This window comes from Populus euphratica, unplaced genomic scaffold (genome assembly GCF_000495115.2).
Source record: "Populus euphratica unplaced genomic scaffold, PopEup_1.0 scaffold15.1, whole genome shotgun sequence".
Taxonomy (NCBI): domain Eukaryota; kingdom Viridiplantae; phylum Streptophyta; class Magnoliopsida; order Malpighiales; family Salicaceae; genus Populus; species Populus euphratica.
The window spans coordinates 1,014,252-1,068,845 of record NW_011499874.1 but is presented as its reverse complement, the minus strand read 5'-3'; the positions used below and the strand labels follow the sequence as shown (position 1 = coordinate 1,068,845).

Here is a 54,594-nt window from a genome sequence, read left to right as displayed (position 1 = left end):
CCTCCTTTATATAATATATAAACAATGAATGAGCTTATGTGTACCCCAAATCTTTTAGAGTTCTACTAGATCATCACTTCCTTTATGTTGTAAGTTGGATCTATTTTTTAATGTAAAAAAAATATTTCAGTGTTATTAATATTTTTATAGCAAAATAATAAAATTAAACAATATAGAGATTGACCTCATATGACCTAGTCGACTTGATAAATTTAAAGACAACCCAAATGGACAATAAAAATGCAATTTGATTTTAAAAAAATTAAGAAGACATTTAAAAAAAAACATATTCAACAAAAACATATTATATTAACTTAGATTGACTTGGGTTAACCTGTCAAATCTTGTTCCTTTATCATAAGACCATAATAAACCTATAGAAAACAAATAAAAAAAATTATTAAATTCAATTCTCAATCAATCAAACGTTGAAGGATATAATTTAAAACCAGATTCAACTAAAAAAATGAGTCAAGTCAACTCGGTCATAAGACCGAGACAACTTTATAAAAAGTAAATCGAAATAAATTATGAAATTCAATTCTCAATCAACTCAATGTTGAAGGATAAAAAAAAAAACATAAGAACACCTGAGTAAACTGACCAAACCTATGACCCAAGTTATAAGACTGAGATAATCTCATAAAATAAAAATCAAAACAAATTATAAAACCTAATTCCTAATTAATCCAATATTAAAGGCTGCAATCCAAAAATATTCAATTAAAAAAAAACTCGAGTCAACCGGCCTAAATTATGACCTGAATTATCAGATTATGATAATCACATAGAAAGCAAATAAAAATAAATAAATTTCAATTCCCAATCAACCTAATTTTAAAGGATGAAATTGAAAAAAAATGAACTAAATGAATTGAGGTTAACTTGCCAAATCCGAGTCAAAACTCTAGGATAAATCCATAGAAAGTGATTCAAAAAAAATTATAAAGTTTGATTCTTAATTAACCCAATATTAAAGGATACCATAGAAAGTGATTCAAAAAAAATTATAAAGTCTGATTCTTAATTAACCCAATATTGAAGGATAAAATTAAAAAAATAATAATTAAAAAATAGACAAAAACATAACATGAGTCAACATGACTTATCTACAAAACTCGCGAACTGATTTATGAAATCAAGATAATTATATAAAAATTAAATCAAACTAATTATGAAGATTTATACCTAGTAAACTGAATATTAAATAATAAAATTAAAAAAATTAAGTAAATCAAAACTAATTATGAAGATTTATACCTAGCAAACTAAATATTAAATAATAAAATTAAAAAAATTAGAAACACAATAAAAAAGAGTCTAACTTTATATGAAAAAGCCTAATACTTTTATTATATGTTAAATATCTACAAGGGCTTTTATTATATGTTAAAGATCTGCAAGGTAATTTCAGAATTTTAGTGGGTATTTTTTGGGAACGTGGTGGTGCAAACAACCGTTCCCTTATTTTTTTTAAAAAATTATTTAAAATATATTTTTTAATATTTTTATATCATTTTAATTTATTAATGTCAAAAATAATCTTTTTTAAAAAAACTTTTATTTTGATGTATTTACTTTAAACCGTCATCTCTACTATAATCTTAATTTCAAATATACCAACTTCACTTTTATACTTTTATTTTGATGTATTTATTTTAAATCGTCATCTCTACTATAATCTCAATTTCAAATATACCAACTTCACTTTTATATGGCTAGTTTTAAGATATATTGAAGGAAACTTGACTAAAATGTAAATATAAGGATCATATATGTAATTTAATTTTGAATTGTGCTAATTACTATTCATGTGGATAATTTAACGGGGTTTATTTTTCTACGCTAAAAATTTATTTGATGGACATATCTCTTTAAATAATTTTTTTTTGTTAATCTAATGGTTGGCCTGATATATTTATTTATTTATTTATTGAGTTTAAACTTTAAAACTAATATCATAGAAATTTGTTTTCTCTAAATATTGAAAATGTTTTTTTTAAATCATATAAAAAATGATTTATTTTTAATTAATGCATAAAATACCTCAAATATATCTTTATTGTTGAATAAAAAAGAATATCATAATGTTTAGACACTTTTTTTTTAAAAGTAAGTGTTTAGACTAGAGCTAGCAGTTTAGTACTAGAATTTAGGATTCCATAAGAATTTATTCCTCATTTGAGGTGTGTATTAATTTAAAATAGTATAGGAAAAAAATTTATTTTAATTAATATGTAAGTTGCTCAAATATACGATACTATTGAATAAAAAGAATATCATATTTTTTAGACAATTAAGAAATCAAGGTTATATTTTAATTCTAATATTGTGTTTAGAATAATAACAAGGAATCAGAATTAAATTTAAATTTTTTAATATAAAGTATTTTTTAAAAAATTAAAAAAAAGCATCAATAAAATTATTATTTTATTAATGGATAGCTATTATATCAAGACGATTGTGATGGTGATAATATTAAAAAAATGATGGTAATAATATTTGTTTTATAATAACTAACACACACACACATACACACATATATATAGGACTTTTAATTTGAACCTGCTAAATATTGATATCACCTGAATTAATCACACACATATATATATATATAGGACTTCATTTGAACATGCTAAATATTGATATCACCTGAATTAATAGGGATTTTTGGATTTGATGAATAATTATTAAATTTAACAAGAAAATCATCCAAATCTAACCTAAAATGTATATTTGAATTATATAAATATATTTATAGAATATTTAGATTTTTTTTAATACTATATCATATATACATACCTTAATAATGATACATAACACGCAAACACACACATATATGAATAATATTTGTTTTATTTTTTATTTATTAATAAATAATAGTAGATAATGGATATTCATTAAATACATAAAATTCAACAAATAATTTATAAATATAGCAAATAAATAATAGACAGAAAAAAGAACATGGGAAAAAAATGCAACCCGCATACGACCGTTGCCATCCCTTTTCCTAACCTACCAGTGGGGTATGCTCAAGTGAGGTTAATAAATACTGGCTCTGTACGTGCTCATCTCCTACACAACAAAACATAAATAATATCGAGGGCCTCACAATTCAATATTTTGTCATACATGACTACACGCATATATTGACTTTTGTTAGCATATAACATGACCCCTCAACCACCCTCCAGCCCCTCGCCATTGGGCCAAAACACTCGCCGCATTTCTTATCATATGCTGGTATCATATCAAGAAAGAAAATTACCCTATGATATATATGAACATGGGAAATATTATTAACTTGTTCTATTCCATAAATTTATTTAATTTTCTCTTAATGGCTTGGCCTAGTTGAATGAATTAAGCAGTAGGGTTTGGTGTTTTTTTTTTTTTTTCAAATAGAAGAGGAGCTAGAGAGGAAGTATAATCTATGGAGAACAAGGTGGCCCCTCAAGCATAATTATTACTTTTTTGGTTTCTTTGTTTCTATTAGTGATATATCTTGACAAAGTTGCAGGACAAAACGATGGATGTAGCTTGGATTGCAAGGGATCCTTCTCATTTGGTCAAGAGAAACTGATGATTGTGATGATGGTCGTTCTTCGACTTTTTTTTTTTTTTTATTCCTCCTCTTTACTATTCTCTGATGACTTGTAAGGTAGTTTTCTATGTATAGATAATATTAGGTTACTTTTTTTTTAATATGAAAAGACAAATAATTTTTTTATTAAAAAAATTATTTCGAAATTATCTAAGAAAACACTTATTTTTATATTTATGTTTGTATTTCTTTAACTAAATAAATTATTTATTCTTCTTATTTTTATTTTTTATATTAAAATATCAATCAAATATAACCCACCTTTAAATAGACTTAATTGCAATACAATAAAGATTATTAATAAATAAAAATTAAAGGAAAAGGTGTTTGTTGTAGCATTCCTTTCATAATGCTATTCATTTGAATAATATTTTTTTAATTAATTATTGAAGATTGAATTATATAATTTTTTAAATTTATTTTTTACTAATTTATTTTAGATTTGTTATCTAGGCTATGAGTTTGATAAGTTAATTTAATTGATTTTAGTTTTTTTAATTAATTTTTTTTAATTTTATCTTTCAACATTAAATTAATAGGGAAATTGACTTCATAATTTATTTTGATTTATTTTGTATGAAGTTATCCAGTTCTTATAATTTAAAACATAGGTTTGGAATGTTAATCCTGGTGTTCCATTGTTTTTTATATTTTTTTTAATTAATTTTTGCTCCATTGTTTTTTATATTTTTTTAATTAATTTTTATTTTAATTTCATCTTTTAATACTATGTTAATCGAGAATTAAACTTGATAATTTATTTTGATTTATTTTTTATTGGTTTATTCTAGTTCCATGACCCGGGTTGTAGGATAAATTGACTTGATTTAATTTTTTAATTGATTTTTTTAATTTTATTTTTTAATATTAAAGTTATTGAAAAAAAATCATAATTTATTTTGATTAATTATTTATGGAATTATAATAATTTTATGATTTGATATATAGATAGATAGATTAACCAAATTAATATAAATTGGTTTAATATATTATTATTTTAATATTTATTTAAAAACACATATTCAATACATGTTTTTATTTAAATTATATTTTTATTTATTATCTTATTTATTTTTAAACCAAGATAATAGAGACACATCAAGTTAATTTTCACAAGATTTATTTATTAAGATATTTTTTTGCCGTTAAGAAAAGTGCAAGTACCAACAAAGACAGTCTTATAAGCAGCCACCTCTTACTTTGCCTGTTTCAGAGGCTAAACTATTCTTGCTTCTTCCTATGCCCGCGCTTCTCTCTCTCTCAAAGCTGTGTACTTTTGGGTGGTTGTTTTGGTCTCAATTTGTGCTACAAACATTGGCTCCTACTTACTAACTTTAATGGAATTTCTCTTTTGTTTGTTGTTGACTCTTTAATTTCCTCAGGTGCTCTTTTTTTTTTTTTTTTTTTTTTTTTTCTTTTTCCATTTTCAACTACTGTTCTTTCCCTTCTTTTTATGATCATTAAAGATCATAACTTTTATGCTTGTTTCTATCCAAATTTCTTGATTTGAAGTGGGTTTCTTTACTGTTTCCGCTGCTGCCTGTTCAAATTTGATTCTTGTGAGTTTGGTTTGTGCCTTATGGAATTCCCTGATTCTTGTTTTATGAATTTTTTTCCTCTTTAATTCCTCTGTAATTATTCGTAAAAAAAAAAAATCTCTTGTAGTATACTGTTGGCAAATTCTTTGTTTATTGACTGGTCGCTTAAAGTCTACAACCTGTTGGCATCAATTAATTAAGCAATTCTCACTCTTGGACTTTTATAATGTTTGCTTTCACGCATCAATTTTGAAGATGATGATCATGTTCTAGGTGGATTATATGCTTAAAAAGGTTGAGTTGTACTTCTATTCTGCTACCACTGTCAATAATTTATAATTTGCAGAAGAGTTTACATATGCCTCTTCAAGTTCTTTTAGGGTAGGCTGCATGATGTTTTAACTTTGGATGGTTTCAAAATTTTACTTCAGGAGTTTAATTCGACTTTAAGGACCGTTGATATTAGATCACTTGAGTTCTTTGTTGGAAAGTTTCTTAATATTTTCAATCAAGTCTGAATGCTTTGGAGAACATAATTCTTGATGAATGTCCACTTAGGTTTTTGTTTAAGTCCAGGTTGCTTGTTATAGGGAATTTCTCTCTCTTTCTCTTTGTTTTTTTTTTATTTTTTGCTAATCACTACTCAACATGATATCTGTTTTGGTTTGCAATGTGTTACCATCTTCAACATTTTGATTTTGATTGCCATTATAATTACTTAGGGGTATCTCAGGACATTTCACTTCTATCATATATTTCCGTAGAGAGATTGTTAGTTGAATTCATTGGGGGCCTTTGCACGAGCTGTATCCATGCTAAATATCATGAGCTTCGATATTTTGTATGTGATGACTAGAATACCATGAAAACGTATCTGGGATATTATCACGTCTTTCAAATTAGAATTTCAGGGTTTATTTTGTTCTCTTACATTTCCCTCTACATTGTCTGATAAATGGCAGGTCAGGAAATTCTTTTTCTGCCAGTCATGGATACTAATTCACATCTTACCGATCAGAAAGAAAAACCAAGTCTTTTCGTTGAGGTAAATTTTGCAACTTCATGCTTGTGTGTTATTCATCGCCTTTTAAAATGAAATTCATGTTCTTCCATTATTGACTCTTGAAATCGTGGTGGTTTAGGTTGCTCACTTAGAAAAACAGCTGTGGGCATTAATCCATACAAAAGGTCTATTGGACTCCAATGTTCAAGACTTGTACCGAAAAATCTGCTCTGGTTATGAGAAAATAATCCTTAGTGATCACAAACTGGGGGGCCTTCAAGATACTGAATATTCTTTGTGGAAGCTTCACTACAGACATATTGATGAATATCGTAAAAGAATGAAGAGAAATTCTGCTAATGGAGACACTACAATATCTGCGACACCACAGAGTGTGGTTGCTGCACAGAGAAGCAGTGACAACCATGTAGTTGGATTTAAGTCATTTCTGTCTGAAGCAACTGAATTTTACCAAAATCTAATCTTCAAAATCAAAGGATATTATGGTCTCCCTGAAGATTTTTCCTTCCTTAGAAGTGGTGGCAACTCTGCTTCTGTTGAGCCAAAGAAAATGCAGAAACTTCAATTTTTATGCCATCGCTTTTTAGTTTGTCTTGGGGATTTTGCTAGATACAGAGAACAATGTGAAAAATCTGACGCACAGAATCACAATTGGTCAGTTGCAGTCGCACATTACTTGGAAGCAACAATAATTTGGCCAGACAGTGGAAACCCCCAAAATCAGGTATATTCATGCTACTTCCTTGTTATGATATCAGTGGGGAAACTTAGAAAATGTCCTCAGTCTTGAGAGCTCATGGCTTTTAGAACTTTTTATGCTCATAAAAGCTACTGTCCTGGTTTCTATATATATGCATATAACAGACTATGTTCATTTTTAGTTGGCAGTGTTGGCAATGTATGTTGGTGATGAGTTCCTTGCTTTGTATCACTGCATAAGAAGTTTAGCTGTTAAAGATCCTTTCCCTGATGCATGGAACAACCTTATTTTACTGTTTGAAAGAGTAAGACTCAAGCTCATGTTCCTATTTTCTTTTTTCTTTTTCTTCTAAATACTATCACCTACGTTGCTGTTGCTGCCGATTTTTTTTTTTCTTGGCAGTTCTCAGTTGGTTTCTGTGGTCTTTCAGAACAGGGCATCCCATTTGCAATACCTTTCCAGCGAGGCCAGCTTTGATTTCTTGCAACCATCTGAATGTAACGTCCAGACTAAAGTACAATCAACTAATGATTTGTTGAATTGCAAGCCTTTGAAAGCTGAAGATGAAGGCTCAAGGGAGACAAATTTATGGTCTCTTATCATTAGAACAATAAGTTTCTTATTCATTACAGACAGGTACTCCTTGAAGAACATTTTGCTTCTACTAAACAGGTTTTGGATTCCTGTCTAGATTTACTTATGTAATCATCTTTAATGACTCGTTCTTAATCTGTTATGTGTAGCATGTGCTATGATGTCTTCTGGTTCCTACAGTAAATTTTGACCACTGGTAAAATTCTTGATATCTATCCGGAGTGGTCACCTTGATAACTGTTATGTTATCATCTTTTATAAAAGTGAACGTTTGTCTTAGGTTGAGCTTCTGAGAGTTAATGATCTTTTAGTGGATTAACAAAGAACATGAAAAGAGGGTGTGAGAATTTTTAATAGTCATTACCATAAATTCCTAGCCAACAAAATAAATGTTTATGTTTGAAATTTTGGACAGAGAAACTAAAACTGTTATTCTTATCACGAGGATTATCAGCTGAACAGGATCAATGCATCCTTTCTTCTGAAATATGCTGTCACTTTTCTAATTCAAGTTTTTGTTATCATATGCATTGCATGCTGCAAGTACCACTTCCACCATATGGCATGCTGATCTGAATTTTTGCTAACTTCTTCATAATATTATCATCTTATGAACTCCTTACTTTACATAAGATGGTTGTATACATTACTAATTGCTTATACAATGTGTGGCAGTTTTGAGGATTTTCCTTGTACTTTTGCATCTACTATTAAAGAGGTCGATGTGTTGATGGCACTAGATGATGCAAAGCTAGAAGCTGCAATGGAGTCATATCAGCATATGAATTCAGCCAGGACTGGTCCTTTTAGAACCCTTCAATGTGTCTCAGTATTCATCTTTGTCATTGAGAATCTAATAGATAGCCCGGACAGAAAAGATTCAAAGGATAGAACTGAAGCACAGCAGCTTGTGTTAGCACAAGCTGCATTGACTGCTTCGTTCATCTTCATGGGACGCCTTATTGGTAGATGTTTGAAGGTAGTTTTGTTGGACTCGTGCCCACTTTTACCAGCTTTACTCATTTTCGTGGAGTGGTTGGCGAGTATTCTTGATGAACTAGAAACATATGGATCTGATGATAAAAGTACAAGCGCCATATCTTATTTTTTTGGTGAGTTTCTTGAACTTCTGAAGCGGTTTGGTGTTGATAGTAGTGAATACGAGCCTCCATGCAGCGTTGCCCTTTGGGAAGACTATGAGTTGAGAGGCTTTGCACCATTAGCTCATTCACAGGTGCCATTGGACTTTGCAAATCATTGGGGACACAGAAACAGTTACAAAAATGGAACTCAATACCGTGCTAACCGCATTATTAATGCTGCTATAAAGATCGCAGACAGATCAAACAGTAATCACAAGTGGATCTTCTATGATAAATCTGGAAGAAATTTTTCTGTTGGAGGATCAGATAAATTTCCAGACAGGAAAGAGTCTGAAAAGACAGGGTCTGCTACTGCTGCTGTTCAAGAGAAAGTGCCAGATCAGCAAATTTTCCATTTTACAGAAAAAAGTGAGAAAGCTATTCTCGAGGAGAAACCAAGTGGCCCTTTCGTGAATGGAAAATCTGTTTCCTTGGAAGAGGAAGAAGTAATTCTCTTCAAGCCTCTCACAAGATACAATTCTGCACCACTTTATAGCTCTATCACCTCTAATGATCAAACACCTTCTGAAGACGCTGGGGACAAAATTGCACCTGCCGATGAATGCTTGCGACGTGCTACATCACTACTAATAGCACAATACCAGGGCCAGGGTGATCCTTCGGCATTCCATTCTGACCTCACTAATTTCAGGTGCAACAAGCCAATGAAAAAGCAGGAGCCTCTTGTAAAGGATACAGTAGAACACCTGCTTTCAGAAGCCTCTATCTCTCATTGGACTCCCCCTCACAGCACCTCCATTTCTGCTGGGCCTCCCTCACTCAATGCCTGGGTCCTCAATAGAGGTTTGAGCAATGAAAGGGTGAAAGGTAAAAGTGACACGAGTAAACATAGCTTGGCACCTATTCAGGAAATAGCTTCAGCATCCATGAATGATCTCTGTATCAGTGAAACTGACTCTGTAATTAGTTTGGGGCATGAATCCATGACCCCACATCACTCTTTTCATCCTTATTCAGCTCCAGTGCCTTCTGCCCCATTTCTTCCAGATGATGCTGTGCCGCTAAATGGCAGTCAATCTACTTTCACTGACTACAATAGCACAGGAACCATCAACAGAACGAATTCTAATTATTTTGAGACACCTCAAGTGAGTGGCTATTTGAATTGGACTGGTTCTCATCAACCACTTGATTATGGTCCTGGAATTCCAGGATTCATGGATGCATACACACCGGTGCGTAGAATGACTTCTTCTGAATGGCTTCGTCAGTACAGGGAAAGTCAGAATCTCGAGCGAAGCACTAGTCACTTATGGCCAGTTCATTCGTATGCCATTGGGAACACTGGAAACTTCCATGACATGTCCAGCTCAGGTCTTTTCGATCAGTGGGGAATTCCTTGGGCTTCTAACCAATTGATTTATGAAGGGAGCCCTCCATTGCATCCAGGTTTTTCTCCTGTTTATGAAACTGTCGATCAAAGGAACAAATTCATTTATGGTTACCAAAGACCGAGCCCTTATGGATGTGGTGTCACGAATGAGCCAGAGCCACTCTTGCAGTATCTCAAGGAGAAAGAATGGTTGCTTCAGCAGGATCCGACATTGAGAGGTCCTACGTATATGGGAAGTTGAAACTGTCATACAAAACAGTCAATATGAGCACTGAACATGGCTGCATACCTTTGTCGGAGCTGCAGTCAGCATATTAATGATGCATAGGCCGCAACTGTGATTTGTTAGTTGTTAGCATTTATGTGTCCCTGTGTATGTATATGCATATATTTAGCCATTCCTCCAAAAGAAGAATAGCTATAAGAAAGTGTGCAGAAAAATTTCAGCCGTGTAGGAATCGTATATGTATAGTTTGTCAAAATTGACATGTTGTATCAGTATCAGATAGTATCTGCCCTGTTATATATACAGGGCGGTAAAGAGAATGCTCTGAAACTTTTAACTTAAGAATTCATTGCAATTGTTAACCTGCAAAGATTATATCGATCTGCTTTCGTGCTGTTTTTATCACTGATTTTAGAGAACAGCCCTCGACAAAGCTCAAAATGCAGGGCTGAGACATGATATCAGCGACCTAGCAAAGACTCAAAAACATCGATAACTTCAAATAGGGAACCCATCTATGATGTGACTTTCAATCACACCCCCAACTATTGATTTAATTACAGCAGAGCTAACATATGGAGGGAAAATGGACACATTTTATACATTGCTAGATTAATTTGGGTATAATTGAAAGTTTTAACATCGTACAAATGCATCTGCTGAGATTTAAGGACCTTATTAATCGACTTCGTAGTTTCTAAATTAGAAGTTCATGATTCATCAAACATTTTTAGAACTGACAATAATTATGCTTCAAGTTTAGATTTATTAATATGTATCACTGTCACTTGTGTCTTTCAAGCAGGGTTCTCAATTCTATTTCAGTAAAAAAAAAAAAAATTAATTGGAAAGAAATATTTTGGTTTTAGATTATTTCAGCATTTTGTTTGGGATAATATATATATATATATATATAATTTTCAACAAACATAATTCAAATTTAAAATAAATTAATTATAAATTATATAATATAAATACAATGACAAATAAATATAATTTTAAAATTTAAAATATTTCTAAATAGTTAAAATTAAATATAACTTTAACTTAAACTTAAAGTAATTCAACACTTTTTTTATGTAAAAAACCAGAGGCTATTTGCCAATTCTTATTGGATTTCGGTTGTTCTTAACAGCAATGACTGTTCATACAAGTCTTTGGAAACAAAATACTAATTTGATTTAAAAGTTTTTTGAACCTGAAATGTGAAATGAAATTGGAGCATTTTAGTTAAAATTTATCTAGAAAATCCAGAACATATCGAGATTTAAGATAAAGTAAAAACTATTTTTTTTATTTTTTAAAATTAATATAAAATAATTTAACTATTCAGAAAAAAAACAAAACATAACGTAACAAAATAAAATTAACAACCTTAGCAAGTACTTGCGTTGCCTGCATTCCCATTCCATAGTTAATCCTTGGAACTTTCAGACACATTGCTTAAAGTATTGCATAATATTGTGTTAACGAAAAATATTTTTAATTTAAAAATATATTAAAATAATATATATATATATGTATATTATTTTTTAAAATTTATTTTTGATATTAATATATTAAAATTATTAACAAATATAAAAAAATAATTTTTTTAAGATGCGCACCAGTGAAGTAAAAAAAACTAACCAAATTCAATGATGTTATATATTTTAAAACGTTTTTCTTTTAATATATTAATGTTTATATACAGAAGAACACAGAAAACACTTTCTTCCTCTTAACTTATTTTTTTTCTTTGACTTAAAAGGTGAATTCCTTTTCTATTAATCAGTTTTCTATCAAATATGAGAGGAAAACAGGAAAACACTTTTGGGGCTAAGGGAGAACAATATTGAGCCATGATATTGTGCCAAAGAACTGTTTGACACGAATCCAAACAGCCTTAGCTTATTAGCCCAGTTCAAAGTATTCAACTTTCAAGTTCGTGTATCCTCTCCCTTTCCCTCCCTCCCTCCCTCTCTCTCTGTAAGGAATTAAAAATCTCAGATCTCAAAAAACCCAGATCGATATGGAGAAAGACAAACAATCAGACATATCTTCAGCACAAGCAGTCTTATTTGGAGCATTAGCACCTGGGGTTAACGTATGCTGTACTATTATTATCGCCGTAACATTGTTACATTACTATGCAATCATATTGACCTTTTTTTTGTCGTCGTTCGAATTTCAGGGACCAACATGGAACACATTGAAATCAGCATTTTTGCTGTTGGGTTTGTGTCTTGCTATGATGCTTGTCTTAGCTTTCTCTTCCAGCGACTCTTCTTTGGTAATTCATGTTGGGTTTCTTGTAACAATCACAGCTACCCTCTTCTTGCTTCTTAGCTGGTAATCTATTTCTTTTCTTAAAAATATCCTAACTTTGTTGAATTGAAACATGAGTTATTGTTTCTTATATCGATTTGCTTTTGATTTTGGGACTTCTGTTTAGAGTACGCATAAGACCATTGTTTTGTTTTATTTTTTTGTATATGATTCCTTAAAAATGATTATTGCTTAAGCTTTTAATATTTATCTATGTTTGTTTTTTGCATCTTGATCCAGTTAGTTTTGCCAGGCCTCCAATTCTAACCTAACCTATCCTTTTTTTTCTTTTTTTTTTAACCAGCAATAAAATTTGTAGTATATTTTCGCAAGCTTCACTATAATTTTCCTTAACAATGGTTTATGGTGGTCAGTAAAATCTAGTATCTATTGGTAAGGAATGTAATTGTTGCAAGGTCCCTTGTGGGATAAGGCAGTTGATATAGGTTGTTGATAAAATCACCATGGGAATGGAGCCTTGTAAGGTCCCTTATGGGATAAGGTAGTTGATATAGGTTGTTGATAAAACCACCATAGGAATGGAGCCCCTTCGCTAGACCTTAGATGATTGGATTATTCGTTTATATGGTTTGTGACAATTTATTGTGTATGAACATCAGTGTTGGGCTCTGGAAGCATGACTTTGGTTGTGCAATGCATCTGATTTTCCCACCTGGTCTGTTTGAAGCATGATTGTTAAGTATTGAATCTTCGATGTATTGTCAAAAAAGTGTCATCAGGGATGAAAAACACATCTTTAAGCTAAAGGGTATAGAGATCTGCTGCATACATGTCATTTATAAAATTAAAATGCATGAATATATCAACATGGCATATCTGTTGCCCCATTTCTTTCCTGCACAAAGAGTATCTTGCCTAAAAAAATAGTTGGCCTGCAAATCTGTGCATCCCAAACATCTCTCTGTCTTCTTTAGGGTTTGAGGAAATGGTGCTTGCTATGCCTTCTGGATTCTACGACCTGTGCAGTATTGTGTTTGCATCTAACAACCCATATGGTGTCAAGTGATGGCTATAACACATGATTTTGAATAGAAATTGATTACTCTTTACTCAGGATTGCTAGTTCCTTGCTTGGAAGTAGATTAATTGAATTCATTCTATATGCACTGTCTTTATGCAGTCGAAACTGCTCACAGCAGTAGTTTTCTAGAAGAGGTTAAAAAAAACTAGAAAGATTTGCACTATCCCCTGATTGATGTTTTAAACTGGCTCTAGTTGGAAAGCGCTCTGGAACTCCAATTGTACCGCCTTAAAACTGTGTTATAAAATCATGGGTATGGGTTTTCTATCCAATAACTGTTTGCAGCTGGGGCACAGCATCTGTTTGGTGCATGGATTTTTTATGCACCTCATGTGCTAGTGGATCTATCTGAAAATCAAATGCTGATCCTTGCATGTTGGAATAAGAGGGCTTTCATCATCTGAGTTTTCTTATGGGCTTTTAGTGATTTCTTGATTCCGTGTAATTTAGCTGCCTAGATCGCCATTTGATTTGACTCCAGGATGTTACATGCACGCTCTAAGTAGCAAGCAAGGTTTTCACTTGGGTGAGTTGATGGTGGTGCTTCTAAAGTGTCATTCGGGGCATTTACCCTTTATACACGGGCATGATTTAAATATGCTAAGAAGGAAGACCATGAAGTTATGCTCGTTTCATTATGACCTCTATGGAATTAATCTTTGGGATGTAGTTGATTAGCCTCTCCTATTTGAAAAACCACCCTAATGAGCAAAATCATTTTTCAAATGTAGCTGATAAGACATTTTCAAGTTGTAAGCTTTCTAAAGCAGTTACATTCATGTGCAGGTTTCTTTCACAGACGGGTCTGGTTTCAATTGAACATCAAATGCGAGAAATGGATTTGGTGCCAAAAGATCAGGGAGCGAAGCACAAAGAGACGTGATGTTTTTCTTAATATATATATCACATTAGAATTGAAGACATAACAAAGAAAGATATTTCAAGACTTCATCACCATCTAAAGGAGAAGATGGTTACAATATTCTCTACATTCATTCAGAGAGAAATGAGAAGAAAAGAGTGAAGGAACAGCAGTCAAAGCATCACGGGTCTCAGCCCATGATTTCATGTGGAAATCTCGTCAGCCATCTTTGCTGCTATCATGTACTTCCTTCTTCTCCTTATCTTTGTTTTTTTTGGACTTGATGAAGCAGAAACATGAGCAACATGGCAAATGAAACAAGAACTTCATCTCTTTCAAGTTAATGTGATTTCAGTTTTTGGAAAACCCGGTATATATATTATCCTAAACAGGAGCTCCTGCCCTGTTTTTTAAACCTTTATTTTATTCATTTATTATCCCTCTGGATGCCATTCCTATCTTTACAGATGTAAAGATGCTTAACTTCAATTTCATATCGATGGCCATTGGTTTCTTATACTTCTTTATTTGGGTCATGTTGCATCAAGAAAAAGAGAGGGATTCGACTTGCAATGCCTTTCTTCAAAGAAATGCTTTCTAGGTTACAATCTTGATTTGGAATGGGTTTACGGTTTTGATTCCACTAAAGGGTGGAACAATCTAGGGGTTAACTCCTAAACGAATGATGATTATTGGATAAATGTCATCTGATGCTGTCAATGAAGTTTTTGTAATCATGTTTCGGTCGGAGTGTGTTTTTTTTTTTTTTAATTATTTTTTTATGTTTTTAAATTGTTTTATTGTTGTAAATATCAAAAATAATTTAAAAAATAAAAAAATATTATTTTAATGTATTTTTAACTGAAAAATATTTTTAAAAAATAATTATAATTATTCTTCCAAACACCTTATAAATGTATAAGCACGAGAATGACTATTTAACAACTGATACTTCGGTTAAACTAGGCTAAAAACTTAAGAAAGGTTATATGAGATATTAGATCTTGTTATGTGTTTCTATGTTTGATTGTGGGATAAATATTATTATATATATAAAAAATGTGAGTGTTAAAATATTTGAAATGTAGTTTAAAAACATGGTATCATTATATGTGTTGTACGTGTGTGTAATATTGCAACTATCATCCTCTCGAGTCAAAATATTTCTGGTAATAGAGAAAAGAATAAAAAACAATATTTTTGGTAATAGAGAAAAGAATAAGAAATTATTGTTTATTATCAATAAAAGAGGGATGAAGTTGCAATCTAATATTTTAATCATTAAAAATCATAATTGTTCTTAGAGTCTAGATAAGGACATTGCTTGTGTATAGATAAGATGTATTACTATTAATACACCTAATGTAAGGTAATCTGTATTATTTATTTGTTTAATATCAATTTAGGTATTATTTTTTTTTTTTAATCCTTGATCTATTTAAGGTTTTAAAAAAGTTCTCTTTAATAAGAAGGTTCATATTTTATAAGGTTAAAGCCTAACCGCTTTATTTTGTGTGCATGTGTGTGTATATATATATTATTTTTATTTAATATTGAAAATATATTGTATGTATAATTACATAATCTTGTATGTTAAAAGATTTTTTTTTTTTGGTGTTTTGAAATGTATGCTAAACTTTCATGAATTTAATAAATTGGTTATTAAATTTCAAATGTAAGTAAAAAAAAATACTATTTTTTTGGGTGAATTTTCAATACGATAAAATATGCAAATTTAATTTTTGAGAAACTTGGTTATATACAAATTAAAATAAAATTGTATTTTTGAAAGTAAAAGGTTTTTTATTGATGTTTTTATAGAAGGCAAATGATGTGTTTAATACCCAAAAAGCGCTTTCCATTTAAGTAATAATTCCAAATATTAAATACATGAGAGTAGAAAAGAGCGGGGAATTAAATGTAAAGTGATTCTTTAAAATTTAAAATTTTATTTAAAAAACTGTATAAAGACCAGGTTTAATAAGATAAAAATAAAATATTTTTATCAAGATTACTTTAACTTTGATATCAATTCATAACAAATTATCATTTATAAACTTAAAATCGAACAACGCATAAATATTCACACAAATCTTATTAATTTCATCAATTTATATTAAAATTTCATGTTAATTCAAATAAATCAACATAAACTCAAATGTAAAAATTAAATCGTAATTCAATCCAAATTATCAAATAAAAAACACAAGTCAATTCATGTCAAATAATATGTCCAAACAATCCAAATTATACACAATAATAAGTAAATTGTTTCAAATTTCACAATATTAAAGTAATTTGTCCAAAAATAATTTGAGTTTATAGATTTTCTCAGCGTTTGAAGGTATAGTAAGAAGGAAGACCATGAAGTTATGCTCGTTTCATTATGACCTTTATGGAATTCATCTTTGGGATGTAGTTGATTAGCCTCTCCTATTTGAAAAACCACCCCAATGAGCAAAATCATTTTTCAAATATAGCTGATAAGACATTTTCAAGTTGTAAGCTTTCTAAAGCAGTTACATTCATGTGCAGGTTTCTTTCACAGACGGGTCTGGTTTCAATTGAACATCAAATGCGCCAAAAGATCAGTGGGCGAAGCACAAAGAGACGTGATGTTTTTCTTAATATATATATCACATTAGAATTGAAGACATAACAAAGAAAGATATTTCAATACTTCATCACCATCTAAAGGAAAAGATGGTTACAATATTCTCTACATTCATTCAGAGAGAAATGAGAAGAAAAGAGTGAAGGAACAGCAGTCAAAGCATCACGGGTCTCAGCCCATGATTTCATGTGGAAATCTCGTCAGCCATCTTTGCTGCTATCATGTTCTTCCTTCTTCTCCTTATCTTTGTTCTTTTTGGACTTGCTGAAGCAGAAACATGAGCCACATGGCAAATGAAACACGAACTTCATCTCTTTCAAGTTAATGTGATTTCAGTTTTTGGAAAACCCGGTATATATATTATCCTAAACAGGAGCTCCTGCCCTGTTTTTTTAACCTTTATTTTATTCATTTATTATCCCTCTGGATGCCATTCCTATCTTTACAGATGTAAAGATGCTTAACTTCAATTTCATATCGATGGCCATTGGTTTCTTATACTCTTTATTTGGGTCATGTTGCATCAAGAAAAAGAGAGGGATTCGAGTTGCAATGCCTTTCTTCAAAGAAATGCTTTCTAGGTTACAATCTTGATTTGGAATGGGTTTACGGTTTTGATTCCACTAAAGGGTGGAACAATCTAGGGGTTAACTCCTAAACGAATGATGATTATTGGATAAATGTCATCTGATTTTGTCAATGGAGTGTTTTTAATCATGTTTTAACTAGTACTTTTGAAAATTTTAATTTTTTTTAAATTAACATTTTTTTTATGTTTTTAAATTATTTTGATATGTTTTTTATTAAAAATAATTATTTTAAAATAAATATTATTTTAATAAAAAATTACTTTTAAAAATAATAATTATCATCCTCTCTGACATCCATTAAATACATGAACACTAGGTAAAGACATGTGTTTTAGGTTACGCTAAGTTAAAAACTTAAGTTAGGTTACGCTAAGTTAAAAACTTAAGAAAAGTTTCATGAGACATTAGGCATGGCCTAATGTTTCTATATTTTATTGTGGCGCGTGCGTGCGTGCCTACACACATACACATATATAACGTAAGTGTTAAAATATTTGAAATGAAGATTAAAAACATGGCACCATTATAATAATCATTCTTTTAAGTTAGAATCTTTTTAGTAATGGAGAAAAAAATAAAAAAATATTTTTTTATTAATAAAATAGAGATAAAGTCGTTACCTAATTAGAAATCTTAATGGATTTTATAATCTACATAAGAGCACTACTACTGTATAGAAAGGATATATCATCTCTAGTACACGTTATATAAAGTAATCTACATTGTTTGTTTGTTTGATATAAATTTAGGTATTATTGTGTTTTTTAACAACTGGTCTGTTTAAAATTTTAAAAAAATCTTCATATATAAAGAGACTCTTATCTTATCAAGTTAAAACCTAATCGTTTTAATGTTAAAAAAATAAAAAATTATTTTTTATTTAATATCGAGAATATATATTACATATAAGTTCATAATCTTGTATATTAAAAAAGAACAATTTTTTTTTGGTGTTTTTGAAATGTAGGTTAAGTTCTCATAAAGTTAATAAACTAGTTATTAAATCTAAAATACAAGTAAAATAAAAAAATATTTTTTTGTGAAATTTTAATATGATAAAATATGAAAATTTAATTTTTGAGAGATTTGATCATATACAAATTAAAATAAAATTGTATTTTTAAAAGAAAATTTTTTTGTTGCTGTTTTGTGAAAGGGAAACTATACTAAAACTGTGTTTGACAAGATGTAAATAAAATATTTTTATCAAAAGCTATTTTAACCATGATATCAATTCAAAACAAATTATCATTTATAAACTCAAAATCAAATAACATCAAACATCCTCACAATCTTATTAATTTCATGAACTTATATTTAAATTTCATGTTAATTTTAATAAATCAACATCAATCCAAGAACAAACCATGAATTATGATTTAATGTTCAAATCGACATAAACTCAAACCTAAGAATAAAATCACAATTCAACGCAAATTATCAAGCCAAAAACACAAATAAATTCAAGTTAAATAATTTGTTTGAACAATCTAAAATTATACACAACAATAAGCAAATTGTCCCAAATTTATAATAATTTGTTCAAAAATAGTTTAAGTTTATAAATTAATCTTATAAGACATTTGAAATGTTTAACGTATATTGAAATAGATATTGGAAGACCGCTGAAATAGTGGTGGTGTATGTACTAGCGCATAAATTCATGCATTGCCTCTTTTGAAGGAAGGTAAGAAGCATCTTGATCTTCTCTTCACTCTTATATTGGCAGCGACACTCACCATTGCTCAAGGAAGGAGATCTGAAAACCTGAAAGTTTGACTTTCTCTCTCTTTCAAATCTCTCTCATTTTTCTTCATTGTTGATTTCTTTATCTTCTATCTTTAGTTATTATAGGTTGCTATAGGTTTGTCAATGAAGGTTTGTTCAGTAAAATCAAATCGGGGTAAAAAAATTTTTATTGACTTGGATTTACTTCTTTAGATAATTTTGATGTTTTTAACAACCTTATCAAACTCTTTTCATCAAATGAGACTTGTGAATACTAATATCAACTATTTTGGTGGTTAGAATTAGAAAAAAATAATATTTTTTTTTCTTTTTACCAAAATGACTATGCTCTCTCTCATAATATTTATATTTTTTTTTACCAAAATGACTATGCTCTCTCTCTTCTCTTACAAAACAAAAATTGAAAAATAATAAAAATAATATTCTCTACCAAAATCACATTTGAAGAAATTAAAGGACTAAAAGGAATAAATTTGAAAATTAGAGGGATTAAATTTAAATTTTCTTGCCAACTTTGAACACACCACCTATTTTTTATGCCTTTTCCACCTTGGTTCTCATTATTTTAATTTTTTTCTTGGTCACTAATAGAAAGGACAACATTGTTGAATAAGACTTGGCTTTCTATCTATCGACACTTTGCTTCATCTTTAATCATCTATCTAGTATGTATTTGGTACTATAGTGTAACAAATTTTTTATAAGTGTTTTTTTATTTAAAAATATATTAAAATAATTTTTTTAGCTCTTTTATTTTTAATATTACTACATTAAAATCATTAAAAAATACTAAAAAATATTAATTTAATCTATTTTCAAGTCAAATACACTCTTAAAATACATATAAAGACAATTTTAAACGCAGAAACAAATATTACTTTAGCTTGTTAAAACTTTAAAATCTTGTAACTTTTAGATCTTCAAATTTCTCCTGTTGCTGCTAAAAATCCCGAGGCAAATTGGCTATTAGCCCTCTAAATCTTATGGTGACAGCCTAGTAATGTAAGAAGCAATAATTTTTATTTTTAAAATCTAAACATCCTCTTGTTTATTAAGCAAGGATATGTTAAAATCTCTCGTGTATATTCATGTTGAGCCAGTATTCAATATGATTCTTGACCTAATATTTTGTAGATATATGTTGGTAAATTCTCAAACATATCTATCATTAATAAATAATAAAGTATTATTTAAGATATTTAGAGGTACTTTTAAATGCTCTTATAGATTATCCGAAGCCTCGCTAATGCTTCATTAATAAATTCGAGTTCTTTAACGATTAAAAAAAATTACTTTTTTTAAAAAAAAATTATAATATGAAACCTAATTTATATAATTCATATGGATAATAATTGATGAATATTATCAAAGGAAATGAAGAGGAGAACATGACAATGTTCTCATCATTGATGCCATTCAAACCAATACGTAGTTTCGTTGTGGTTTTGTTTAATACTTATTTTAGTATTTATTATCTATATATTTAAAGATTAATAGTTAATTACGCGTAGTTATATTAGAATTATTTTTTTATTAATATATTCATCGTGTATCATATCCTAAATTTTAATTTTCAGAACGGATATGTCTGCAATATGGTGTATTGTATTAAAAGAAAATTAATTTTTAAAAATTGACCTGTGGTTAAAGACATATAATGTTTTTTTTTCCGAGCTTAAATTAATAAATTAAAATAATTTATTAAATTATTCTAAATATATTGTGCTTTTAAAATCTTTCATCCATCTGGAAATTCAGTTTATCACCGAATTGAGGTGCAAGTTCTTAATTAACTAGCAAGCCTACCATATAAATTGAGGCCCTAATTACTTACATTAGAATTATAGTTCTTCATTGAGGTCCAAGTTCTTCATCCCATCTCTTGTTGATGCCCTTTCCTGAGTAATCATACTTGGACACTGGACTCCCCCTTTTAAGTCCTTCGGGTTACTTTCATGTCCGTTCCAGTGAACACACTGGCATAAGCTCAATTCCGTAAATGAAATGGCCCTGATTTATAGTTAAAAAACAAAAGGTCAAGGGCCGGAGAATAACTGTGCACAAATATATATATATGATAACGTGGATTGTAGTAATGAACTGATTATTTTGTTGTTTTTAAAGAAATCATCTAATTAGAGGTAAGATGATTTTTTTATGGTATTTATTTATCATTATTATATTCATAAAAATATTAAAGTTGGGGTCTAAAGACTTTTCAGTTTTTTAACACTTTGATTATACAATCAAATGATATATTGCTCTTAAAAGCTAAAAAATAAAATTGATGTTCATAGGTTTTTTTTTTATTATGATTTTTTTAATTATAATCATTTTGAATGAGGAGATATTCAACATTTTAACAAATATAAATATATTTAAAAAATAAAAAGTGGTTGCTGCATCAAGAATTTGGTTGGTTGATTCAAGTTCGCTTGTTTTTAAAAAAAAAGAATTAAGTTTTTTTTTTAATTTGATCTTTTAACATTAACTTAATTCAAGAATCGACTTCTTGTTTTCTTTTAAAAAAAAATTATCCTCGTAACTTTTACATGTTGACCCAAAATAACATAAGTTGATTTAATGTGTTTCCATATTAAATAAAAATGTCATCTTATATCCACTAGTTTAACTTTAAATTCATGGTTAAAATCATTTTTTTAAAGAAAAAGACATGTTAGTAATATCTAGATTGTTTCTTGTTTGATTTTTTTTTTTTACTTCAACCATCAACATAGCATAGGCCAATAAGCTAGTAAAAATAATAAGTCTTGATGTGTTTTTCTTATTCAATGTATATTTTGTACTCTTTCACAAAACACATTGGATTAGAATAGATAGTATAGACCAATGGGCTTTAAGAAAAAAAACTAAGTCTTGATGTGTTTTTTCTTCTTCAATGTACAATTTGCATTTTTTCACAAAACACCTTGGATTAGAATAGTTAGTTTTTTTTTCTAAATTTTTAATTGAGTCCGATCCTTGAACTTTGTTTTTGCATAATTGAACCCTTCTGAGCTCAAATTAGTGTCCAATTGTTTTTTTTTTAAAGAAATGATTAAATTAAAAGACAAAGGATCAAAGTAAAAAAAGAAGAAGGAAAATAGGTGGAAACTTTGAATTTTATGCAAAAAATCCATTTTAGTCCCTTTTCTTTTTTAAATGATATGTAATCAATCATTTTAGTTGTTAAAAGCTCAATTTCAATGCACAACTTTATTTTTTTTTTATTTTTCAATCCTTGATTTGTTTGATGAGAGAGATAGAGAGTTGTTGAATTCTAGCATAGAAGAAGAGAGTCATTGTTGATACCTATTATGACCATTAAAATAGTTTAGATTGGTGTCAAAGAGTTGCCGAATTCTTACTTAGAAGAAGAGAGTCATCATTGACACCTAGAGAGTTGTTGAATTCTAGCATAGAAGGAGAAAGTCATCGTTGATACCTATTCTGACCATTAAAATAGTTTAGATTGGTGTCGACAAGTTCTATTTGGTGATGAGAATCTTATAGTGATTGTTTTGAATCTCAATATTACTTAAAAAACATATATAAGTCGAGGGTCAAAAATTTTATTCGATTACATTTTGTGATTTGAACTGTTTTTAGGTTTATTAGGTTAATAAATTAGTTTGTAAATATTCTAAGAGTGTTTGTAGGTTATTCTTGAGTTAAAAAGGGCTGAAAATGAATTTCTTGATAAAAAAACCCCATATCTTATTTTTTTTTTGTCACCATAGTAGTGATAGTAATCTGGCTGATAAATGACATGTCATGTATCATATGAGGCGACATATTGTCTATATATTTTTAAAGAAAAAATAAGGGTAGATAATAAGTTATCTATCCTTTTAAATGAGTAAAAAATGTTCATGCACATGCTCCTAGGCTCTTCTTTTGAAAGGCCTAAGAGTGTTGGGCCATAAGGTAGTGTGATTGGATTTTTTTTTTTTTACTTTTTTTGTTTTTATTTTAATTTTATATGTAAGATAAATATAAATTTATAAAAAAATAAAATATTAAACCTAATTGAGTCCATAACATTGACTGGAGGTTTGATAGGCTAAGCTATAACATCAAAGTTATTAGTTATTGTTTTGTTTAATATATTTTTTGTCCCCTGATTTAAAAAAATATAATTTTACACTTTGTTATTGATGATATATTGATTTTATTTAACTTTAAACTACTAAAATATAATTTTACTAGTTTTTATCAATAATTCACTTTTGCTATCATAGTCATGCATGCCTATCATGTTTTTTTCTTCTTCTTTGAAAAACATATTTCATACAAAAAAACCTTTATGCTTCATTGTCGTATGCACATATTAGATACGAAAACTCTAAAATAAAAAAATTATTGAATTTGATAACATGTATGACTTGTATTACAAATTTGATTAATTTATTTAAATTTCTAATTAAAATCTATTTAAAAAAAAAGTAGCAATACATAGGTTTTTCTTGAGTTTAATTTTTTTTTGGGTTAAAAAACACACTCCAAAGTACTAGTTAACTAACTACATCCTATTTAAATCCCAAATATTTTTAATATCCAAGACAAGTTTACTTATTCAATAAGTATAGTTTTATTTTTGGGTATTTTTCTAAATTAACCAAAAAAGCTTTTGAAAAAATAGAACCAACAGAATTTTATTTTGGAAAATATCATAACTTGAAAAAAATCACAGTTCTCACCTGCCATATTTAAAAAAAAAACCATATATAGAAAATGCTTATGCAATTTTTTTAAAATCTAATTCATTGTTAGTTTGTCAAATTTATTTTAAAAATATGCTAATTCTAAAAAAAAAATCTTCATTTTAAAGATGCACGATAGAAAGTAAAAAAGAAAGAAAAACCTACCTCAACCAAATCCCAAAAAATGTCCTCTCAAAATTGATGACATGGCAAGATTCAATTGGATAATTGACAAAATAAGCCAGCACAATACCCAATGTTCCCGTACAATAATAGGCTTGTATAAATCTTAGCGACCATTTTAGGATGTAACCAGCCAGCCTCAGCCATTCCTTCCTGCGCCATTTTCTATAGGATATGTCCATCCATTGTTGTTACGGGTCTTTTTCATTTTCTTCATGCCTTTTTTGTGTGTATATTTTAGGATACAAAAAGCCAAAGCAGTTTGTTAGTCTCGTTTTGATTCTGCTTTGCATGGCACTGTCAGTCCTCCCCTGCTTTTCTAGCTAGCTAGCTACCTACCTACCTTTACCTCTGGTATCACCATTTTCTCTCTACATGCTTTTCCTGTCGTAAAATCCATGTTGGTTTTAATCCCGAGATGGGTCTTATTCTTTTTATCAGTCCTAGCTATAAAGTCATACATGAGAAAGAAAGAAAAAAAAACCCATTATTTTTATATGTGTGTGTGTGTTATTGTTTTGATTTTTTTTGCTTGTGTTGTTGAAGTGAAGGTGGTCATTGCTGATTGTGGAAGCTGATCAATCAACATGGCTTCTCCTTTTGAAGGCTGGGATGATCAACAGATGTTAGTACTAATTTACTCTACTTATTTTCTTCTTTTTTAGCGTGTAGTGCACTCTTTACTTGATGTTTTGGGTTGTTATAGGCTTGACCAGTACTTGCATGATTACTTTATCAAAAGGAAGTTGCATAAAACTGCTGCAATTTTCAGGGAACAGGCCAATGTTGCTGCAAAACCTGTTGGTATGTGTCTTGTTCTTTCTCGCTTACTCACTCTTCTTTTACTGTCTTTCTTCCTTCTTTATTTCTTTTTGGGCGTTCTTAACTTTTTTGCTTGTTGGGATATTTTAATCCGCTTGTTTGTTGATGAATGTCTTGTCATAACACGTTAAGTACTAGTAATTGATATGCACTTTTGATTTTGATTATATTTTCTCAACTTTTATTGTTGTTTTATGTTTCTTTAAAAAGGTTAAAGAAAAGGGATATATTTATTTATTGAATGTGCCCAGCTTGTAGGATATTGGAATCGATTACTTTAATTCTTACTTGGTAATTAAGATGAATTAATGTTTTGTTTCTTGTTTTCAGAAATCAACGATTCAGCCCAAGGGTTTCTGTATGATTGGTGGACAATGTTCTATGATGTATATGTCTATAGGCAATGTAGAAAGGGTCAGAATGTCAAAGGAAAAGCCCCTGTTAATGTAATGGTTTGTTGAATGATAACTTTTTCAGACCCTACCTTGTTCATTTTAAGATGCGCTGTAGCTGGGTAATTAGCAGATGTCAGAGTGGAGTGGAGCGGAATGATGATATTTGTTTCTTTGGAATTTAATTTTCATTTTGTTGGTGGGAATGATTAAGAGGTTGGGGTGCAGGAGCAACACTCTTGCATAAGAGGTATTATGCAAAATAAAGAGATATTACATAAAAATTATTAATACTTCTTGGACGACTAGAATTTTTTGGGTGGTTTAGACTTTAGAGTTTAATATAAATATATATTATATCACTCTATTTTAATATAGTGAAAATAAAAAACTCTTCACTACTATAAATATGAATATAGAGATATTATGATTGTTTTGTATTATTTTTAATTTCTTTTCTGTTATTCATCAATAATTGCTTTATTTTTTTTACAACAAGATGGTTTAAGACATTCGTTTTGTTTTCTTTTCAGGATGAACAAACGTCACAGAATGAGAAAAGAAATGCGTGTCAAATTGTGCCACAGTTTGCTATAAATCTGCAGAGGCATGGACAATCCCCTTCTGGTAGTGACTTTGATATGATCTTGCGGCAACCAGGTGCCTCTTTGATTGCTACAAGAATGTTTGAGGAACAGTTTCATCCTGTTAGAAATTATGATCCACAATTACAGGCATTTGATGTTAATAAATTGAATCTGTCAAATTCGGCTTCAGCGATCTTAAGGTATTTTTTCACGTTAATACTATGCTTCACTTAATTGGTTTCGGCTTCTTTCCATGGTTCCACTTCTTGTGCCTAAGAACAGCTCGACTTTTGGGTGTAAGGGAACAGTTTATAATGAAATTGCTTGACTGTGGAATGGAGTGTTGTGAATCATGCTATCAGATTTACGCTCTGTTTCTAATTTCGTAAACCCTTAAGAGAAATGCATGATAGATCACTATAATTTGAGATTGTATTATAGTAGAGGGTGAATTGCACTTCTTTTTCTTTTTAACTTTCTATCATGTATTTCAGCTACTTGCCGCTGCAGGCTCAACAACTTCTAAGGGTATGGTCTAGCTTGTAAGTTCCTAATATGAATATATATGGATAAAAGTGTAAATGAAATATAGACACTTCTCTCATGGGCAGGACAATAGAGATGGCATCAGTATTGGCGGAGCTGGTCCTTCAAGAATTAACCCGAACGGTGCACAAAGAGGTAGATTCCCAATAACTAGATTACGTTGTGCAGATATTTTGTTCTCTGGAAAATCCAGGAGGTCACCTCATGTTTTAGGTTTGATATAGCTAAGAATGGATGAGTTATTACAATTACCTCCTGTTTGTATAATTTCTTTGACAATGAAGCATTTCATTTTCAACCATAAAGGAGGAAAAATACCTCATAGTTTCTACTGTACAAATATTGCTTGTTTGATTATCTTGACATATCTAATGATCTCATGGTTCAATTAGTTACAAATGATACATGAATAGAGTTCAATTAAATCACCAGAGTTGCACACTTTGAGTTTTGGTTTCGTATGCAAGGACATGGCTAGAAGAGATATAGTTCTACGAACTTAAAAATGACAACCATAATATTCACTGGCATGGTAATTTTCTACTTGACATGTAATTCCTCTCTTTTACATTTGCAGGGATGGGTGACGGATGGCTTTCACCTAATCATCAGCAGACGTTTCCTTTATTGACGCAGCAATATCAATCAAGTCTACTGGTTCAAGCTTTGTCTCATACATCTAAAAACCTGAAATTTTCTTCTCCTAGTAGCCCTACCAATTTTCAAGGTCAAAGTCTGATCCTTCCAAAGAGTGATTTGAATATGAAAGATGCACAGGTTAGTGAAAATAATAGGGTTCATCTGGTTTGTTCCTTTAAATAGTAAAGGCATCATGCCTATAGTGTAACTTTCTTGTGTTATTTATCTTTATATGTGAACTACTTTGGATCTTTCATGTTAAGATTTCGCATTCCATCTAAAGTTGGTCTACAAGACTACAACACAAGCTTCTATGTTACAACAAAAGCTTCCAGATGTATACTGTTATATATAAAATGTCGCAGTGTATAATTTATATAACTAGGGGTAGAAACCATAATTCGTATGTATAAATGAATAAATACTCATAATGAGATGACATTGAATTATTCACAGCACCTTAGAAAGTCATTGTGGACAAATTGTACGGATTAGGATAGAACTACTAATTGTGGTAAAGCTAGTGAGCTCAATTTGATTGACAAGATGACTCAAAATTGTCTTGTTCCCAATAATGGGCAGCATAAAGGGCATCAAAAAATCAACTGAGACTAATTATATGTCTCCTTACTAGTGTTCATGAATGAAAAAATTGGAGACAGATAAGATATGCTGAAACTTTCACAATAACAGCTTAGAAGCATCCTCTCTACTACATGAATTTCTTTATTTTTTAGACCAAATGTGACCTTTTTTTATACAGGAAGAAATTGTTATGAATAAATTTCCTTTTGTTCGAAATGGATAGTAGAAGCTCTGTATAAATATGTAACAGTGTTGTACGTTTGCGAGGAAAAAAGGTCATGGAGTAAACTGGTTTAGGTTTTGATGGAACAAAATGCCCAATTACAGTTCATGTTGCTGAAACTTAGTCTCGAATTTTTATTAGAAGAGGTGATTTTGCAGTTGACCACAAACATTAACTAGGACCTTTTGATTGGCCCTGAGTAAATCTTCATGGATAAAAGATTTGGACTGCGAGGGGTTACATCATTCCATTTTATCGAAGTTTCATACTTTTCTCCCATTCTGATATTTATCTGCGATTGAGCTAGATGAGGATCCAAATGAAACAAACTCAAGAGAAGCAAAACCAACTCGCTCAGTGTTTAGAGCAGCAGTTGACGGAGGTACTAATTCCCATTACGCCATTCATATTCTTAGGCAACTAGATATTAATTCTACGTTAAACTTTTAGTGAAGGCACGGTTCTTTTTATCAATAACTTTTTTTTTTCCTTTATGTTAAACTTTCTTCTAACATTCCCAGCTTTGTATCAGAATGACAGAAAGAGAAAGAGATTGCCATATTCAAGAGCTGAAGAACAAACTTCGGTACGTCATACACCTTAGAAACAGAAGCAGTGACCTTTTCCATTGGATCTCTTCTATCATGGAAATGATTTCAGGATTTGATAGAGAGATAATATCATTTTTATTTGTGCCAGCATGAAATCTTTGTTCCGATTATAACTTTCTTCATGGAATGGGTTTTCACAGGATTTTGCCAATGCTGAGGAAGATAAACCTGCGAATGAAAATGTAATTGAATCCTTTTTATCCACTGATGATGACCATGGTGATGGTATAGGAACTCCTTTTAGTACTTTAAAGCGACGTTCTACAGCTTGCAGTGAAAATGATCATAAAGGTATATCTCTTGGCAGATGAACCTCGTAAGTGATGTCCATCAGATTTTACTTCTGCCCCAAGTTAATCTTTTCGTAGAAAACGTAGATGATGTATGGAGAGTAAAATCCTATACATGTAGCCATAACTGTGAGCTATTTGTTCTTGATTTTACCTTTATGCATTGGCTAAATTAAACTCTTCAGCGACAAAGATTCGTTGTTCCTTCCCATTAATTTCATAATGCAATTATCTAATGAAAATATTGTAAAAACTCAAATGTGTTGTAGCTTCTTTCATGTATTAAGTTCCCTGAAGAACGTAATATGAAGAAAGTTGAATTTAAAATAAATATAGTAAGTGATAAATTAGACCCTGTGTTTTCAGAAATATAGTAACTTAGTCCTTCTGGTTTAGAAACCATAACTTATTCCCTTGACTGTCTATGACCATTAATTATTTAAAAACTCCATTAGTATTTTTTAGAAAATGACCAAACTACTCCTAGGTTTCTTTAATTAATATATAGCCAAAAGGGTTTTTTTAAGAAGAAAAATAACTGAATTGGTGACAGCTCAGCACTTTATTAATGGACACTTAACGGAGGGGCTAAGTTATAAATGAAATTAAGAACTTACTGTGGTATTGGATTTTTTAAACCGAAGGGACTAACTAATTGTTGTGCTAAAGGGACTAAACAATAATTTACTCAAAAGAAACAAGGTTGAATAGGAAAAGCATCGCTTTGGAGCTTGATTCTATCATTATTTAATTTGTGCCTGCAAGTGTTGGTCTGAATTTCATATGAACCTCTAGCCTTTTTGAAATTTAAATTCGAAGTTCATGAACTTGCACATATTCTCTGGATGTGAAAAGCGGAGCTAACCATGGAATTTGTCATTTCATTACATGTTACTAATACATAAAGTGGTTACACAGACATTCTCATTCTATTGAAAGTTCAGCTGGCAGTTGTAAAAATGTACAACATATGGAAGCTGCGACTGTTTCAGTGTGATTACTGGGTAAGTAAATGACTATGTTCCAATACATTTGGCTTCAAATTGTAGGCTTCACTTTTGAAGAGATTGGTTGCCTCAGCTCAAGCAAAAGCAAGGTGTTGTGCTGCCATTTTTCATCTGATGGGAAGATGCTAGCTAGTTCTGGACACGATAAGAAGGTAGTTGGAAGTTATCAATCTTTGAAGTTTATGTTTAGATTTCTCTTAGCATTGACATCGTTTCAACTTTCAATAAATTTTGAGTTTTCCCATTTTCTGTTGGCAGGTTTCCATTTGGAATATGGAAGACTTTCAAGCCAGTAATTCTTCCGAAGAACATTCTCTTCTAGTTACAGATGTTCGGTTTAGACCAAGTTCAAGCATATTTGCCACTGCTTCATTTGATAAAACTGTGCGAATATGGGATGCAGCCAAAGTATGGAATACTTACCGCCACTTTCCTTGGATACTGTTCGTCTACTTGCTAACTTAAATTAATACCTTATGGTTTCTCCTTTAGAAAATCAGTACATTCTCAAATTTTATGAGCAACAAGATATACTTTGTCACTTCTAATCCCTCTTTTCTTGTTTATTGTCCTAGTTCCTTTTTTCCTGTCCTAGCAGACATTTTATCTTCCTTTTGGTTTATTGATGCCAACACCGTGAAATTCAATACAAAACACTCACCATTGCTATTCTTGTCCAGCATACTCGTACCATTGTTGGAAAATTCGCAAATTGATTGAATTTCTTCATGTTAAAATTTAAAAGATTTAAGCCACATTTATATACTCCACAGTATCTAAGTTGATGTTCCTACAGAAAACATATTTATTGTGTTCACTAATTGATATGTGATCTTGCTTTAGCATGTTTGTTGTCCAAGAGATTGGCAATTCTATACTGAAGAAAAAGTAGTAAATAGAAATAAGATTTCACAACTGGTCTTTTTTCTGGAAAGGAGGCTTGACGCTAGTTTTGAAGTGATTAGACCTGAAACTAAGGAATTTCCCTCTTCATATAATTCTACTAAACTCACTCCATCTTAATTTCTAGAGAAAAAGATCCCAAGTGAAACTTGACTTATCTGTCATGCATTTCTGTTATTATAAACCAAAGCAATAGGTAAAAAGGAAATGGAGATTGAGATATTAGAAAAAATTTTGCTTCACTCCATTCAACAAAATCATTCAGTACTATCTGGCTATATTTGTTCTTTTACTTCTCATGAGTAAAGTTGGTACTCTTACTTGGAACTGGACAAGGTGTCTCGTTGCTCTGTTTCTAAACCCACCATGACCCATCTTCTTTACTGTTTCAGACTCAGGACTACCTTTCTTAAATACTTACAGTTTGATTCACTCTTGGTATTAATTTGTGAATAATAAAGCTTTTGTAACTTGAATAACATGTTTCATGAATACTGACATCCTCTTTCATTTGCAATGCAGCCAAGCATATCACTGTTCAAGCTACTTGGTCACGCAGAACAAGTGATGTCATTAGACTTTCACCCAAGAAAGGTAGATCTTCTTAGCTCATGTGATGGTAATGATGAGATCCGTTTATGGAATGTCAACAAGCGTGCATGCATGCGTGTCTCTAAGGTCTGATCTTGATCCTGACACTCAATAGCATTTAGTAGTATCCATCTAGCAGTACAATAGACTAGTATTTGAGATGACTAGTTTTTGGGTTTAATATTTATTTTCATTCAAGTGCTCAGTCCCCCTGAACAGAATAAGTGACGGCCCCGAGAAAAAAAAAATAGCTGACTTTCCTTTAAATAAAAGGAAAACTCGCTTTTACGTGCGAGTAACTATGAATGTCGTCTTCTTTCTTTATGTCACTCTTAGCACTAAAATATTGAACTCTCACTTGCGCCTTCAAGCTTTTCAATGAAATCTATGTTATTGTTATGCTTGACAAGAGTATGCCAATTTCACTTCCTGGGGGAAAGACCTAGAGATTGCTGGAAAAAACTTAGGCAAAAAAGATTTCAAATTTAGAAACTCCCCCTGGATCTAAAAACTCAAGGTGCGTAGCCTCCAACAACTGGCTTTATCCCAGCGCTGTCTCTTGCTCTTGCCGCCCATGCTTAAACTGGCTAACTTAGACTCCAGTCCTTTAAGAAGAAAAAGTAGAGTAAAAGTTGAGTTTTTTTGAAGACTACTAACTTTTTGCATAAATAACATCTGTAGGCCTTCAATCTTTTCAATGAAATCTATGTTATTGTTATGAGTAAAATTTGAGTTTTTTTGAAGACTCCTAACTTTTTGCATAAATAACATCTGTAGTATCGTTGTTTACTGGATGCTGTAACTAAGTATCCTATTGGCAGATGTGTTTTTGGCCTTGTACCTCAACATAAAGAATTGTGTGACGTTCAGTGCAGTGTTAGATGTCAGTGTTATAGCATGCCACTATATTTGCATATATAATCAGGTTGTCATATGAAGTTCCATTACTGAGAAGAGAACACCAGTGCATACACTATAAATGAATTGCACTGTCACACTCACAGCTTATTTAGTTAGCAAGCAAGTTTCATGATAATATGTCCTGCAAAATTCCTTGATTCAAAACAACTATGTAGTAAAGTGTAATCTTTTGATGGAAAGAATATGTTTGGTTGTCAAGGTTCTGCTGAAATTTTGTCAAACCTAACCTTCCTCTCTTCCCTATTACTGCAGGGAGCTACAAGACAGGTCAGATTCCAGCCAACGATTGGCAAATTAATGGCTACATCCACAGGAAACAGTATCAATGTAATTGATGTTGAGGTTGGCAACCTCGTGTGGAACTTGAAGGTAATATTTAAACGTTCAATTACTTAAGTAGGATGCTAATCGTATCTGCACCACGTCTGAGAACCATTTCCTGATTGAATTTTTTTTGTCTGGAAAGGGACATTCCAAAGAAGTCCTTTCTATTTGCTGGGATACAAGTGGAAAGTGTATTGCATCTGTCAGTGAGGACAGTGCGCGAGTGTGGTCACTGGTTGATGGAAAATGCTTAGGCAAATTGCATTCAAATGGCAACAAGTTCCAATCATGCGCATTTCATCCTGGATATTCAGTGCTTCTGATCATTGGTGGATACCAGGTAAGCAACTTTTCCAAGAATACTGCTTGTAATCTGGAGTGAGTTGGCAGTTATACCTTATCCCTTCTTTGTCCGAGAGGTTGCATTTTGCACTCCAGTGGGATAGGCTTGCTGTTGCTGCCTATATTCCATATATTCAACGCGAAATATATAAATGATTTAAATATAGATTTCTTCACTCGACAGCTATGAAATAAACCACGTGAAGGAATCATTTTTACTTGGATCTGAATATGCACTTCATTGAGGGTGTTCTTTCCGTATTTAGAGTTTTCTATGCAAAAATTGTCTTCAAAATACTAAAATCGAGGTTATTCTTTTTTAGGTTTATTTTTACATGCACCATTAAGTTTCTCTTTGGAATGTTCACTTGGCAATGAAAAACTTTCTCTCGACTATTTCTGGGTCCTACAATATCAGCACCCTGCAAAGGGATCTTTAACCATATATGATGTATTAGATCAGGCACATCCAATAAAGGACCTCAGCCTCTTATTTAGTAAAACCTCGCGCAGTTCTACACAGTAGATGCTGTTTTTAACAATAATTGAATCACTCGCGTCTCGGTTTTTTGTTGTGATCTTCTATGTTGCAGGTCCTCTGATGAGATTTTATGGCTTGAGTTTGTTAACAGGTCCTTGAATTTTGGAGTCCAGCTGATGGAGGCAAATCATGGTCAATCCCAGCACATGGTGGATTAATTGCGGCGCTTGCAGATTCAGTGGAGAATGAAATGATTGCATCAGCTAGTCATGACCATTGTGTTAAGCTATGGAAATAAGACAATAGCGTCATGAATGCCAGCATGTCTCTGCGTGCGCAACTATCCACCTGTGGAGGTTTCTAAATTAGGTTCATCTTCTAAATAGATAGATTCACAGTGCCTTCAACGGTTTTATGCAGAGGCATGCATTGCTAGCAGAGTCCAATTGTCAAGAGCAAGCACCCTGGCTGAACAAAATACCTCCTCTTCTTCTTCGGCCCAAATATTCGTCAAGTATTCAAACGTAGGTGTCATGGAAAAAATTTCAGAAAATTTTGCTCTTGGTATATTGCAGATACCGCCTGCATTATCTTTACCAAGGGAGAATTTGAGCTTTCAATCTACTATACTATCAGTCTTCTCCTGGTAGTTCAACCGAACCTTACTTTTAATTTTGTTGTGAAAAAGCTCGATGATTGAGTCTTACATTTTTTGAGAGTATCAAACTGATCGGAATTCCCAGCTGTGATATTGGGTGCAGTTTCATGTCGTTTTCCTTGCACGGTAATACAGTTGCTGCAGAATTGTCATTTTATAACTATGTAAGACCGTTTCTTTGATTCTTGGAACAGCACTGCAGAAGCAGAAATACATAATCATGGCAGTCCTAATCTAAACTCACCATCAATCATTTTAGAAGGCATGCGTATTTGTTGTAGCCCCGCCTCCACAGTTTCAATGCCCACCGTTTTATCCACAAGTATTTCTTGCATGGCATGATTTTTATATCAATGAGAATATGATCGTTGCAAAACCTGGAGAAGCCATTGAGGTAGAATGCTAAAACAGCTATTAACCAGTTGTAGAGTTTCCAATTACGATCTGCCAGATAGTCAAGGAAAGACGAACAAAATATCATTCAGGACAATTAAAAAACACACTTTGGCATGAAACATGAAAGACAAATGACTTACCCTTGTTCTTGTTTCTGCTATAACTACAAATACCTTGTACATAATGTACATAGGAGGAACAAAAAATAAAGTTTCTTGAGGGGAAAAAAAATCATCTAAGCTCATTCAGAACACATCATTTCCACAGTTCTTCCATTGGGATCCCACGTTCACGAGCAACTTCACTGAACTGCCTCATTTTTTGCACTGCAACAACTGTGGCTCTGGCATTGTTGAGGGCATTCTTACTTCGAAGTTGTTTTCCCAATGCATTCTCAACACCTGCCATTTCAAGAACAATTCTCACAGCACCTCCAGCAATCACTCCAGTACCAGGTGAAGCAGGTCTGAGCATCACCTTCGCTGCCCCAAAATCTCCCTCAGATCTGCCATTCAATTGTTAAAAATGCTTTGTCACTAAATAAGCTAATATTTGAAATTGTTTGATCCATTAAATCAAAACCCAAATGAGCAAAATGCAAGACATGCTCCAGTGAGCAGAGTAAAACCGGAGTATTCTTGTGAATTATGCATCCATCATGTTCCAATATCTTTATCATTCTCAAATATGCACCAAAAAGGCTCTGGACATGCTCCAGTCTCACAGTAAATGAAAATTTCTTTTCTTAACAATCATACCCTATAACCAAGTGCATAAATGTCAGCAACTTCTTCTACTGGTGTAAATCATGTATCTTGTAAAGTTCAAAGTGACAGTTGCAGCTCTCAACACACCCAAAAAAACAAAAGTTCATTGTAGAAGAGAAAATAGAAAACAGCAGGTGCATATCTAAACCTATCTTCAGAGTTATAACTTGAAATATATGAGCCAATTGACTTGAGATGATATACCATATTCTTTTTCACCTCCTAGGCAAATACAACCTATTTCAGAGCGTAAACTTGAAACTATAGAGCCAATCGACTCCACAAATTATATTCACGTTTCACCTCAGTAGGGTTCTACAGCAAGATTCTGTTCAGAAAACTCCCATAAACCTGCAGTTTTATTTAAGAAAAACAAGAAGACTTAACTGAATAGCTTCTATCTCAAATTTTGCAAACTAACCATCTCCAAAACACCCTAAAATAGCTTCTCAACGAAACCAAACAACTTTCCTATACAAAATGTTAGATTTTTTCGCAATCAATCAGACCCTAAAAGCCTTAGCACCTGCAAATTCAAAACTCACTTAAAACCAAATATTCAAGAAAAATTTACCGTGAAGCAAAGCCATCACACTTAAACAAAAATGCGAACAGAACCGAATGCAACCATCACCAAATTAGCCCCAGATTACAAAATCGACATTCACACAAATCAACAGAACCACATAAAAATACCAATTTCGACAAAAAAATCGAAATTAAAACTTTCAAGAAAAGAGACTTACCTATGAGGAAAAGTCAAGTACTTTGTCATAGGCACAGTAATGATATTTCTTCTAGCATTAAGAGCTGATTTCTGGACAGCAACAATAACTTCCTTAGCTTTTCCAACCCCAACCCCAACTCGACCTTGTTTATCTCCAACAATAACAACAGCTCTAAAATGCAACTGTTTCCCTCCTTTAACAACCTTAGTTACTCTCCGAACTTGAACAACTCTCTCGTCAAACCCATCTTTAATTTTCTCCTTCTTTACTCTTGAGCCCCACCCACTAGTTTTTTTAACCTTAGAATCCATTACATAAATATCCTTTCCTAAAACACTAACTCCACTATATGCAGGACCATAAAGTTCCTCGTAAGCTGCAGCAATTTCTTCTTCAGTTTCCAATGGACCTTCGTCAAAGGATGGTGGAGGAATGTAGTCTTCAGGCGGGGTTGGTGGGTCAAAAACAAATTCTTCTTCTGGATTAAGATTGTCAAAGAAGGAAGTGTCAATGTCACTCGAATTGGCTTTCGTAATTATCGTTATGATTTTGGGGTGATAAGAAAGGGGGGAGAGAAACGAGGATTTGGGAGAGATGGATAGGGATAAAGGGTGGAGTTTGGTGGTGGGCTTGAGGAAGGAAAGGCGGGGTGTGGTGGTGGAGTGGAGGGAGAGGGAGGAGAGAGTTACAGTGGTGATGGCCATTGATGCGTGTACGTGGAGGATCAAGTGAGAAATCAGGGCTTATCCCAAAAGGAGGGGATAAAGAGCAAAAACAAGAGAATTATTTTTAGGACAAAATATAACTCAGTCCCTAATTTATACCTGTAGTTTCAATGAAGTAAATTATTTCTATTTCCTTTTATTTTGTTTTACTTTATTCTATAGGTTTTTCTTTTCCTTTTTTTATAAAAAAAAAACATTTTTGACAACACATCGTATTCAAAATAATAAATATTTTTAAATATTAGACTTTAAATTGAAATTTAGAAAGTTAAAAGGGGAGAGTAAATTTTCTTGGGTCCAAACCAACCTTTGGAATTGATGATACTGGAAAAAAAAAAAATTGCAAGGCAGCACCTCCAAAATGGGCACAGGCTGCTGCCTGCTCCTAAATTTTATTTTCTGGGTCCGCCCCTGGTGGCAGCAGCCCACACCAGAGCTGCCTTGGCCAGCCTGCACCGATACCGCCTCGGGCAGTCCAGATTGAGGCTGCTAGTGTGAAGCTGACTCCCGAAATCATTTTTGTATAATTTTTCAGCTCGTCCATGAATTATTTATTTTAAGCTCATTAATTTACTGTTTCAGTGAATAGTATAAGTCCAGTTTATCCATGAATAGTGCCATGGCATAAGGCTGATGACAGCCCACCCTTGTGGCTGCTTTGGACGGCCCACGTCGAGGCTGCTTTGGCAGGCGAGCTCTTTCATGATTATTTTTCGTATGATTTTTAAAACATTCTTTTTAGACGGTGCGTCATTTTTAATCACTTTCTATTTCACAGTCTAGATCTAGACATGAAGCACCACCCTGGTGGTCGAAAGGGTATCCGGGCTACGCCACCCAGTCGAAACCGTAAGCTACGCTGCTCTACCAGCCACTCTCATGGAACAATTCTTTAAAAGGGATATAACACTCCTTTCTTCTTCTATTTCCCCCCCCCCCCGGAAAAGGTTAAGTTATATAGATTTTCCCCCCCGGAAAAGGTTAAGTTATATAGATACAAGAAAGTACAAGATACAGAGATACAAGAGATATGCTACAAATATTATAAATGATTTATAACTTCAAAAAAAAATAAAGCTAATGTAACTAAACAAGCTCACTCATGTTTCTACGTAAAAGTAGAATTTTTACCTCATTATCAATATCTAATATTAACATCTAAAAAAAACATCATAAAACATATTCATAATTACCTAATATTTTTTAAGTTCATCACTACACTTCTCATAACAACACATGTTAGGGTGTTGATTGTCATTAATATAAAAAAAAAAACTCTTTATAATACCAACCTTGAATGAAAAGCAATTCAAAAATAAAAAATTCCCAATAAGTTATGTTTCTTCCACCATAATCATGAACATGACATAAAAAAGTGTCATGTATTTATAAAAAAGATAAAAAAAATTGATTTTAAAAGGATAAACTTCAAGAATTTATACTAGATGAGATAGGATATGATCAAACAAGAAAAAAAATTTTATGATACACTACTTCAAATAAAATAAAAATTTAGAAATTGTATATTTATCTGTTTTTGAATTATTTTAAAAAAAAAAGTGCATACTCATATCTCCAAACTTTTTTTGAATTATTTATTTTAAAAAAAGTGCATACTCATATCTCCAAACATAAGATATCTCCATAAAATTACCATGGTAAGATCTTCATTGAATCTCTGTTATGTTTTCAGGTTTGCATGAACATCTATCTCCAAGTACTGCGACAAATTGTCTCCAAATACTCATGGATTTTTCTCTATAAAATGTTGATAAAAATCTCTCACAAATTCAAAAAATAATAAATACTCAAAGACATGCCCATAAACGCAACATTTTCGTGATTGACATGCCCATAAACGCAACATTTTCGTGCAAGCATGGACATGGATAAATTTTTACACCGTAGGTATTCAATAGTATCAGGAGCCCATCCTCAGGCTGTCATGAAGACAGATTTACTCTCTTAAGATTATTTTTTGTATAATTTTTAAAGTATTTTTTTTGCACGGTGTGCCTTTTTTTTTTTTATCGTTTTCTTGTTTTACCATCTATAGACAAATCACTATCCTACCAGCCGAGAAGGTAGCAGTAGGCTACGTTACCCTACTAGCCACCCACATCTAAACTTCATCATAGTAAGCCATGGAACAATTCTTTAAAAAGGAATAGAACACTCATCTCTACACATAACTAAACACCATTTCTTATCATCTTTTTTATTTTTTACTTACTTGTTACTTAAGCAATAAAATTTAAAAATTGACTGAAGTATTGAAGCGTACCTCGTTCCACGAGAGATATGTTATGTTGTTATACTCAGCCCTATGTTTTGTGTAAAGTTAGATATTTTTTTTAAAGGAAAAAAATAAAATAAAAATAACAAAGAAATTAGCACTCAACATAATGATATTTTTTTTAATCGTTTGTTAATTTGTTGTACAATGTAAATTTCTAAAAGTATCTATTAATATCTCTAATTTGTATCTTTGACCAATTGACCTCTATTTTGAAGGTTTTTTTTTTTAAATATTTCAAATTTTTAATTTTTTTAGAGACAAAAAATATTTTGAGAATAATATAGACAAAAAAATTCTAAAGGGCCCAATTAAAAATTCAAAAAGAAAATTTTTATAACCTTATAATGTTGTTACTATCTAAAAAAAAAAAACATCCTATTTTGTGAAAAAAAGAAACTGACCCAGCTAACACTCAAGCCCGTACATCCACGCGAAGTCGTATTTTCAACAATATTAGGAATGGAGTCCATCGAGTTCGATTATTCAAGAAAAGGGAAAAAAAATTTCATTAAACAATGCTGCATGCAAGTTATGCCAACAAGTTATTAAGAAAATAAAAGGAAATACTTGTGTTAACAAAGACACTCACCTTTGCTAGCAAATGATTGTTTATTGATATGGGAAATAATTCCCATTGAAAAGGATTATTTACATCAGAAATGCAATTACAAAACACCTACCCAGTTACAAATGTCTTCTCTTTAAATTTTATTGTTCTTCCTTTTCCATGTTAAAAAAGAAAAAAGAAAACAAGATAGGACCTTCTAATATCCAATACCCTTGTTAAAAAAGAATGTCTCTTCTCTATGTCCTCCTAAATATCAGTGGGGGGAATTGCTAGCGGTCGTATTACAATCAACAACTGATTACTCAACCTTTTAGTTGCATCAACCATGCTTTGACAATGTTGTCACCCCATCTTCTTTCATGTTATGAATCTAGATATTTATGGTTAATGCTATCCAATAGATCATAGCGAAAAATTGTATCGGTAGACATCAGGGAGCACACCGAGACCTGTATAGCAGTCATCGACATGAGAATCATCTACCGCCTTCATTTTACCATTTGGTGAAGAAGGTTGCATAGCTGAAGATGCTGGTTGGGAATAGGTACTTGAGTTGTTGAAAGGATTGTTGGTTAGTTGTACGCTGTCCATGTAAGCAGAGTCCGGAGGCACAGCCACGAGGCTGTCAGCTTCTTCTTGCTCCTTTTGGTCGAGTTGTTCTATAAGTAGCGCTAAAGATGATTGTTCTTCATCCCTGGCTTGGCACATATGCGGGGTGTATAGGCAGTTACAGTTATGGTTAATAGGCTGTGATGTTGGAGATGGCACCGATGCTGATCTTCCCACTCTTGAGATAGAGAAATACTGCTTCCTCGCATGAAAAAGACATCAACAAGTTATTCATGATTTTGCAATAATATTTGTTTGAAAACTAATCAGGCAAAGACATAACACTTCACTTTATCAAACTCAGCCTAGAGAGGACTAGGGGAAGATGCGTCTTGACTGCCCCATCTAGGTTACACATGGCTCATATGCATGCACGGGCTGTTAGGTTCTACTAGTACATGTAAGTAGGCTATGGACGGCCAAATGGACCAGTCCTCGACAGGTAAGCTCAATCTAAATTCGACTGAAATTTTTGCACTCAAAATTTGTGTTCCAGATAATCTTATCTTTGATTATATGATGCACTACTTGTGTGTTTTTCTTTCAGTTGTTGGTAAAAATGCTATCTTTTTATTTTTATTTTACTCAATGTCATGCCCTATGTGTTCAGCCAAGGTATCACCGTACTAGTAGGACCCTCTCCTCAGCCCCACAGAGATAGCACTCGTGCCGATCAAGTGAGTTTCCAAGTTGTAACTGGTAAGGCAGTTTAATGACCAAACGCATCATCTGCTAAAATTGTCGTTTTTAGCGCAATTTGTCTGTCTTCATCCTTTCATATCCTTCCAAAGGATGTGTCAGCATCATAGAAAACGTCAAGGGAAGCATTGTCACGCAGCAAAACAAACTCGTGCCTTTTACAAAATTCAAATCCCACTTTTAATTAATTTTTGGTCATAATCTAAATTACCAAAATCATTGCGGCAAGTAACAATGAAGATAAACTCACGAGATTCTTGCTCTCATCCTCGTAAAGAGTAAGGAAATCTCCAGTCTCCAGCCCATTTCGCTTTACGAATTCTCCTGTGGAATGTAAAAGAGATACGTGTATTAGAGATTTAGAATGAAATAGATCCGAAATAAAGAGATTTAGCTGTGAGTTTACCAGTATTTTCAAGAATATACATCCTACTTTTGTTGTTAGACCAAAACCTAAGTCACCAACACAGAAAAAACCTGTCTTTAATAGGCAACAGAACATCTCGGAGTAGTAGTTTAAAGGAAAAAAGAAGAAGAAAAACGTAGCATCCAAAGGCTCACTTGAACTTTAAGGCCCACTCTTGGTTAGAGTATACATCTCTGAGAAAAAGTAGGATTCCTTCTTTATCATTTAGGACAGGAAGATTTTCCTCTACTTCTCTCTGGATTGACATGCAAGAAAAAACTTGAATATTAGATGTTACCATCTCTGTAAGAAACACGGGAAATGGAAAACGAAAAGAATCTTTAGCATTTTTCGTTTTTGTGCACAAACCGAGAAGTCAGGAAGAGATTAGTTATTGGCAGTCTGAATCACATTGATGTTGCAGTGTTCAATAAGAGCAAGTCAAACATGGGTATTGGTCGGCTATTTGGCCTCGTTTTCAGTCTTTTTAGAAGAAAGGATATGATGAAAGAAAGGAACAGAACTCGAAACAAGCAAAAAATCTGCATACGATCACAGGACACTAAAAATAGCCTCATTCATCAAGGAAATCATACCTTTGGAAGGACAATTCTGCCAAGAGATCCAACATCGCTATTCTTCAAGTCCTTCCTAAGCACCGCTCTGAGTCTCTGCACCCAAACAAGAAAAATTCTTAAACGACATAGAAAAAGATCCAAACTTCAAAAGATAACAGATAAAACAAAAAACATGGGTGACCAAAATTCATGATTTGACAAGAACCTACCTTGTTATCAGGTGTTAAGAACTCGTAAAGATCTTCGCTGGTATTGCTTCTGCTTCTTTGGCCACTAGTACTAGCACCATGCAAAGCCAATCTCCTTGCATCCATTATTTGAGTTGAAGAAGTTTTACTTTGTCGTGCAAGTTTTCTCTTACACCTTGCCAACTTGGTCTTGTATGCATCAAGAGCTCTCCTTTCTTGCTCTAATTGTAACGCATTAGGCTGCAAAATGCATGATCTTTGCATTTCAAAAGCATTTTGGCCAGCCATGGCAAGAAGGAAGGGATCTGTAGATGGTGTATGATGGCTAGGCTTCTCTAGAGAATGCATGTATGGATTTTGCCAACTTTCACAAGGTGCTGGCATAAAGTACTGTGGCGGAACGCAGCTTGACTGAGTTATGGAATTTGAAGGTGTTGAATGGTAGCTCAATGGTCCATACATAGAAGAGAACTGGGAATTCTGAGGACAACCCATTATTGCGTTGCTAGCATTGGTGGTATTGGTGGTGTTGCCTGTGCTGGTGAATAAAGTCGAAAAAAGGTTCTCCATATCAAAAATGGACACAAAGAGAGTTGTGAATGATGAGTCTTTGGGGCTGTGTTACCGATCAGTGAGAATCCTCTGTGTGTGTGTGTGTGTGTTTAAGTAGGTGTTTTGATTTCTAGGGCGCATACAATCTGGTAAGAAAGCGTCATGGGCGGTGCGAGGTGCTGCCTGTTGAAACAACCCAGGTGTTAAAAGGCAAGATAAACTCGTCAAGAAATGCAGTGGGTTGAGTTGTAAGAGAGAGATTAAAGGCCATGAAGAAAGAAAAGAAGGGGGAGAAAACTGGAGTTAACAATATGGAGAGTGCCCATGGGGGAACTGGAGTTAACAATATGGAGAGTGCCCATAGCGTGAAGAGAGTGACAAGTGGCCGGAGGGTGGTGGTTTTGGGATACCCGACTGACCACTGAGGGACCTCAGACAGAGAGGCATAGGGTTTGAAACTTGGCGCAAGCTTTGATTTAAATGTGGCAGCCCTTGGGCCAACCTTGCACAGAAAACCATTCTATAACGGCGAAACAATGCATTGATGACCAAATGCCAACAGTCATCTCACTCCGACTCTATATACCATCTTTGCCAGTCTCTTTCTCTCTTCTCTCTTCAGCACACACAAAGGCCAGCGTACCTAGCGTTGGTGAGAGTGTTGAGTAGTAGGAAAAGGTAAAGCGTAAAGCCTCTGGATTGTGCTAGCTCCATGATTGTCTATTCTCATGCACAGGGATTCTAGCGCCTTGAATTATTAGAAAGAAACTCACTGGAAATACTAGCTACTTATTTTAAATGAAAGGTTTGGGGTTTATGGTGAAATTCAACTTGCAGCACCTTGCACCGCCCGTAAACCTTTCTTACCAGATTGTATGCTCACTTGAAATCAAAACACCTCCTTAAACACACACATCACTCACACAAGATTCTCTCTGATCGCTAACACAGCCCCAAAGACTCATCATTCAATACTCTGTGTCCATTTTGATATGGAGAACCTTTTTTCAACTGGCCCTTCCAGTCAGTTTCAATTTTTCGGCAGCACCAACGCTGAATCTTCTGCTCATATTGCATTTTCATTCTGGTGGCTTTGTTTTATTAACTAGAAAATTTGCTACTACGTACCACTCTTGTCAGTTTTAGTAAATATCATATTTGAATTTTATAAACTAATAAAGGGTTATGTAATGTTAGGAATGTGAGTAAAAGAGGGTAATAATGTTTGGAATGTGAGTAAAATTGAGGGGCTAAAACTGAAGTTGCAATTTGTTTGTCATGGTTTTCAGCCACTCCCTGGTAACTCCATTTTGATGCCTTATTTGGCTTGGTAGACATCAGTTTGGTCATGACCTGAGGACCAAAGCCATCATCAAGTCCATCCTGCATCAAGTGAAAGTGTATTTATGAGCTTAGATTTGGAAAAGCAGAAAGCATACAGTCAATACAAGGATTGAGTGACTAAGGTGAACATCACACTCACTAAAATGGCGACTAGTCGATGACACTAAAAAGATTAAAGGAAAGTTTGATCAGTCACACTGAAACTGCAAATCACTCAATCAAGACTCACTCGATCACAGGAATTATTAGTAAAATTCTTTTAAGCAAATTCTGAAGTCCTCTAAAATGCCAGGCAAGGCATCCCGAAGCAGCAATCATTATTATATTCAGACTAAGAGAAAGAAGGTAGCAAGATCTAATACACACGCATGCACTTCAGACTAAGAGAAAGAAAGTAGCAAGATCTAATACACACGCATGCACAGACAAAAAAAACAAAGACACGCAAGGATCTATTTGATTTGTCTCTTTGGACATCTACAAGCCATGTAACATATGGAAATTGTAAAACAGACTGTACTTTAGATCGATCGTCAAATACACCAAAGAGTTGATATGAGGTGCCAATGCAATGGAACAAACACAAATAAATTGGGGGCTACATGCCAATATGAATGTGTTGGGAGTTGAAATGTGGTGATCAGTAAGGGCATCAAAGTGCAAGATGCAGATTATGTTTGTCAAAATAAAATTTTCTTGATTAGATCTCTTTAGAGTTCATTGAGGATTAACTTTACTAGTTTTAAGCTACGTCCTCAGATGGAAAAGAGTCACATTGGATGAGTTTGTTGTCAGCTCCCTCATGCTTGGTTATATTTGTCAAGTTACAAATTATATTTGTCAAAATAAAATTTCCTTGATTAGATCTCTTTAGAGTTCATTGAGCATTAACTTTACTAGATTAAGCTACGCCCTTGGATAGAAAAGAGTCACCTTGAATGAGTTTGCTGTCAGCCCCCATCATGCTTTTCAACAGCTGAGATTGTCCACAGCTTAAAGCTGCTTCTAGCTACTGACTGCATTAGATAAAACATGAGATAATCAGTCCTCTTATCAAGACCAATTGACATATCGTCTGAGATTATGCTATTATGAAAAAGAAATGAGTGCTCCCATGTGTCTTGAAGATCACCTTTCATGTCATTTTCCTGGAACTAAAGTGGATGCAAATGTATTGATTTCTCATGCGCCAACAAAAGATTTAAAATTGAAAGATCTATTACCACATGAAAACCTTAGCCATTTGGGCTCTTGTTTGGGAATTAAATGCATGCGTCACTTCAATTCCAACAGATAATTCTACCATTATAAATGGAACATCATTGTAAAGTTTCAACACATTGAAGAGCAGAAGGAACCACCTATTTTAAACAGAAGGTTTGTTTCCTAAGTTTTCTATGCATGCAGTGGTCGATCAAAGCCTTCCTTTTAATGATAGAGACAGAAAATCTTCAACTTTAAGCCAAAATGATACATGCACACATGTAAAAGATGCGTTTTTTCTTAACTTTCTTTGACAACTGTAAATCACAATCACAATTTTTTGAACTTCAATAGTTGCTTTAAGCGATGATATTGAAATTAAAATGACTATCATTATTTCCAATTTTGTCAATAGGCAATGGCAATGATATTGAAATTAAATATTTAGAGCTCCTATGATCTTCATCCATACTGTTAATTTCCCAACAAGATTTCCTATCAGATTCTTCACCTTGCACAACCACACTTGAATTACATGTTCTAAGAAATAAAAAGAAGACAATTTTGACAAGGATTCCTAAGAAGTAATATCAGCACCTGAACTTGCCAGAGAAATTTATTTTCTTAGGTAAAATCAGGAATTTGATCTGGATATTAAAATATTCTAACCATACAAAGCAATCTAACACAAAAAAAAAAAAAAAAAAAAAAAACATGAGATCTGCAGAAGAATCAAATAATAGACATGAAAATAGAACAACGTTTCTGCATGAAATCTACTTAATAGAGATTTAAAGAGCACATTAAACCCAGATGGACATAATGACAGCATCTTGATTTGCATTATAATAACGATACAGCAATATAGATGGAATGATATTTGCATGTCAGAAGCATGCAGAACTAGTGCACTTGACTTACAGAGCAACTAAGGCAAGACTCTGGAAGCTCTGATAAGGAAAATTTCCCATGTCAGCAAATGAAAATAACATTCATAACCATTATGAATCCACTGGTTTCTTGAATTGAAAACTACAAGGATTTTGTAAGCAGAAAAGGAAGTTTAGCAATAACAAAAGTGAAGAAACTAAAGATGGATGGATGGACTTGCAAAGAGAAATTCAGCAACCCGTGTTTAAATAGAGTGGAGAAGAGAGCCTGCATGCAACTGCAAAAGCGTCGATCCAACACCTGCCTATCGCCGTGTCAGTTGCTGCAACAGTCGAGAAGTTACTGCTAAACACGTTGAATAATGGCCAAAATGTTACGCTCTAAACAACAATTTAAGTGAAATGCAATGAATTTGGCATTCACGGCCATTTTGTTTGTATTCAATATTCAAAATCACTAAAGCAGTTTAATTATCAAAAATTTAAAAAAAAATCAGTAAAACAGCTTCAAAAACAAGCAGATTGGCAACATCCAGAAATCAGATATCCTACAAAGCCCATTCACGTAGTTCGTCCTCATCACTGAGGTTGGATAAACCTTTAGGAAGATAAAGCATGAGAAATAGGGAGACATCAAAGGTCAAAAGGTGATTTAACAAATTTAATTTCGTATAAGAGTTCTGCATATTCTAAGAGTGCAATGGGTCACGTATAACATCTCTAAATGCAACTGTGTAAGTGTTCTGGATATGTTAAGAGTTGAAAGGAGCATTAATGAACTTAACAAATTGTACGAGATCTGGCTATGCTAAGAGGAAGCATTATAAGCATAATTGGATGGACAAAAAAGGAATTCATGTATGCAGATCAGCATATCCACCTCCTCAGAGCAAATTTCTCAACGTTGAGTAGCATAGCATTTGGAGGCTGTGATAATATTGATCTTTTTACAGCCAAGTCAAATTCCAATAACATTCAAGCCCAGCATTATTAGAATGTTAATTGACAATGTATCACTGAACATTGGTTTTCAGTGATCGATCAACAGAATTTCTAGATTAGATTTAGAAAGCTCTTTTCAAAGGTTCCATTGGTTTTCACAACTTTGGCTTTTAAAGTTTCATTTGAATCATTAATAGGCTAGTTGGACTAAAAGGGCCTTGTTTCCCATTGCAAAAACACAATCTTGGTTACAAGATTCTTATAGTATCACATAAACAAACTCAAACAGAAACTTATGATGGCTCAAAACAAACAATCAGTTCGGTTTGGCAAGAAGAAACTTCCACATACCCCATAAACTGATCATGCAATATGAATTAATGCATTCCATTCGAAAAGGGTCTTCATTTCAACACCTTTCTTCGTTGTTGTTTGTTTGGATGGCATTTATGATGGTGTCAAGCACCACCATTTAAATTCAAGAAGTTTTTTCTTATGACCAGATAACAAATCAGGCAGCCTAGATGCAACGGTTCCTGTTTTAACAACACTCTTGCTACAACTGAACTTGTTCCTTCAATCTGCTAGAGGAAAATCTCAACACTACTAAATCATCTCAAAGTATGGATACTCTTTTAAGTTTTGCTCCACTTAAACATTTCATTGTCAGCCATCAGTAGAAATTCTGGAAATTCAATAACAATAAAAAGTGGTTTGTAATGAAATTCTCCAGCGCATTTAGCAAACTAATTACCAAGGCACTAAAGAGTGATGTAAGAACTGGAAATTAAAGGCAAAACACATGAACTCCTCCCCTCTTTCTACAACAAGTAATTTCCAATGTAATTATGCATATCAACTGCTTGTAAATTTTCCTGAAAGAAGAATATTTTGGACCATAACTACAGGTTAAATAAGAGTTTGTCGATATAGTCTCGTGAAATAAGTTTATAGGAAGCAGCTACCTAGATTATCAGTCGCCTCTATACACATTGACATCTTTTCTTAATTTGATCTATGAATGAATTATGTGACTCCACCCACTCGTATATAACCCTTTAAAGTACGTCTAAAAAACTTTAGACTTCTTGTTTGATCACACGATGATAGACAAAAAGAATACTAAGTCAATGAGGCTGTAGTTCAACTGACACCCATGCTCTGATATCCCCTAGTGGTCTCGGATTTGAACCTTTCTCTTCTCTGTAACCAAAGAAAAAAGAAAACAGAGATAAAAGTGAAAGGGACAGCGGAGGAGAAGTTGTGATTGTGATCGTTACCTGAAAACTGGTGGTAAAAAAAGCAGTTGTGGAGCAAGGCATGTATGTGCCTGTCTGTCTCCCTTTGAAAATTGTTGTGATGGGTCGTGGAATTGAGAGCGTTGAAACAGTTGAAATCAAGAAGGACTACATTGGCAAAGCCTCGTTCAGCTGAGTAAATTTCCGTCGAGCAGTAGAAACCGGGTGCCTGACTGTTTCAAGTCTAGGATGCTTTTTTTTTAATAGTTTTTCATTTAAAAAAAATAAAATATTTTTTTATTTTAAATATTACAATATAATTTTTTTAATTTAAACACTATTTCTATATTTTTTTATTAATATAAATATTCAAGTTAATTTATATATATTTCAATTAATTTTATATATTGTAATATTAATAATCATACAAGTTCTATGTTTTGATTAATAGTTTTAAAATGATTTCAGATAACAATTACAATTGTTATAGACCATCACAAAACTCAAGCATTCAAGAAAAAATTCACATGATTTATAAATTAAATATGTTATTAAAATCATGTGAAATTTAAATTTATTAAATTTTTTATATTTTTATATTTATTGATGTAGTTTATAATGGATCTAATATACTAAATATGATCAACAATTTCTTTATTTGGAGAGATCATTATCAAGTGAATAAATGTTATACCTTAAAACATGGTTACATCCTTAAATGAGTATCATTTTTCAGTCAACATATAATATAAAATTAAACTTATAAATACATTTTATTCAAACCATTTTTTTTAATTGGTAGTATATTTGAAAGCATTGTGTTCTTAAATTTTTTTAAGAAATAAAAATACAGGTCTAAGTATTATCTAAGGGAATTTTCATAATTTAAAAAATAATTTTAAATATTATAAATGATGAAAAAAAGTTGCATAAGATCTTAAATCAAGGGATGGAGAGAAAAAGATTAAGAAAAAACCAAATATTTTTTTTATAAATCTGAAACATGTGAATTATTATGTACATAATCTTTAGGATGTGTGAAATTAAAATAAAAAAATTAATTAAAAATAAGTAAACATTATTTAAAAAAAGATATTTAATACAATTATACATTATGTGTTTTAAACTAAAAGAAAAAATATATCATATTCGTTTTATTTAAAATACTAATTGTTGAAAAAAAATATTTAAGAATTTTCTGGATATCAAAGAAAGTCGAATATTAATAGAAATGAATAAAATAATTAAGGGGAAAAGGCTTATATATATATATATATATAAAAAGAGTAAAGCATGCCTACCTCTTGCACTGGCTGGGCACACCTGGACCAAGTTCACCAGGCCTTCAAAAAGAAAAAACAAACAATTTTTTTATATGTTCGGTATTGTATTTTAAAAATATTTAATTTTTTTAATTAATATTTTTGTATTTTTAAATTATTTTAATATACTAGTTTTAAAAATAATTTTTAAAAAATAAAATATTATTATTAATATATTTTTTAAATAAAAAATATTTTAAAAAACAATTATAACTATACACACAAAAACACTCTTCATGATTGAGAAGCTCGGAGTCCTCATTTAAAAAAAAAAATTCTTTTCCAAATAAAACTCATTTTAATACCTTCATAAAACCATTGCCACATCAAAATCTATTTTTATTCACATTTAAACAACAAATTACCCATCATTTCCGGATTCATATAATTCTTATATCATAATAGTAGCTCATACCTAGGTTTTTCATTCATGTTTTAGCTCTTAAATATCTATAATTTGTTTTGAGTTCGTGTGGTAAAAAAATTTTAAAAAAAATATTTTAAAACATATTAAAATAATATTATTTTTTATTTTTTATCAATATATTAAAATAATAAACAATTAAACTGTTTTTTTTAATATAATACAACCGTACTATCCATCAGTATCTTAAAAGGCTCGGCGTATCTGATAGAGATTGAAAAGGGTCCAATTTGCGTTCTCGTGATTCTCTCTACCTCTATTTCTCCGATGCGCTCCATCTCCCACCAATTGATGGATTTCTCCTATGCGCTCCATCTCCCACCAATTGATGGAATTGTTTTTAATATTTAATTTTTATATCCGAGGATTGAAATTTACTTTGTCGAATTGGAGACCCACATTGAAGATTTCACCGAAACGAAGTCATTGTGATTTTGACGTGGAAGGGTCATTATTCATTTTAAACACAGTGAGAAACACCTCACTAATTTTAATTTTTAAACGCGTATAAGCTGAATTATATATAAGGGGATATATTCAGTAATTATCACCAAAAATATAATTAAATGTCAAACTAGTTCAAGATATAAAAGAATTAAAAAACCATCACAGTTTGAGAATTTCATAATTTAGAAACGTGAGATCTTATTCAATATCACGGTTTTAAACCGTGATATTTTTAAAGAAATTATTTTAAAAAAATTAAATATTTAATAAAATAGTTGGTTAGATTGTTTTCTTATTTTAAACTTGAAAAAGTAGATAAAATCATAGTTTTTGTTAAATTAAAATTTTATTTACTTTATAATTTTAGAGGGTTAAAATATTTATTATTTTATTAAAATTTAAACACGGTTTTTTCTATATAGAAACCATACCTAAAATTTTATCTTGCCTAAAAAATCATTAAAATTTGAACACAGTTTTTTCTATATAAAAACTATACCTAAAATTTTATCTTGCCTAAAAAAACACAACTATAATCAACAAATTCTAATTAAACTCATCATATTTCATAATCACAGTAGCCCTATAAGTGCAAAAAAATAATAATAATAAATATACATGCAAAATAAATATAAAATAATACAATAATACAATAATACAATAATAATCTACCTCATCAGTAGCACTTTAGATCCAGCTCTTGCTTGAGTGGCCTTGCTCTCTATCATGGTATAATCAAGATTTATCCTCTTTTCAAAGATTTCAAATCTAGTATGATAAAGATTTAATCACCAAAACGCTATGGTGTGAATTTTATTTTCTTCATCAATACTATGAAAATAAGATATGTTCTCTTAATCCTCTCATAGTAAGAAGCCAGTCTAATATTAATTAAAAAAATTGATATTAAATTAAGATATAAACACATAAAACTCAATAGTTAATATATATTAATCATAAAAATATTTTATTACTTATGTAATGTTAAATCCACTTGACATTTTGCTTATAGCGCATGTATCGTGGTGGAGGAACTTGCTCGAGATCTGGAGTAATAATTTATCATATTATACTCATATATCAAATCATATACTCCTTGTCAATAATCATAAGATACATCTCTGTAAATATCTTATTTCTTCATGCATTTCATTGTGATACATGAGCACTTTGCCGATATAACCAGTCATAATTATTATTTTTACCCCTACAAGTAATGACATGCAAAGCATCACTCGTATTGGTATCAACTAAAATGCATTGTTTGTAGCTGAATTATCGCATTATCCTATTTAGACAATATAACTCAACCATCTCAAAACATATTAGCGAGACAATTGTTGTTTGTAATCCATCCAGTTGGTGCAGATAATATTTGATGTAGTTAATTATTTTATTTAACAAATACATGCAAATAATATTTGATGCAGTTAATTATTTTATTTAACAAATAGTTTAAGAAATACCTAGATAACATGTTGTTTATCGAGCTCACTCTGATAAAATGTTGAAACTTATGCTAGATTATTTTCAAAAACTCATCTAGCACATCAAATAGCATTAAAAACATGCAAGTTAATTGTATTTTTTAAAGTTTCAAGAACACAATATAAATATATGTAATGGAAAAATAACATCACAATACATGTATCCTAGTAGGAGATGAAGTGTAACCCTCATAGTTTAGACTGACATATCCAACAATCTCAGTATTTAAGGCTTGCCCACATGGAGATGTTCTCATGATTATAATTGTTATTAAATAAAAATATTTTTTTTATTTTTTTTGTGTATGAAAACATTCAAATCAAAATAGTTATTTAGATTTTTTTTTATTTATACCTGTAAAAGTAACAAATATCCCCCGACTTCTTTAGCCTCTTTTATGCATACAAGATATAAATGTTTATATAAAGATACGAATACAGCAATTCCCTAACTATATGTAAGGATAGCATTAAAAATTTTCAAGAGTATCAGATAAAGCAGAGGAACATATCTCCCTGTGAGATCAGTCAATAATACACTACAAAACATATAGAGTATATATGTTATGGCATACTTGTGAAAAAATTAAAATAACATAAAGCTTTTTTTTTTTGCTCCTTTTCAAATCATTCTATATATGTTGAGTTCATACTTCATATTCTTTCATACCATAAATCAGATTTTTTCCTAAAAGGTTCATAACACTTCCTCATTAAATCTTTTTTGGTACCTGAGTCTTTGAATTTATAATTGAAGTTGATAGCAAAATGTATGGCACAATACCAATGATATTCCAAAAGTTAACACTAAATTTATGCTACTTTATTCTTGATTCATGCATGTTTATATAATATTACACATATATCAGTTATACCACCAATAAGGTATCTTTATAAGCAAAGAAAAAAATCATATCAAAATATCATTATTTTCTTAATCAACAATTACAAAAGCTAACAAAAATATTTTATTATTTACATAAAAAGCAATTGTAATTAATAACTTTTCATAAGATCATCAATATAAATATGTCCCATCAACACTGATAAGTGGCCTCTAGTGCTTAAAATCTTCAATACAAAGTCCAAATGAAAAAAAAAAAAACTCTTTTAAAAACCATTATACTATCATTAAGATATATTTTGTGTATCCATTCAACAACTATTCTAGGATTTGAATCTTTTATTGCCAACAACAACATAGGTAATTTCTTAAAAGACTTTTTATGTAAACCAAAAAATGTTTAATCACCTTCTGTTTTGCAACTCATGATTTATCATATGATATTTTATACTTGTAATGCAATTTTATCTTCATCATGTATGCTTGCAATCGTCATGGAAAAATTATTCATTACAAGGGCTAATATAGCACTAGCAATAAAATTTGCATCAAGCTAACGATGATCTTTTTGGATAAAGGTCGACATATATATGTGTGGCTCTTTTAACTTTGTTATCTTAAATAAATTTGATTTTTTTATAATATCCCCTATACAAATACTACTGACATTCTAGTGCTACACACATTGTAATTGAACAAATATTAAGTTCGACTATGGGACTTGGTACCTAACTGAGTGTGAAATATATCATTGTTTGACAATATTAACCAATTTATTTTTACTACTAATTGTTTGACCAACCTCTAAATCAAGCTCTCATGGTATACATCTATGACTAAATGTCTAATCATGTGAAACAAAAAAATTAGACCTGGAAGCAACTTTAAATTCAAGAACAGGAGAAATAATTTCATCATCAACATTGTTATTATTATCCACATCATCATCAACATCATCTTTATTGTCATTAGGCTCAGAATAATCAAATCTATGTTGATCAACAAAAGAATTACCAAACATAGTATCATCTATCCTTTGCAGCATATCATTTGACAATATATTATTTTTGCTATTTTTGCCTTTATCAACTGAATTTGAAGGACCAATAAAAGTTGAGACATATATAGATTTTGATTGATTATTCACATATAATATCATCATGTTCAAACCATTTTGAATGAAAAAAATCAATCATTATCTTAAAACTACCATCAAACACAATCAATACAGGATAATATTATTGTTTATCAATTTAACTCCTCCAAGTTATTTCAACATCAATATCATTATGATTCCACTTAAGTCCATGACAAATGATTTCTTTTATTTCTACATATGATGTTTCTAAATTACTAGTTAACAACAAATTACTCCCGTCATTATATATGATACTATTACTTTAGGAACAGTATTTCCACCATAATGACATTATATAAATATGTTATTAGATAATCTATAAACAAAAAAAAAAGGATTCCGATCAATTTAATGGAATTTTAACAAAATTGTATTACATCAACCCTAATTGATGAGATTCATAGCAAATTCAATCCAATTCTTAAAATTTAACATTAAAGCAAACTTAACAAAAAAAAATTAAATACAATTCATGATACATTATCAATTGATATTTTTCATACTCAATTTCATTAAATCAAACGCAAATCCATAGCAAACTAATTTAATTCAAAGAAAATACTAAATTTGTCAACTTATCAAAGAAACATGTAATTCGTTATAATTCAACCATATTTATACTCTATTTCATGAACATGTGTGC

The 54,594-nt window shown here is 31.7% G+C and overlaps 5 protein-coding genes and 1 long non-coding RNA gene across 16 annotated transcripts; 3 read left to right on the top strand and 3 right to left on the bottom strand.

Annotated features, from left to right (window-relative positions):
- Window positions 1-4,799: 4,799 nt before the first annotated feature.
- Window positions 4,800-10,566, top strand: LOC105128019 (protein SMG7L). Of its 5 annotated transcripts, XM_011029510.1 has the most exons (7): window positions 4,800-4,989; window positions 5,105-5,166; window positions 6,108-6,190; window positions 6,288-6,893; window positions 7,051-7,173; window positions 7,300-7,505; window positions 8,139-10,566. In XM_011029510.1, exons 3-7 carry the CDS (start codon window positions 6,134-6,136, stop codon window positions 10,198-10,200), a joined length of 3,054 nt encoding a protein of 1,017 aa, XP_011027812.1. In that variant the 5' UTR covers window positions 4,800-4,989; window positions 5,105-5,166; window positions 6,108-6,133; the 3' UTR covers window positions 10,201-10,566. The 5 variants fall into 5 exon arrangements, with proteins under 5 accessions (XP_011027812.1, XP_011027814.1, XP_011027811.1 ...); XM_011029512.1 differs by lacking the exon at window positions 5,105-5,166; XM_011029509.1 differs by lacking the exon at window positions 4,800-4,989 and having other exon boundaries at window positions 5,004-5,166.
- Window positions 10,567-11,908: 1,342 nt separating this feature from the next.
- On the top strand, window positions 11,909-14,762 carry LOC105128017 (uncharacterized). The gene is made up of 3 exons (XM_011029508.1): window positions 11,909-12,271; window positions 12,359-12,516; window positions 14,321-14,762. Exons 1-3 carry the CDS (start codon window positions 12,197-12,199, stop codon window positions 14,415-14,417), a joined length of 330 nt encoding a protein of 109 aa, XP_011027810.1. The 5' UTR covers window positions 11,909-12,196; the 3' UTR covers window positions 14,418-14,762.
- Window positions 14,763-24,383: 9,621 nt separating this feature from the next.
- Window positions 24,384-34,339, top strand: LOC105128016 (transcriptional corepressor LEUNIG-like). Of its 4 annotated transcripts, none has more exons than XM_011029505.1 (17): window positions 24,384-24,589; window positions 24,787-24,860; window positions 24,942-25,039; window positions 25,388-25,509; window positions 25,983-26,236; window positions 26,531-26,564; window positions 26,648-26,717; window positions 27,160-27,359; window positions 28,337-28,411; window positions 28,562-28,615; window positions 28,781-28,931; window positions 29,980-30,089; window positions 30,196-30,345; window positions 31,363-31,518; window positions 32,605-32,721; window positions 32,819-33,016; window positions 33,651-34,339. In XM_011029505.1, the coding sequence occupies exons 2-17, from the start codon at window positions 24,823-24,825 to the stop codon at window positions 33,795-33,797; spliced, it is 1,974 nt and encodes a 657-aa protein (XP_011027807.1). In that variant the 5' UTR covers window positions 24,384-24,589; window positions 24,787-24,822; the 3' UTR covers window positions 33,798-34,339. The 4 variants fall into 4 exon arrangements, with proteins under 4 accessions (XP_011027807.1, XP_011027809.1, XP_011027808.1 ...); XM_011029507.1 differs by having other exon boundaries at window positions 24,782-24,860; window positions 25,388-25,503; XM_011029506.1 differs by having other exon boundaries at window positions 24,782-24,860; window positions 26,648-26,714; window positions 27,157-27,359.
- A 228-nt stretch (window positions 34,340-34,567) lies between these two features.
- Window positions 34,568-36,809, bottom strand: EMB3113 (Ribosomal protein S5 family protein). The gene is made up of 2 exons (XM_011029503.1): window positions 36,067-36,809; window positions 34,568-35,058 (listed from the first exon to the last, which is right to left on the bottom strand). Exons 1-2 carry the CDS (start codon window positions 36,750-36,752, stop codon window positions 34,809-34,811), a joined length of 936 nt encoding a protein of 311 aa, XP_011027805.1. The 5' UTR covers window positions 36,753-36,809; the 3' UTR covers window positions 34,568-34,808.
- Window positions 36,810-39,818: 3,009 nt separating this feature from the next.
- On the bottom strand, window positions 39,819-42,975 carry LEC2 (AP2/B3-like transcriptional factor family protein). Its single transcript, XM_011029502.1, has 6 exons — window positions 42,142-42,975; window positions 41,951-42,025; window positions 41,510-41,610; window positions 41,355-41,401; window positions 41,199-41,272; window positions 39,819-40,444 (listed from the first exon to the last, which is right to left on the bottom strand). The coding sequence occupies exons 1-6, from the start codon at window positions 42,688-42,690 to the stop codon at window positions 40,043-40,045; spliced, it is 1,248 nt and encodes a 415-aa protein (XP_011027804.1). The 5' UTR covers window positions 42,691-42,975; the 3' UTR covers window positions 39,819-40,042.
- Window positions 42,976-43,832: 857 nt separating this feature from the next.
- On the bottom strand, window positions 43,833-48,530 carry LOC105128013 (uncharacterized). 4 transcript variants are annotated; one of them, XR_842756.1, is made up of 5 exons: window positions 48,332-48,530; window positions 46,349-46,455; window positions 46,141-46,251; window positions 44,950-45,032; window positions 43,833-44,055 (listed from the first exon to the last, which is right to left on the bottom strand). It is a non-coding gene; the product is annotated as an uncharacterized LOC105128013 (long non-coding RNA). The 4 variants fall into 4 exon arrangements; XR_842754.1 differs by having other exon boundaries at window positions 46,141-46,455; XR_842755.1 differs by having other exon boundaries at window positions 46,141-46,452.
- Between the last annotated feature and the right edge of the window lie 6,064 nt (window positions 48,531-54,594).

What these genes read in the sequence shown, in the direction of transcription:
- LOC105128016 (XM_011029505.1), top strand. Translation starts at nt 24,823, where the DNA reads ATGGCTTCTCCTTTTGAAGGCTGGGATGATCAACAGAT. An exon ending in TGTTGCTGCAAAACCTGTTG is followed by an intron (nt 25,040 to 25,387) that starts GTATGTGTCTTG and finishes TCTTGTTTTCAG; the next exon opens with AAATCAACGATTCAGCCCAA. An exon ending in CCCGAACGGTGCACAAAGAG is followed by an intron (nt 26,718 to 27,159) that starts GTAGATTCCCAA and finishes TTACATTTGCAG; the next exon opens with GGATGGGTGACGGATGGCTT.
- LOC105128019 (XM_011029512.1), top strand. Translation starts at nt 6,134, where the DNA reads ATGGATACTAATTCACATCTTACCGATCAGAAAGAAAAACCAAGTCTT. An exon ending in TTATTTTACTGTTTGAAAGA is followed by an intron (nt 7,174 to 7,299) that starts GTAAGACTCAAG and finishes GTGGTCTTTCAG; the next exon opens with AACAGGGCATCCCATTTGCA. An exon ending in TTCTTATTCATTACAGACAG is followed by an intron (nt 7,506 to 8,138) that starts GTACTCCTTGAA and finishes AATGTGTGGCAG; the next exon opens with TTTTGAGGATTTTCCTTGTA.
- EMB3113 (XM_011029503.1), bottom strand. Translation starts at nt 36,752, where the DNA reads ATGGCCATCACCACTGTAACTCTCTCCTCCCTCTCCCTCCACTCCACC. An exon ending in TACTTGACTTTTCCTCATAG is followed by an intron (nt 35,059 to 36,066) that starts GTAAGTCTCTTT and finishes ATTGAATGGCAG; the next exon opens with ATCTGAGGGAGATTTTGGGG.
- LEC2 (XM_011029502.1), bottom strand. Translation starts at nt 42,690, where the DNA reads ATGGAGAACCTTTTTTCGACTTTATTCACCAGCACAGGCAACACCACC. An exon ending in TCTTAACACCTGATAACAAG is followed by an intron (nt 42,026 to 42,141) that starts GTAGGTTCTTGT and finishes GTTTGGGTGCAG; the next exon opens with AGACTCAGAGCGGTGCTTAG. An exon ending in AGGATGAGAGCAAGAATCTC is followed by an intron (nt 40,445 to 41,198) that starts GTGAGTTTATCT and finishes GCGAGGAAGCAG; the next exon opens with TATTTCTCTATCTCAAGAGT.
- LOC105128017 (XM_011029508.1), top strand. Translation starts at nt 12,197, where the DNA reads ATGGAGAAAGACAAACAATCAGACATATCTTCAGCACAAGCAGTCTTA. An exon ending in CATTAGCACCTGGGGTTAAC is followed by an intron (nt 12,272 to 12,358) that starts GTATGCTGTACT and finishes TTCGAATTTCAG; the next exon opens with GGACCAACATGGAACACATT. An exon ending in CTCTTCTTGCTTCTTAGCTG is followed by an intron (nt 12,517 to 14,320) that starts GTAATCTATTTC and finishes ATTCATGTGCAG; the next exon opens with GTTTCTTTCACAGACGGGTC.